The sequence below is a fragment of the Myodes glareolus genome, chromosome 3, assembly GCF_982192425.1.
Source record: "Myodes glareolus chromosome 3, mMyoGla1.1, whole genome shotgun sequence".
Lineage (NCBI taxonomy): Eukaryota > Metazoa > Chordata > Mammalia > Rodentia > Cricetidae > Myodes > Myodes glareolus.
In genome coordinates this window covers 102,555,369-102,626,937 of record NC_142028.1, presented here as the reverse complement: position 1 = coordinate 102,626,937, position 71,569 = coordinate 102,555,369, and the positions used below count along the sequence as shown (strand labels likewise).

Below are 71,569 nucleotides of genomic sequence, written 5' to 3'. Positions count from 1 at the left end.
TTCCCGCTGTCCTCAACTCCTCTGGTTCCCAAAATTTCTCTTCCCCCTCTTAATTTATTCTTAACATAATAATAATAATGCTGTTTTAAAAATGATAATAGAAAAAATATATTTCGTATTCATTGTGAGTCATCGCTGGTCTCAAATCCTTGAAAAGGCTAAGACAATATTCTCAACAACACTATTGTGGATGACACTCATTTTGCAACTTTTTGGGAAAAATACAAATATATCTGTAATCAATATCTTAGGGAGAACTGAGATAAAGCTTTTCTGGAAGGACCTATCAGACGATATAGAAAATAGAAATGGTTATGAAATACATGAGCCAAAGAAGCCGCAACAAGGAGTCAGAGCAGAGAAGGAGGGCTTCAATAGCAAACGACCCCAACCCAACTTCACTGCTGTTTATTGTTTGTTTAGATTCAGGATTGTGGTAGAAGTGAACGGAACTGCCTGTGTGCTAAGGAAAAATATACTATCTATTTACAAGTACGATATTCTCTATTCTTTGAGAATTCCATTCATGCACATAATGTATTTTTTTTTAGCATATTCGTCTCCTACTTCTCCCCTTCAAATCCTCCCGGCTCCTCCCCTCCATGTACCCCTCACAACTTTCTATCTTCTGTTGATTTGGTAACCCACTGCTGCCCATATATGCATGGGCATGGGGCCACACACACAGAAGGGACCACACATCTAAAGAAAGCTGACCTTTATCTAGAAGACATCCATTGTAAACAGCTCTTTAGCTAACCCTGGAGTATATGTGCCACTCACCCAGCCACACTGTTTTGTTTGATCTTGTGTAGCCTCTGTGCAGACGTCCCAGCTGCCGTGAGTTCATGAATTCACCCCTTCTGATATATCCAGAAAACATTATTCTGTCATGAGTTTATGAAGTCAACTTTTCTGCCACAACCAGAAAATATTGTTCTGCCTCAGTCCTCTGAATTCTGGCTCTTACACTCTCTCTGCCCCCTCTTCAGAGATGTTCCCTGAGACTTTCCAGGAAGGTGTGATATGCAGATATCCGGTCAATGGCTGAGCAGCCTACAGGACATTTATTCTCTGTACTTTGCCCATTTGTGAGCTTATGTGTTAACTGCCATCCACCACACAAAGATGCTTCTATGATTGATATGGGAGGTGCTGTATGCTGTGAATATATTTTATTGTCATTGCTTAATAAAGAAGCTGCTTTCAGCCAATGGCTTAACAAAGTAAAGCCAGGCTGGAAAAGATATTTAGAGAGAGTAGGCAGAGTCAGAGAGAAGCCATGAGCTGCCTGCAGGAGACAGACACACTGAAACCTTGCCAGTAAGCCACAGCCTCGTGGCGATACACAGAATAATAAAAATGGGTTAATTTAAGATATAAGAGTTAGCTAGAAATATGCTTAATCTATTGGCCTAACGGTATTGCAATTAATACCGATTACAGTGTAATTATTTTGGGAATCTGGGCGGCTAGGAAATGAATAAGCAGACTTTCCCATTGTATAATGAAAACTGAGCCTGCACTAACCTATTGGTAGAAATACAAATTCAGAAATGCCTTAGTTACTTTTATATTGTTGTGATAGAAGACCAGAACCAAAGGCAACTTAAAGGGAGAAGACTTTATTTTGGCTATGTTTCCCAAGTGATGGGAATCTATCATGATGGAATGCTGACAGGAACAGGAAGCTGAGAGTTTACACAGTTTACCTTATTGTGAAGCAGAGAAAGCAAACTGAAAGTGACCAACAACTTAAGAGGAGGTCTCCAATACCAGACACTGGACTTTTTTTTTTTTTTAAAAAAAAAACAAACCCAGACTCAGCTTACCCTGCCACCACGGTCGCCATTTTGTCTCCTGTGTCCTTGGAATACCAACTATCCCTGTTTCAGTGCTGAAGAGTTCTATCCAGAGAGGTGAGTGTGTGCTATCTGGGGCGAACTGTCCCGGAAGAGAGCACAGCCCCACCCTCAGCTTCTGCAGCAGGGTCTTCAGTGTTCCCCTGGACTCTACCCTGCTCCCACTGTCACCCTTTTGTCTCCTGTGTCCTTGAATTACCAACTGTCCCTATTTCAGTCCTGAGGAGTTCCAACCAGAGGGCTGAGTCTGGGCTATCCTGGGTGGACTGTCCCGGAAGAGAGCACAGCCCCCCCCAGCTTATACTGCAGGGTCTTCTGTGTTCCACTTGACCCTAACCTGCCACCAAGATCGCCCTTCTGTCTCCTCTGTCCTTGGATTACCAACTATCCCTACTTCAGTGCTGAGGAGTTCCATCCAGAGAGGAAGAGATGGGCAGGCGCCAATGCAAGAATTCCTCCAACAACCTGAAAGGCAACATGACATCAACAGAATCCAGGGATCACGAAACGAGAAGAATTGAACACCCTACTCCAGAAGAAATAGAAGAAATCAACTCTAAGCGGAACTATATGAAAATAATAGAGGAACTTAAACAGGAGGTGAAAATCTGCCGTAAAGAAATGGAAGAAAAGTATAACAAAAAGATTGAAGAAATGAGTAAATCCGTAAATGAAACCCTGGGAAACCAAGAAAAAAAACAATCAAACAGGTAATGGAAACAGTTCAAGAATTGAAAACTGAAATGGAGGCAATGAAGAAAACACAAACCAAGGGCCGGCTGGCTATGGAAAATCTAGGTAAACGAACAGAGACTTCAGAAACAAGCATAAACAATAGAATACAAGAGATAGAAGAATGAATCTCAGACTCTAAAGACACCATAGAGAAAATAAATGCTCTGACCAAAGAAAACAGCAAATCCAACAAATTCTCATCACAAAACATTCAGGAAATGTGGAACACAATAAAAAAACCAAATCTAAGAATAATAGGGGTAGAAGAAGGAGAAGAATTGCAGATCAAAAGCCCAGAAAATATATTCAACAAAATTATAGAAGAAAACTTTCCCAACCTAAAGAACGATATCCTTATGAAGGTTCAAGAAGCATACAGAACACCAAATAGACCAGATCAAAAAAAAATCCCCTCATCATATAATAATCAAAACAGAAAACATTCAGATTAAAGAAAGAATATTAAGAATTGCAAAGAAAAAAGGTCAAGTAACTTATAAAGGTAAACCTATGAGACTTACACCGGACTTCTCTATGGAAACCATGAAAACCAGAAGGTTCTGGATAGAGGTACTGCAGAAACTAAGGGACCATGGATGCAAGCCCAGACTACTATACCCAGCCAAGCTATCGTTCACTATCAATTGAGAAAACAAAATATTTCAGGGTAAAGACAAATTTAAACAATACTTAGCCACAAATCCAGCCTTACAGAAAGTATTAGAAGGAAAATCACAACCCAAGGAATCCAACATTGCCAATACTGTCTACAATAACTCAGACATCTAGCAACCCTTCACAACCACAACTCAAAGAAGGGAAACACACACTCAACTACCCCCCCCCCCGCAAAAAAGGAAAATATCCGGAGTCAACAACCACTGGTCATTAGTATCACTTAATATCAATGGACTCAATTCACCTATAAAAAGGCACAGACTTAGAGATTGGATACAAAAACAGGATCCAACATTCTGCTGTTTACAAGGAACACACCTCAACCACAAAGACAGACACCTACTCAGAGTAAAGGGTTGGGAAAAGGTTTTCCAAGCAAATGGACCTAAGAAACAAACGGGTGTGGCCATTCTAATATCTAACAAAATTGACTTCAAACTAAAATCAATCAGAAGAGATGGAGATGGACCTTACATACTCATAACAGGAACAATTCATCAGGAGGAAGTCTCAATCCTGAATATCTATGCCCCTAATGTAAAGGCACCCACTTATGTAAAAGAAACACTTCTAGAACTCAAGGCAGTCATCAAACCACACACAATAATAGTAGGAGACTTCAACACACCTCTCTCACCAATGGACAGGTCAATCAGACAGAAACCTAACAGAGAAATAAGAGAATTATTGGAGGTATTGAATCAAATGGACTTAACAGACATCTATAGAACATTCCACCCAAATAGGAAAGAATATACTTTCTTCTCTGCAGCTCATGGAACCTTCTCGAAAATTGACCACATACTCGGTAACAAAGCAAACTTCCACAGATACAAAAAAATATTAGTAACCACCTGTGTCTTGTCAGATCACCATGGATTAAAGTTAGGATTCAACAACAATGCTACTCCCAGGAAGCCAACAAACTCATGGAAGCTGAACAGTCAACTACTGAATCACCCCTGGGTCAAGGAAGAAATAAAGAAAGAAATTAAAGTCTTCCTTGAAGTTAATGAAAATAAAGACACAACATACTCAAACCTATGGGACACTATGAAAGCAGTGCTAAGAGGAAAGTTCACAGCACTAAGTGCCCAATTAAAGAAAACGGAGAAAGCACACATTGGAGACTTAACAGCACACCTGAAAGCTCTAGAAAAAAAGAAGCAGATTCACCCAGGAGGAGTAGAAGACTGGAAATAATCAGACTGAGGGCTGAAATCAACAAAATAGAAACACAGAAAACAATCCAAAGAATCAATGAAACAAAAAGCTGGTTCTTGGAGAAAATCAACAAGATCGACAAACCCCTATCCAAACTAATCAAACAGCAGAGAGAGAACATTCAAATTAATAAGATCAGAAATGAAAATAGAGACATAACCACAGACACAGAGGAAATTCAGAGAATCATTAGATCTTACTACAAAAGCCCGTATGCCACAAAATTGGAAAATGTAAAAGAAATGGACATTTTTTTTAGATAAGTACCATATACCAAAGTTGAACCAAGAATAGGTGAAAAATCTAAATAGACCTGTTAGTCGCAAAGAATTAGAAGCTGTTATCAAAAATCTCCCTACCAAAAAAAGCCCAGGACCAGATGGTTTCAATGCAGAATTCTACCAGAACTTCCAGGAAGAGCTAATACCTATATTCCTTAATCTATTTCACAATATAGAAACAGAAGAGTCATTGCCATCTCTTTTTATGATGCTACAGTTACTCTGATGCCAAAACCACACAAAGACACAACCAAGAAAGAGAATTACAGGCCAATCTCACTCATTAACATCGACGCGAAAATTCTCAATAAAATACTGGCAAACCGAATCCAAGAACACATTAGAAAAATTATCCATTATGATCAAGTAGGCTTCATTTCAGAGATGCAGGGCTGGTTCAACATATGCAAATATATCAATGTAATCCATCATATAAATAAACTGAAAGAAAAAAACCGTATGAGAATTTCATTGGATGCTGAAAAAGCATTTGACAAAATTCAACACCCCTTTATGATAAAGGTGTTGGAGCAACTGGGGATACAAGGATCATACCAAAATATAATAAAAGCTATTTACAGCAAGCCGTCAGCTAACATCAAATTGAATGGAGAGAGACTCAAAGCCATTCCACTAAAATCAGGAACACAACAAGGCTGTCCACTTTCTTCATACCTCTTCAATATAGTGCTTGAAGTTCTAGCAATAGCAATAAGACAACATAAGGGGATCAAGGGGACTCGAATTGGAAAGGATGAAGTTAAACTTTCATTATTTGCAGATGATATGATAGTGTAAATAAGGGACTCCAAAAACTCTACCAAAGACCTCCTACAGCTGATAAACACCTTTAGTAATGTAGCAGGATACAAGATCAACTCCAAAAAATCAGTTACCCTCCTATACACAAAGGATAAAGAAGCAGAGAGGGAAATCAGAGAAACATCACCTTTCATGATAGCCACAAATAGCATAAAATATATTGGCATAACTCTAACCAAGGAAGTGAAAGACCTATTTGACAAGAATTTTATGTCTTTGAAGAAAGAAACTGAGGAGGATACCAGAAAATGGAAAGATCTCCCTTGCTCTTGGATTGGGAGGATCAACATAGTAAAAATGGCAATTCTACCAAAAGCAGTCTATAGATTCAATGTAATCCCCATCAAAATCACATCAAAATTCTTCACAGACCTTGAGAGAATAATAATCAACTTTATATGGAAAAACAAAAAACCCAGGATAGCCAAAACAATTTTATACAATAAAGGAACTTCTGGAGGCATTACCATCCCTGACTTCAAACTCTATTACAGAGCTACAGTATTGAAAACAGCTTGGTATTGACATAAGAATAGAGAAGTCGACCTATGGAATCAAATAGAAGACCCGGATATTAACCCACAAACCTATGAACACCTGATTTTTGACAAGGGAGCTAAAGGTATACAATGGAAGAAGGAAAGCATCTTTAACAAATGGTGCTGGCATAACTGGATGTCAACCTGTAGAAGAATGAAAGTAGATCCATATCTATCACCATGCAGAAAACTCAAGTTCAAATGGATTAAAGACATCAACATTAATCTGACCACTTTGAACCTTACAGAAGAGAAAGTGGGAAGTAGTCTACAAGACATAGGCACAGGAGACCACTTCCTAAGTAGAACCTCAGTAGCACAGACAATAAGAGAATCAATGAATAAATGGGACCTCCTAAAACTGAGAAGCTTCTGTAAAGCAAAGGACACTGTCAGTAAGACAAAAAGGCTACCTTCGGACTGGGAGAAGATCTTCACCAACCCCTCATCAGACAAAGGTCTGATCTCCAAAATATACAAAGAACTCAAGAAACTAGACACAAAAACTCTAATTAACCCAATTAAAAAATGGGGTACTGAACTGAACAGAGAATTCACAACAGAAGAACTTCGAATGGCCAAAAGACACTTAAGGTCATGCTCAACCTCCTTAGGGATCAGGGAAATGCAAATCAAAACAACTTTGAGATACCATCTTACACCTGTCAGAATAGCAAAACTCAAAATACCAATGATAGCCTATGCTGGAGAGGATGTGGAGTGAGGGGAACACTCATCCATTGTTGGTGGGAATGCAAACTTGTGCAGCCACAGTGGAAATCAGTGTGGCGGTTTCTCAGGAAACTGGGAATCAACCTCCCTCACGACCCAGCAATTCCACTCTTGGGAATATACCCAAGAGATGCCCTATCATACTACAAAAGAATTTGTTCAACTATGTTCATAGCTGCACTATTTGTAATAGCCAGAACCTGGAAACAACCTAGGTGCCCCTCAATAGAAGAATGGTTAAAGAAGGTGTGGAACATATACACATTAGAGTTTTACTCAGAGGTAAAAAACAATGACATCTTGAATTTTGCATGCAAATGGTTGGAAATAGAAAACTCTTTACTGAGTGAGGTAACCCAGACCCAAAAAGAGGAATATGGTATGTACTCACTCATAAGTGGATTCTAGCCATAATTAAAGGTCTTTGAGCCTATAATTTGTGATCCTAGAGAAGCTAAATAAGAAGGTGAACCTGAAGAAAATCATATAGTTATCCTCCTGGATATTGGCAATCTGGATACAAGATTGCCAGGCAAACGGGTGCACGGGGGTTGGGGGAGGGTTTGAAGGAAGGGGAGATGGTTAGAGGGAAGGGAGAAGGGGAGGACTGGGGATAGCTTGGGGGAATGGGATGGGGGTGGGAGGAAGGATGGATATGGGAGCAGGGAAGTATATATCTCAACTAATGAGCCATTTTAAGGTTTGCAAGAGACTTGATTCTAAAGGGGTTCCCAGGTCCAAGGAGAGGTCCCCAGATTGTTCCCTGGGCAGCAGAGGAGAGGGTGCCTGAACTGGCCTTGGCCCATATTCATACTGATGAATATTTTGCATATCACCATAGAACCTTCATCTGGCGATGGATGGAGATAGAGACAGAGACACACATTGGAACACTGGACCTAACTCCCTAGCTCCAAATGAGAAGCAGAAGGAGGGAGAACGTGAGCAAGGAAGGCGGGATCAGAGGGAACCTTCATCCGAAGATTGATGGAGATAGAGACAGAGACCCACATTGGAGCACTGGACTGAGCCCCCAAGGTCCAATTGAGGAGCAGAAGGAGGGAGAACATGAACAAGGAAGGCAGGACCGTGAGGAGTGTGTTCACCCACTGATACAAGGTGACTGATCTAGTGAGAGCTCACCAAGGCCAGCTGGACTGGGACTGAACGAGCATGTGATCAAACCAGATTCTCTGAATGTGGCTGACATGGGGGCTGACTGAGAAGCCATTGACAATGGCACTGGGACTTGTTTCATCTGCATATACTGGCTTTTTGGGATCCTAGTCTGTTTGGATGCTCACCTTCCTAGACCTGGAGGGAGGGGGGAGGAACTTGAACTTCCCACAGGGCAGGAAACCCTGACTGCTCTTAGGACTGGAGAGGGAGGAGGACAGGGAGTGAGGGGAGTGGGAGGGTATTGGGAGGAAGGAAGAAAGTGGAAATTTTTATAAATAAATAAATAAGTAAATTAAAAAAAACAAAAACCCAAAGTCTTGATATGTAGCCATGACTGACCTGGAACTCACTATATATAGAAGTTTGTGCTTAAACCTACAGAGATCTGCCTGCCGCTGATAGGAATTAAGGGCAAGTACTATGCTCATAGCTGCATTATTTGTAATAGCCAGAACATGGAAATAATCTAGATACCCCTCAACTGAAGAATGGATAAAGAAAAAGTGGTACATTTGCACAATAGAGTACTACACAGCAGTAAAAATTATTGCATCTTGAAATTTGCAAACAAATGGACGGAACTAGAATAAAACATATTGAGTGAGGTAACTCAGACTGAGAAAGATAAATATAATATGTATTCATTCATAAGTGGCATTTAAACACTAAGCAAAGAAAAACCAGCCTACAATTCACAATCCCAGAGAACCTAGACAAGAAAGAGAACCCTAAGAGAGACATACATGGATCTACGTAGGAAGGGAAAAAGACAAGATATCCTGAGTAAATTGGGAGCATTGGAGTCATGGGAGAGGGTAGAAGGGGAGTGGGAAGGAAGGGATGTGAGAGGAGAAATGTATAGCTCAATAAAAACAATAAAAAAGGAGTTGATGAACCTGTAGGATTTCCTTGGCAGCTGCCTTTCTCCCTCCATGTATTATATCAGAGTATTTATCAAGCCCATTGTTGCTGGTCTCAGTAGGCAGAGCAGCAGGTGGAGAACAGAGCAGCTTTTCTGCAGGTTCAGAAACCATGCTACAGAATTCCTAGCTGGGGTCATGGTTTGCTCAGTTTCACGGTGCATCCCAAATGCTTTACCCACTGCTCAAAACGATGTGAGATCAGACACTGAGCTGGGTTGTAGATAACTTCTAGGGGGAATGCACATGGACCCCTCCTTTTCTAGAGAGCTTCCTCTACAGAAGGCTAGAGGGAAAAATTCTTAGTAACTGTTTGGGCACATTGATCTGTCCATTGTCCAGAAGACATGACATGTATGGACCAGGGAAGATGCTCCCTCTCTCTTATGAGAAGTGAATGAAATCGAGTCTTTCAAACTGAAGTTAGTTCTTCTGTGGAAAAGCCTGTTTTAACGGTGGAGAAAAATGTGCCAGGAAACAGAATTCTGCAGAAAGCAGACCAATCATACTCTGATTTTTCCTTACAGGTCATAGGAAACAGTTGGCTCCCTTCCTCTCTAAAGTTTGCCAGCTATGCAGATTCTATTTCTTCCCTCCCTCCCTCCCTCCCTCCCTCCCTCCCTCCCTCCCTCCCTCCCTCCCTCCCTCTCTCCCTCCCTCCCTCTCTCTTTCCCTTTCTCCCTTTCCTCTTCTTTGCCAAAGCCAGCATTAGGTCATTAGAAGAACTTTCTCTCAGTTCCAAATTCTCTTACATGAGAGCTTTTTACAAACTTTGAAAAGTCTCAATTTTTTTGTTTTCAACTGGTGGTTATGCATTTCCAGAAAATTAATAGCCAGAATTAGAGGCATAATAGAGAACAGTTGTGCAGTGAGCAGAGCTGGTTAATGAGGAGAAAATGAGGAGCACACACTGGAGCTTTCCACATCAGGAAGGAGGAAAACAGGGCTATGAGGCTGAAAAATTGGGTCTGAAAAGCAGGGTGTGCATCAGAAAGAAAGCCGTGTGCACACGTATGTGCAATATTATATATAGTATGTGCTGTTACTATATATGCTATATACAACATATGTTAACATATATAACTATATATGTTATACATATAACATATATGTTAACATATATAACTATATATGTTATATATGTTATGCACTGTTAAACAGTGCATAGTGTATAATACATGTGCTTATATATACGGCCACTTTCAGTGTTGGTCTAGGACACTGGCCCCTATCTAATGTATTCCTTATTGAGTATTGATTTCAGTGATTAATCTTCAGTTCCAATGTGTCTCTTTATAGAGATGTTCAGAAGATTGCGACAGACAGTAAAGACTTTCAGTGCTTCAACTGTCTATACTTTTCTATAGCTCTTTCTATTTAGCTCTTTCTATCTCTCCTTGAGGTGTTGGTTGGATGGTAGAAGTGTCCACATATGCTTTCTTTTCTCTTTTCCACTCTCGTAGAAAGAAAACCCTAATGCTGGTTTGTGGCGATGAACCAAAAAATATGATTTCACTGGAAATGAAATCTAAAAAAAAAAAAAGAAACTGGCATGCGATCCAAATGAGCAGAGAAAATATTAGCTATTAAGACTCAGTGGAAAAGACCTATGTTGATTAAATAAAATAATGATATGAAAGTGACTATATTGTCAAGGGATCTGCAGGCTCAATGGAATCCAAACCAAAATTTAAATTATGTTTCTCCCAGAAGTTTCACTTTTAAAACACATGGAACCACGAAGATGTCAGAGAATAAAGGCAGTGCTGTATTGGTAGTGTCACCATACCTGATTTCAGATTACAGCTACATGTCTAAGAGAGTGTTACTGTGGGATTACCACCCCTTACCACAGGCGCCTCCTACAGCAGATGGCAGTGAACACAGAGACCCACAAGTGGTCACGGGGCAGGAAATCAGGGGCTGACTTCCTGGCCCCGAGCATCATTGCAGAAGAGGGAGCAGAAGGATTGCAGGATCCAGAGGCCGTGCATGACTACAGCAAAGCAGTGTTCTTGGACCAGCACGGTAGCTGCACAGAATGAACAAGACCAAGCCAGACAACATCCCAGCTTGGGAAACACAGGGAATTCCACTTCTAGTTGAGGAACTATGGCAACTGGTGGCTGCCGAGAGAGAGAGAGATTTAGTTGTCCTCAGGGTTGGGGCACCAGAGAGAGGCTACAAACCAAGCTCCAGGAGATGGTCCTGTGTGCATGCACAGCTAGAAGGACTAAGAAGGAGAATTAGGAAAAGGGAGAGGAAGAGGAGAAGGTAGACTAGGAGACAAACTCATGAAATTGAGAGAGGATATTGGTATTTTAAGATATAATTTTTGTGATGAAGAATATAAAATTAAAAACATTGAAGTTACAAAAAAGAGAATGAACAATCTAAAGTGTTTTATACAGCAAATTCAAATTGAATACAGAGCAATTTAATTGCATATGATGATTCCCTACAGTAAAGACAATATGAACCTGACAGATTTAGCTTAAATAACTAATATTGTGTGAGTAGCAAAATAAATAAAAACCTCTATATGTAGACATGCCCAAATTGATGAAGAAATAAATGCCTTTACATACAGTCATTAAAACTTTTTGAAAACATGTAAAGAATAAAAAAGGGAAAGCAGATTCATTTCACAATAATTTGTAGAACAAAGAAAATAAGGTGCTTACTAAAGTATTGGCTAACTAAAAAAAACTGTATGAAATTATAATAGTAAGTTAAATCAAATAAATAAATAAATAGATAGATAGATAGATAAATGAATGAATGAATGAATGAATAAATAAATAAATAAATAAATAAATAAATAAATAAATAAATAAATTTGAATGGACGAGAAACAAATGTCTTAGAACTAGGCACACTTAGAACCTACTCATTACTGCAGAAGCACCTAGGCAGGTGGAGTGAGTTCCTGCCAAAATGTCTGAGATTTTTTGAGATGGCAGAATCTGCCCAGTGAGGTTCAGGTTCCTAGTCCAGGAGAGACTTCTTCACTTTGACTCAGGACTTTCTTGCCAGCAACTTGGCTGAGGAAGACAGGGCTCTCCAGACTTCCGCTCTCACCACCTCCCAGACACAGGGGCTGTGTTTCTTCTCTCTCAGGTAGACAGTGATCCTGTGGAAGTATTTCCTCACAGCCACCAGGGAGACTTCCTGGGTGAGGGGAGGTTCCTGCACCCCCACCTACTGCATCAGACAGGCCTGCAGGTCACTGAGCTGCTGGTGGAGGCCAGTGCAGAATGTGTCTAGGAGGGTTGTCTCCCAAGCAGCAGATGAGTCCTTTGAGCTGAAGAGGATGAGGACCTGCTGGGTCAGCTCCTGCAGGACAGGGGTGGCTTGAGTCTTCTGGATCTGCTGGGCATCCACCTTCTCCAGAGGGAATGCAGTCCTTTCTGTCCTTCAGGCAGGAGAGAGGGGAGAGTCTCCTCATTTGTGCCAGGAGTGTCAAGGCTCCCTTGTTCCTGAGGTTATGAGTCTGAGGCAGATCATATCCCAGAGAGCAGATTGACCATCAGCTCATCAGCACCAGGGCCATCAGAAAAGCACAGGTTCTGGCCATTGTGGATGCTGCAGGTGCGGTTCTCTGAGGATCATCCTTTGTGCATCTGTCTTAAGCAGGACAAACAATAGTTTTCACTTTCTGAATGCCCTCCCCTTCTCCACAATTCTCTTTTCACTTTTCTTCATTCATTCTCAGCTGTATCTGGGCATTTTTCTCAACCATTTTTATTTTCATTACTGTTTCCTGTTTCATTGCTCTCCTAAACAAATCTGTATCAGAGGTTTTCTTGCCCTGAGTAAAATTGTCATTAACTGTTAACCACACATATGCATTCAACTTTTGATATTTACACACATAATTCAATGATAAATTTCTTCTAAAACTTGTAATAAAAAGATATTGAAATTCAGTTTGTAATTAAATTTTCTGTTGTTATTTATATCAAATACATACTTTAAAATTATAATTTAAGATATGATGCAAATTTGCTGTTTCTAAATTTAGCATATTAATTTAATGGAACACTAAGTTTTTCCAATGTTTAAAAGGAAAAAAAATACTTTTTCAAGTTGCCCTTATTAACTTTAATACTGATTTATATGTATGTTTGATTTAATAATCACTGTATATTGGCTACTTATTCAGTGATTGCAATGCCATCATGAGGTTTCAATATGTGAAGGCTTTCTGTCCAAGTTTGATGAACTGAGTTTGATTCCTGGAACCCATGGTTGAAGCAGAGATCTGAGTCCTGTAGTTTGTCCTCTGACCACCACATTCATGGTGCCGCAATCTTGAGGCTGCTCACACACACACTCACACACACTCAAACACACACATACATACACACAAACATGCACACTCCACACCTAACACACACACACACACACACACTCCAGCATATCTTCATATAGACACACACTGCATCACACACAAAAATGCACATTCACATTCACATAAGCACACAGACATACATGCACACACTCCCCCCACATAAGTATACACCCCCCCACAAAAATGCACTCACATGCACATTTACACATTCTCACATGTACATGTTCCCCACACTCAAACACACATACATTTCCACACATATGCACACACATGTGCACACACTCACACGCTGGTGAACAAACATCTACACTTACGTACATGCTCTCTCTCTCTCTCTCTCTCTCTCTCTCTCTCTCTCTCTCACATACACACACACACACACACACACACACACACACACAGTCATACACAAGAGTAATAAGAAGTAAACTCCTCAAAACGAAGAATCCTGTAAGGAATTTTTCTTGAGTCGAAGTGGGAAGTGCCACTTCTAAGCAAGATTTTGGAAGGGAAGGCACACCTTTTATCTGGATCTTTGAGGTGGGACCACTCACCTTTAACCCAGATCCTTTGAGATAGGAAGACCCACCTCTATGCTGAGGCACACCTTCTGCTGGAATCCCATAGAGGACGTGAACAAAGAAAGCTTTTGAACTTTGCTGGCTTGCTCTCATCTCGATTGCAAGCCCATTCCTTCCCTGGCATTAGAGTCCACTTCTTCTGGACCCCGGAATGTTAGGAAGACCACGTAAGAGGTCCAGCCTCATGGGGTGAATAAATCCGTAAAGGTAAGGATCTGAAGTGTGACAAATGAAAGTTTTTGTTTTGAGATGTTATTACTCTTAATAACTCCTCTGTTATTATCGGGTATGTGTGTGTGAATAGATGTGTGTGTATGTGTGTGACAGAGAGCATGTCTGTGAGTGTGCTCACAGGAGTGTGTGCACCACTGTGTGAGTGTGTGTGTGGGGGGGGTGAATTTATGTTTGTGTTTGAGTGTGTGGTTTTGTGTTTACATGTGTGAAGTTGTAAATGTGTAGGTGAGTGCATTTGTGTGGAGGTACATGTGTGCTTATGTGAGTGTGTTTTATGTAATGGTGTGAGGGTTTTGTGTGTGTGCATGCATTGTGTGTGTGTGTGTGTGTGTGTGTGTGTGTGTAGACACAAGCTCTTACCATGTGTGAATGTGCTCATTGGAGTCTGACTTTTGAGAGTTTGTTTCTCTGTTTCAACCCTGGACTCAGCGCATCAAGCTTGAACAGTAAGCCTTTGCACCTGGATACCTCATGATGGCATGGCAATCATTGGAAGAACAGAGAAGATATACTAATGACACAATGAGCATCTTATGTAAATCAATATTAGAGTTAATGAAGGCAATTTGAAGGGTACCATTACATTGATACTTTTCATTTAGAAGTAATTTGCATCACACCTTACATATGATTTAAGTATTTATTTAATTAATATAAATAAAACACAATGTAAAATCAATTTAAATAACTTTTAAATAAAATTTTAGGAGAAACTTTATCTTTAAAATAGATAAAATAGTGTAAGTTTCAAACAAGGAATGATCATCTGTGGGGTAACGGTTAATGACAATGCCATTGAGAAACAGAAAAGTGCTGAAAACAACAGCTTTCAGAGGGCAGCGGTGAAAGAGGAAACAAAGATGAAAACCAAAATGGTTTAGAAAAAAAAATGTCTAGACACAAGCAGAGGATGAGATCAAGAAAGTGAAGAGACAATTGGGAAGTAAGGGGCTGGCATTCAGAAAATGAAAACTAATTTTACCCTATTTAAGGCAGATGCAGGGATGATGGTCTTCAGAGAACCTAGAGGGGAAGGTTCAGGACCAACAGCCCACAGGACCAGCAGCATCTGCAACATCCACAATGGCCAGACCCTGTGACTTCCTGATGATCCTGGTGCTGATGAGCTACTGGTCAACCTGCTCTCTGGGCTGTGTCCTGAATACGACTGACGAGACTCTCTTCAAACTCCTGGTACCAAAGAAGCAATCCTCGCCTCGTTTCTATTTGGAGGATAGAGATGACTTCCTATGTCCCCTGCAGGAGATGGATGCCCAGCAGATCCAGAAGCCTCAAGTGATCCAGGTACTGCAGGAGCTGACCGAGCAGAGCCTGCTGCTCTTCACCTCAGATGAGTCATATGCTGCGTGGGAGATAACCCTCCTAGAAAAGTTCTGTGAAGCCCTTGACAAGCAGCTCGAGAAACTGCAGACTTGTCCAGTGCAGCAGGTGGGGGTGCAGGAACATCCCCAGAGCCAGCAACACCCTGTGAAGAAATATTTCATGAGGATCACTGAGTACCTGAGAGAGAAGAAACACAGCCCCAGTGCCTGGGAGGTGGTCAAAGTAGAAATCATGAGAGCCTGGTCTTTCTCAGACAACTGGATAAAAGAATTGAGCAAGAAGGAGGAGTAAGTCCTGAGGAGTCTACAGGGGTTGGACTCTGTACCTCACTGTTTAAGTTGTCCACCAAAACCTCTTGTTCATTTTGGCATGAATTCAATCAACCTGCCTAGATGTTTCAGCAGAACAGAGACAATTTGGGTCTACATATGAAAGCATTTGTTCCTTCATCCTCTTTGGTGTATCTGTGTATGTCTGTATTTACTCATTTTACTATTTATATCATTTAAGTTATTTAAATTCAATCTTAAAGTTTTATATTTTCTTTAATGTAGCAAACCATCCTGTGCAATTAAATTATTTTGCTTTCTATTAAATTTTGCTGTATAGAACATTTTTAATTTGTTAATTCTGTAATTTTCCCATTTTCCCAGTACTTTTAAGTTGATACTCTACACCATACAAATTATACAAACGAACACAATGTCAAAAAATTGAGCAGAATACATGTGTGCACCGCATAGTGTTTAGACAAACCTTACATCTGTCCCTCTAATTCTCTCCCGGATGTAGTATTCTCTGTGTGTACAGTCAGCATGCTGTCCAGAATCTTGTTTCTGTCACATTGTGACTTGGTCCTCTTTGACCTAATATTCACTAGAGTAATCCTCCCTCTGACCTCCCTGACCTCTAGTACCTTTTATCTGCTCTCAACTTCTGTGAGGGTGACAGTTTTGGGTTCTAAATATGAGTGAGATCATGTACAGTGATATAAAATAGATCACAGAAAAATGATCAGTCTGTCTGAATACCATAGCAAATATACCAGTAAGGAATCAGGAAATCAACCCTATTCATAATGGTCTCAAAAATATACCTGCAATACATCCCACCACGGAAGTGAAATGCCTCTGAAATTAGTCCTCCCACTCCATTTCGTGGGTTTTTCTCCTCTTTCTTCTCCTCCTCCTTTCCATCCTTCTTCTCTGTCATAGTGCTTCTAGTTGTGCACAGGGGCATCTCCTGGAACCTTAGATAACCTCTCTTAGGGGCCCCACTCCTGAGAACAACTGATTCTCTCTCTCGGCAACCACCGGTTGCCATAGTTCCTCAGCTAGAAGTGAAGTTTCCTGTGTTTTCCAAGCTGGGACGTTGTCTGGCTTGGTCTTGTTCATTCAGTCACAGTCACTCTCAGTTCATCTGTGCAGCTACTGCGCTGGTCCAAGAACACTGCTTTGCTGTAGTCATGCATGGCTGCTGGATCTTGCAGTCCTTCTGCTCCCTCTTCTGCAATGATCCTCGGGGCCAGGAAGTCAGTCCTTTATTTTCTGCTCCATGACCACTTGTGGTTCTCTGTGTTCAATGCCATCTGCTGTAGGAGGCGCCTGTGGTAAGGGGTAGTAATCCCGCAGTAACACTCTCTTAGACATGTAGCTGTAATCTGAAATCAGGTGTGGTGACACTACCAATACAGCGCTGCCTTTATTCTTTGGTATCTTCATGGGAGAAATAAAATTTGGTATCTTCATGGGAGAAATAAAATTTGGTAACTTCTGGGAGAAATAAAATTTCTATTTTTATTTGGATTGTGTGGTGGTTTAGATAAGAATGGCCCCATAGACTCATGTGTTTGAATGAGGAGTGGCCGTATTAGGAGGTGCAGCCTTGCTGGAGTAGGTGTAGCCTTCTTGTTGGAAGTGTGTCACTGTGGGTTGGGCTTTGAGGTCTTATATGCTAAGGCTAGGTCTAGTGTGGTAGACTCCTTCTGCTGCCTCTGGAACAATGTGTAGAACTCTTGCTCATTCCCTAGTAGCGTGTCTGCCTGCATGCTGCCATGTTTCCCACCAGGAGGATAATGGACTACACCTCTGAAACGTTAAGCCACCCCCAATTAAATGTTTTCCTTTATAAGAGTTGGTGTGGTCATGCTGTCTCTTCACAGCAATAGAAACCCCAACTAAGACAGACTGCATTGAATATGAAGATCCCTTGGACATACAGAAACTTTCATAACAACATTACTGTATTTAATCAACATAGATCTGTCCCACTGAAATTAGTAGCTAATGTTGTTGCTACTGCTGCCACACTTGGATGATTCACCAGTTCTGTCCTTCAGCTTTCATTTCCAAAGACATCATATCTTTTGGTTCATTGCCACAGAACAACATCAGCATTTTCCTTCTAGGAGAGTAGAAAAGGGAAAGAAAGCAGATCCAGAGACTTCCACCATCAAATGAACATCTTAAAGACAGAAGAGTTAATGGAAAAGTACAGACAGTTGAAGCACTGAAAGCCTCTGCTGTCTCTTAAAATAGTCTAAGCATCTCTGTAATGAGACACATTGAAACTGAAGATCAATCACGAAAATCAATACTCAATAAGGAATTGATGGCTTACAATTACTTTATATAGGGATCAGTGTCCTAGACCAACACTGAAAGTGGCCGTATATATAAACATACGCATTACACATGATGCACTGTTTAACAGCAACACATACTATATATAATATTACACATACGTGTGCACACAGCTTTCTTTCTGATACACTCCCAGTACCTCCCTGTTTTCCAGACCCCATTATTCAGCCTCATAGCCCTGGTTTCCTCCTCCCTGATGTGGAAAGCCCCAGAGTGTGCTCCTCATTCTCTCCTCATTAACTAACCCTGTTCGGTGTATAACTTATATCTATTACGTCTGGATTTCCGGTGATTATTTTTTTCCTGAAAATGCATAACCACAAGTGAAACCAAAAACGAAACAACTCGAGGTTTGTAAAAAGTTCTCTTGTGAGAGAATTTTCTCACATTTTTGGAACTGAGGGTGTTCTTCTAATGACCTAATGATGTCTATGGCTAAATGAGAGAGGGGGGAGGAAGAAATGGGGAAAGGAAACTGAGCAATGCTGGCATACAGAGATAACAATCGCCCACTTTTGGCAATTGCCATCAAAGAACTAACAGCTTCACTCTGGCATGTTTTCCGCAGATTTCTGCTTCCTAGTAGAGCTTTCTCCTCAGATCAAATGGGCTTTTCCTCAGAAGAACAGACATCTGTTTAGAAGATTCGATTCCCTCTACTTCTTATCTGAGGGAGGGAGCATGCTCCCAGGTTCACACTGGTCATGTCTTCTGGACAAAGCACAGCTCAACATGCACAAATAGTTGCTTAGAGATTTTTTTCCCTCTAACCTACTGTAAAGGCAGTTCTCTGGAGGAAGAAGTTCTCCGGAGAAGTAGCTCCACGTCTGACCTCACATTGCTTTGAGCAATAAGTAAAGCATTTGGAATGAGGTTGAGCAAACCATGCTCCAGCCAGGAAGGCTGCAGCATAGTGTCAACCCATAGAAGAGCTCCTTCACCTGCTCTTCTGCCTACTGAGACGGGCAACAATGGGCTTGGTAAATGCACTGACCTATGACTGTCTTGACACGTGACTTCAAAAGTTCAGGTTGCCTCTTCCACAATAGAACACACCAATTGGGGAAACACGAATCCGTGTTCTACGCCATGGTCACTCACAATTAAGAGTTTAATTGGGGTGGAATAAACTAATTCTTATTCCTCCTGGAACAAGATCTGTGTTTTTCAGGGGCACAGCTCAACAGCCCAGAGCATCTTGACCCAGCAGTCCCTTTGCAGGACACATGGAGGGAGAAAGACAATTCCCATCTGAAGGTACAGTTGCCAAGGAAATCTTGTAGGGTCATCAATTCCTTCTTAAGAGTAACTTGTCAGTTGAAAATTCCTCCCTGCTGACGGGTCCTCCTCTTGACGCCATGGCCAGGAGGAAGTTGTCACCTTCACTTTGGATGAGGCACATGCTCAAATGAGTACTGTCCTGCTGGAGTCCTCAGAGGGAGCACAGGAATAGCCAAGGGACTTTTTGACATTAAAGGGACAGGCAGGGTGGAATGTGTATTGGGGATAATTGAGCGACACCAAGGCGAGCTGCAGAGTTTGAAATTAGAGAAGACTCTGGCAGGGAGTATGGTTATTGGAAGAACTGGGCTGTGTGATTGTGCCTCATCTCTTAGAAACAACTCTCTATCTCCATTCCTTGGTGCTTCTTTTAAGGTCATTTAAAGTAATTTTCATCATCTTTATGCTTATGTAATGGAATAAAATGTTAGTAAGCAGCCCCATTCTATAACCTTGCCATGAACATATGTATAGCTCTTTAGTTTTTCACATCTTAGATAGCTTTTTTTTTTTTATTAACAGAATTGGGGAACCTAGAGGCAGGGCGGAAGGACTGAGACGGGACATGTTGTGAGCTACGAGACTGCTAAGCTATCTCTCCAGCATACCTATCTGGACTCTATTCAACCTTCTCTGAGTCTGTGTAGCATATGAGAGTGGCCCTGGGAGGCAGGGAACATCACACTGTCCCCCATGAAGAGACAGCCCGGGATGGCAATACCATGCAAACTGGAGACAGCCAAGTCTGTCAGGCTTCCGGAGTGAGAGTGTGAACTCTATGGCAGTCCTCCGGGTCTGCTGATTCCCCAGTTGCAGGGACCAGCACCCAGTGATGTAGAGCAAGACATGGAAACACAGTAACAAAGGGAGATAGATGGTTTGCTCCAGCGATCTGGCCAGTAGCCTTGCCAAATCAGTGAGTGTGGAGGTAGAAAAATGCAGGCCCATTTCCACCTTGTGTGCTGGTCAGAGAGTTTGGAGACTGACAGGCATAATTGCACCTCCTAACTCAGGAGGTGGTTGCCTGGCTCTTTTGAAATTAAGATAGTTCAGTGCCATCCTGATGGGTGGTCAGGATAGGCAAATGAACTTCTACTCCATCTATTGTAACTATGAGGTCACTTACAGAAGGGTGGTCTTCATCATAAGTGACTTAGAGCACCTTAGCTACCTAGATAGCTGAATGCTAAGGATTTGAGTCTCAGAGTAATAAGGTCATTGATTGTGTGAGTTATCCTTTGTATCATGTTAATAAAATTTTTTGTTAGCTTCTCCCCCAGTTTAACGTGGATATAAAAGCTGTGGAAAAATAAACACATGTGATTTTAGGGTTTCATAATCCCTGGAATATCTTCCCAGTACTGTCTTATGGTTTCTGTCTTGTTATTCTATGCATCTTCATATTCAATATCCCAGTCATGGTACCTGCTTAGTGCCATATTCCCTAAGCAATAAGTCTTTGACACACATAGGAGGTGAGCACACAGTGTAGGACCAAATGACTCTGTTTATGTGTGTGGATGCAGATGGACAAGCTCTCATCTTATCAATGGCCATGTGTTAATTTCAGATCACTGTGTTGTAGAAACCAAAATTGCGCCAGGTGATGGTGGTGCACACCTTTAATCCCAGCACGTGGGAGGCAGATGCAGGCAGATCTCCGTGAGTCTGAGGCCGACCTGGTTTACAGAGTGAGTTTCAGGACAAGTACCAAAGCTGCAGAGAAATTCTGTCTCAAAAAAAAACCCCAAAATAAATAAATAAAAAAATTAAAATGGCACCCTTTGTCACACAGAATCCTTTCAGCTTCATGAGGCCTCATTTAGTAACTGTTGGTCTCCGTACTTCTGTTTTCAGTGTCCTGTGTAGAAAGTCCTTTCATGTGCCTATGAGTTCCAGTTTATCTCCCGTCATCTCCTTTATCACTTTCTGTGTACCCAGTCATATACTGAGGCCTTTGATCCTACGGAGCTGAGTTTACAGGATGATGAATATGGATCTATTTTCATTCTTCTCCATGTAACTATCCAGCTGGATTACCATCATTTGTGAAAGATGATTTCTTATTTCCAGTGTGTATTTTTGTATTCTTCATAAAAACCCAGTTCCCAGAGCTGTATGACCTTCTGTCTGGATCTTCAATTCTATTCCATTGATCAAACAGTCTGCTCTTATTCCAGTCTGGAGAGGTTGCTATTGCTGTAGTTCTGTAACAATCTGTGAGGTTGAGGGTGGTGAGGCTTCCACCAGTTCTTTCAGTATTGGCTTAGTCATTGTGCTCATTTTGTGAATAATAAATAAATTTATTTTAAATTGACTGTGACATACTTGTGATATTGTTTTCGATTATATAAGCCCTACGGCATTCAAATGTTTGTGTATTTGTATCTTGTATGTACAGACAGTGGAGCCAAATGTCAACAAATGTCCAGTTTTTACCTTCGTCTCTCTCCACCTCATTTTCCGTGACAGGTTCTCTCACTTAAGTTAGGGTTCACCATTGTAGTTAGATTGGCTGTCCTTGGAATTTGTGACGGCTGTTCTTGATTGTCAACTTGACTACACCTGGAATTAACTGACCCCACCCAATAAAACCCTGAAAGCACAGGTATAGGAGCATACTTGTGATGGATTTTTGCTTAATTTGGAGTGTGAATATCCACTTATAATCAGGATCTTTAAGATGAATAAAGTGGGAAGATGCATCTTTAATTGAGATCTTTTGAGATGTGAAGACACAGCTATAATCTGGACCATGCTTTCTGTTGGAAGCCTATGTAAGGACATGAGAGAAGGAAACTGCTGCTTCTGTCTGCATTCTCTCATCTTATAGCAAGTGCACTCCTTCACTGGCTTTAGAGCCTACTTCTTTAGATTACTGCATATACTGAAGACAACTTAGGATATCCAGCATGTGGGGTGAGAAACCACTCAATTCTTGGACCTCCTATACATTTGTAACTGTTTTTGGATTAGCTGGACCACAATCTGTAAGTTGCTCTGACACTGCATGCGTACACACACACACACACACACACACACACACACACACACACACAGAGAGAGAGAGAGAGAGAGAGAGAGAGAGAGAGAGATTCTTTCTATAAATTCTGTTACTCTAGATAACCCTAAGTATTACAGAGCTCCAAGGACATGTCCTTGTCTCCTCCCTAAGTACAAATGCTTGAAAAAAATTTGAAAGAAATAGAGACAGAGGTAGCTACAAGATTATGCACAAATATCATAAAGAAAATGAGAAAATAGCCCATGCCATGAAAGAAGAACTTAGTGAAGAGATGCTATAAAGATAGAATAGAAATCTTAAAATTGATGAATTTTTACTGTGTAAGGAGAGAGCTTCAAAGCACACATGAGGTGTCTTCATCACAAATGATACTTTTAAATGAAGAAATATTGGAATTATTATATTATTATCATTTGAGAAAATGAAGATAAACATCATGAAGTACGTGTTAAATGAAATGAATGTTAAAATTCCTCTCATCTTAAGAATATTAGCATTCACATTCAGAGTATACAAAAGATACAGAAAAGGGTAACATCTCCTCCCATGTTACAGGTGAGCTACCTGAAGCTCAGGACAAAAATCTTGTTAAACAGTTGAGAGAAGCACAACCCTGACATGGGTGATCCTACAAGCTCAACTCTAAGTGACTACAAGGTTACTACAAGGTTACTCAGGATGAGTGTTCCAGGCCATCTGGGAAGAGGAGGACATAGAAAGTTCTGAGCAGAGAACATTGAGATCCACCACGATTTCAATCTACAAAGCGGTGTTCTGGTAACGGAGGAGAAATGAACTTTCAGACAGAGACACAAATGAAGGCTCCACTGTCACTAGACCAGCCCTGCGATAAATGCTTAGCAGATCCACACATTTCTTTCACCTTCCTAATATTTGAAATTCTAACTTCAGTCAAGTCACCTACATGGATTTAAACAAATACAGACACACAGACTTCTTGGATAAGGATTCCAAGACAGAGGCATCAGAAGACCATGGATACTGAGGGGATAAGCAGGCACTAAAGGTCTACACAGCTAAGAAAACAATCACCAGGGTTGTTAGACATAGAGAGATGAGAGAACTTGTTGCCAAAGTATCTGATAACAGTGTACCCTAAAAGTAGAAGAAACTAATATTATCAACAGCAGAAAAGCAAATACTCCATTAGATACAGTTTGGAGGTGAGAAAATAGTGACTCTAATGTTTGCTTACACAGAAGATCTTTAATATAATCTAAACAATATAACAATTATCTGCTGCATTTAATTAGACTAAACTTATACACCACTTACAAAATAAGGACTAAGTATCGGCGAATCAATCCCACACCAGTTATGTTTTAAGGGGTTATTTATTTTGGGGGGTAAAACTTACATACACCATAAACCGTCAGGAAGGGAGCCTAGTCGCTGGAGCAGGAGCCGGGAGCAGGAGCCTGGAGCAGGAGCCGGGAGCAAGCACCGGAACCAAGAGCCAGAACCAAGAGAGCCTGATCCGGATCTGTTTCTCTTTTTAAAAGAGAAATATACCACGCCCCAGTGGGCTGGTATTTTAGCAGCTATTGGCTGACGAAGCGGAAGTCGCTCCCCGCTGCACTGTGGACTCGTATTTTAGTGACTATTGGTTGAGGCAGCGGAAGTTACTCCCACAACAACTAAGTCTTTGAAGTTTGCAACCACACCCAGTAGGAGATGTTGAGATGCTAGAACTGCCTCTATCTGATTTGATACAAACATTGTTTGTAGGTACCAAACCATATTACAATGTCCTGTGCATAAGGATAAACATTAAATGCTGATAAAAATGATTTTAAAAATTGGTATAATTTTAATAGTACTCATGGCATAGCATTTGAGATCCTAAGCATTTGGAATACAAAGTTTAGATTTTACCTGTGTAATGTGCTTTGGATATAAGATGTTACTTGAGGTTTTCTGTGCTGGGGGTTGATAGTCATGGGAGCAGTGTTCACAGAGAACGTGAACCTTCATTACATCCTCAAAGAACAAACTGTATCAATGAAAATTTATTGATTATTTCACTGAATGGAATATTAGTGTGGCTACACACACACACACACACACACGCACACACTCACACACACATGCACAGGCATGCACACATATACACACACACTAACAAACACACACTACCAGCACCACCAGCAACAGGGAATTAGCAATCATTGGTATCTCTCAAAATCAATGGACTCAATTCTCCCAATTAAAGAAACACAGACAAAAGAATAGTTGGGAAAAGAGGATCCGTCCTTCTGGTGTATACAAGAAACACACCTCAATATCAAAGATAGATATTACCGCAGAGTAAAGGGTTGAGAAAAGATTTTCCAAACAAATGGATGTAAGAAGCAAGCTGGTGTATTCTTTTTTCTTTTTAATTCTTTTACAACTGAGATTTTATTGGTTGAGGAGCAAAGTATACAGACGTTTCAATTCTCAAATCATGAGTCCAAACTCCGAAGAGTTATACATTGTGTTCACATACCCAAGAGCCATGTGTTGCTTCTCTTTGAACTTATTGCAGTGATGTTTAATTCATAAACTTGGCAAGTTTTTCCTACACCCTCACATAATAATAAAATGCTCACAATCTTCAATTACACTGAATCACAATATTATGCCACATACAGTACATAATCAAAATAAGATTAGTATAATAAAAATTCAAAAAAACACAGAAAAATAATTTTTAAAAATATACTGAAAATCTTTTGCTCTATTAAAGAATATGTTCAATTTTCATATGTATTAAAATTTAACTTTCACAGCTAAATAAATAAATAAATATTTATACACATAAATACAAATAACTGGACGAATCTAGAAGCTAATGAATGTCTCTACGATATACACAGTCTTGCTCATAACTGATGAAACATCCAGGAGGCTGACTGAAAGATGTCATAATGAGTGATATCACTGAGAGCAGGTTTGGTGAGGTGAGGTGCAGGGTCCTAGTCCAGGAGAGTCCTCTCCACTTGGCTCAGGACTTACTCCTTCTCCTCACTCAATCTTGACAGCAACTTGGCTGAGGAAGACAGGGCTCTCCAGACTTCTGCTCTCACCACCTCCCAGGCACAGGGACTGTGTTTCTTCTCTCTCAGGTAGACAGTGATCCTGTGGAAGTATTTCCACACAGCCATCAGGGAGACTTCCTGGGTGAGGGGAGGTTCCTGCACCCCCACCTGCTGCATCAGACAGGTCTGCAGGTCCTTGAGCTGCTGGTGGAGGCCAGTGCAGAATGTGTCTAGGAGGGTTGTCTCCCAAGCAGCAGATGAGTCCTTTGAGCTGAAGAGGATGAGGACCTGCTGGGTCAGCTCCTGCAGGACAGGGATGACTTGAGTCTTCTGGATCTGCTGGGCATCCACCTTCTCCAGAGGGAATGCAAAGTCCTTTCCGTCCTTCAGGCAGGAGAGAGGGGAGAGTCTCCTCATTTGTGCCAGGAGGGTCAAGGCTCCCTTGTTCCTGAGGTTATGAGTCTGAGGCAGGTCACATCCCAGAGAGCAGGTTGACCAGTAGCTCATCAGCAACCGGGCCATCAGGAAAGCACAGGGTCTGGCCATTGTGGATGCTGCAGATGCTGCTGGTCCTCTGGTCTGTTGGTCCTGAACCTTCCCCTCTAGGTTCTCTGAGGACGCTGCTGTGTGCATGTGTCTTAAATAAGAGAAAACACTAGTTTCCATTTTCTGAATGCCCTCTTCTTTCTTCCCAATTCTCTTTTCACTTCTTACATTCATTTTGTGATCAAGTCTGGGCATTTTCTCCAACATGTTGGTTTTCATTATTGCTTTTACTTTCACTGATCAACTTAACAAAGTTAATTAACAAGTTTCTACTAAATGTAGACATCAACTTTACAGTTTAGATATCCACATATAAATGAAATTTAATTATATAATATAAAGGATGAAAAGAATTCCATTCATAATTGTACTTAAAATCTACTGATTGCTCTGTTTCAACGTTTCTTCAGCACATGCTTGAGTACCTCACTGGTTTCTCAGCACCCATGTGAAATCCAGGCACAGAAGCACAGAACTGTAATCCCAAACCATGTGAGAAGAAGCAGACTGGACTCTAGTGCTTCAGCCAATATAACTACAGCTTAAATGAGAGAACCCGTCAGAGAATGAAAGCAGGGCACAACTGAGGTAGGAACTGGCCATTGACTTCAGGCTTAACATACATGAACACACACATCAAATGCAAACAGACAAAAACAACAATGCAAACAAAAATAATGGAGAAAAAAAAGTGCCCAGACAGGAGAAAAGAATGAACGTAAGAAAGACAAGAGAATTGGGAAGCATGTTATTGGCATTAAAAATGGAAACTAGTGTTTCTCCTTTTAAGACACAACCACACAGGATGGCCATGACAGAACTGAGAAGGGATAATTCAGAACCAACAGCTCAGAGGACCAGCAGCATCTACAACATCCACAATGGCCAGGCCCTGTGGTTTCCTGATGGCCCTGGTGCTGATGAGCTACTGGTCAACCTGCTCTCTGGGATGTGACCTGCCTCAGACTCATAACCTCAGGAACAAGGGAGCCTTGACACTCCTGGCACAAATGAGGAGACTCTCTCTTCCTTGAAGGACAGAAAGAACTTTGCATTCCCTCTGGAGAAGGTGAATGCCCAGCAAATCCAGGAGACTCAAGTCATCTCTGTCCTGCAGGAGCTGACCCAGCAGGTCCTGGTCCTCTTCAGCTCAAAGGACTCATCTGTTGCGTGGGAGACAACCCTCCTAGACACATTTCTGTGATGACCTTCACCAGCAGCTCAAGGACCTGCAAGCCTGATGTGGCAGGTGATGGTACAGGAACCTCCCTGAATGTAAGATATTTATATTTTTTATTCATATCAGAAGCAAAATTACAGTTATGAAGCAGCAAAAAAAATTATGGTTGAGGTTTACCACAAGTTAAGGAACTGTGTTAAAGTATCGTAACATAAGGAAGCTTGGAAACCACCGCAGTACATAGTGTGGTCCAGGACATCCAGTGCTGTATAGATTGTCTTAGCTTCAAAAATTAAAAAAATAGAACTAAATTAATTTGAGACTTTAAAGATTGATCCATTTATTGAAGTGTAAATATAAATGCATTTTATCCTAGTATTTAAATCTCTCAGATGAGGCACACTAAAAATTAATGGAAATATATAAACAAAGTGTAAGTTCTGTGCTCTATGATAGACTGCCGCACCTTTTAACATGCACACACATGCGAATTAAATTATGTGCTCTATCTTTAAAAAATGTGGCTAAAGTGTGATCTGGAATCTTTTTAATTTGGCTAAAGAATCATAGAAACATTATACTTCTTTCCTAAATTAATTTTCAGCACCTTTTTTGAAACATTGTACTTTAATAGTGCTGAATTTAATTTTAGGATTAACTTTTCAGGTGATATTTATTTTCTTTATATTATTAAATAAATTGCAAGGTAATAAAGTTCAAAATTCATTTTTAGCTATAATTAAAAGTACCAAGGAATCCCACAGAGGAAGGGAAAGGAGGATTGTAGGAGCCATAGAGGACAAAATACCAGGAGAACACAGCACTCGGAATCTATTAAGCAGGTCTCATAGGGACTCACAGAGACTGAAGTGGCAGTTACGGAGTCTGCATGGGTCTGGACTAAGTCTTCTGAAAATATGTTATTCTTGTTAGGTTGATGTTTTTGTGGGACTCCTAACAGTGGGATTGGGGTGTCTCTGACTCCTTTGTCTGCTCTTGGGACCCTTTTCATCCTACTTGGTTGCTTCACTCAGGCCTGATATGAGGGTTTGTACCTAGTCTTATTGTATCTTGTTATGCCCTGTCCTGGTTGATATCCCTGGGAGGCCTGCCTTTATGAAGGGGAGTGGCTGAGAGTTGGTTGAAGGGAGAGTTAGAGTGGGGAATGGGTAACGGGAGGAGTGTAGACTTGAGAAACTGCACCCAACAATACTGAGTGAGAGAAGAATGAAGGAAGAACACTGATGAAAGGGTATGTCTTTAAACTTTTCAAGCATTTAAAAATTAAAAATTATTTTCTTCAAATTGTCTTTATTTGGTTAATATTGCATTTTGTGCGAATAATTCATGCAAAGATTTTCATGTTGTCATTCTCTAATGGTTTTGTGGGGAAAAGATCTCGCTGTTGAAGCCGATGGATTGATTTTAGTCCCTGGAACCAAGAAGGAAAGAGAAAATTGTCATCTGACTTCCTCGTGTGCTTAGTGGAGAACTTGAAGCTCTACACACACACACACACACACACACACACACACACACACACACACACACGTATTTCATTTAAAACAAGTTAGTATTTATATTTGGTGGACAAGATTTAGACCTTTGCTTTCTTGTTTACTTTAAGTGAAAAGTGATGCTCCAGGTCTCTTGGGCTTCCATAACTGGGCAGGGATTGGGCAGAGCCTTCATAGCACAATCTCTTCAGAATGGAGAACAAGATGGTGCTTTTCCTCTTTCTTCCCATAGGTGACTCATGAAGGCAAAAGGGTTCTCTGTCATTTCTCTCTCTCAGGAATGAATTCCTGCAGGGCTTGTGACTGTGCTTTCCAGGTAAGTAAAAACACCCCCTCCTTTGTGCCCACCACTTATGTAGTGAGTTTTACAGTGTCATTCAACCAATGACAATCACCCAGACCATCAGTGCTGGTTCCTCCTTGGTGTGTATGTGTGTGCACAGTCTGATCCCAGGATGGTGTTGCTTCTCCAGTACCATGAGACTGAGTTAGCAGCTCTCAGATTCATTAGCCCTCTCTGCTAGCCCTCCCTCTTGTATCTTACTGCAGGAGAGAGGGCTCACTAGATGACTTCAGAACTCATACTGGATGTCATGTACTCTGGGTTTAAGTTTCGTAAATCCTGGAAGATTACTGGTCCTGTATCTAGTTGTCGATGTGATGGGACTGTGTTTTCAGATGTGATCCCCATGGTCAGGTCAGAGTGTCAAGAAATCCCAGATGTTAATAACAAAATACTGGGTTGCCTCTATCAATGGGGAAATTTTGTAGTTTGTGTTAATATCAATTTAATCAATAAGTATTTGTTCTTTAATCAAATACTATTTTGTGATCAACATTTAATCAATGAGTGGTGGCTATGCCTGGATTATTAGGTGAACACACAGCACACAGTGGTGTATACTCTGGCTTGGTTATCAGTTTTCTGGTATAATTGACTGATTGATGCTATTTTAGTATTAGAATCTCCCCTATGAGCCACACATTGAGCTGTACTATTAAATCTGAGGATAAATACAACTGAATGAGGATGCTCACTTTCTCAATTTCATGACAGACATCTTGTAAATGTTAATCTTGAGCCTCTGCTGCTGGGTGTTTCTCACTGTTTCTAGGACAACCTGTGAGATTAACTGAAGCATGCTTTCAATCTTAGCCTCAACATAAAATATCCAAGTCTAAAACTTAAGGCAGACACCAAAGTTGTTGTGAAAGCATTCTGCTAAATGGAGACCTTTAAATTAAGCAGAAAAGTAGATCATTTTCCTTACACTCCTGTAACCTTACAGTGAAAACACATACTTGTAGTCTACAAACTCACTAAGATAAAAGAGTTGATGAGAGATGATGGTGAGTATGTGGACGATTGAATCAAACCACGTATACAAGTCAGGACTGAAAGAATGTTCAGGAGTGGAGAAGTCAATCCCCTCCTTGCATCTTTTAGTTCATTTGTGAACGATTTTAAAATGGGTGGCACAGTACAAAAATGTGCTGTGCATTCAGCAACCACAAAAATAAGCTTTACGAAGAATATAACACAGGAAACTGTGAGGCAATCATGGGGTTCTGAAGGATTTGTTTTATGCATATTTCAAATCACAGGCTAGACTGGTTCCAAGGGATTTTTCAGCAGCTATCATGAATGGATTGACTGCCAGACTTCCTCTGTGGGAGGTTGTCAGTGGTATACAGGGTGGATATTTATTACTGTGTGCTCTCCTTTTATGATGTGGTACATGACTTCACTAATATTAGCTTCCCTAAATGTTTAAATTCCTTGAAGTTGAGAGTGGAATACTAGATCTACTCTGATACAGAGTCAGGGTGGTCAGAGCTGGTAAAGTCAGGGGTGTAACTGATTAAAGGGGTCACAATCTGACAGGAGCAAGACCTTCTGACTTACTGCTGCAGTGTGTGATGACTGTCCATACAGAAGCATGAGATTAGTAGGAGAAATGCAAAGATGGGATTTTACAAGCAATGATTGAGAAGTATTCGACGGGTTTATATATTTGTCTGAAGAACATGCGTCACTCCATGCACCCACAGTGGTGTGTATCCTGATCATGCATGTAATATTTACACCAGAATATCAGCTTAAATATTAAAAAATTTAAAAGAGGTAAAGAATGAACAGACAAAATCAGATCAAATTAGAAATAATTTATAGAAAATGCAAATACATACCAAAATATAACACAAAACACGCTACATTACACAAATAGTTAATGAATAAATGAATGAATAGAAAATTAAACAAATAGATAAATAAATACATAAATAGATCTGGGTGGATGAAGAACAAGTGTCTTTAAAGAGAGATATAAGTATTGCTCATTGCTGATGGGACATGTAGACATGTTGATTGAGTTCATGATAAAATGAGTGAGGTTTTTGTGACTGCAGATTCTGAGCAGAGAGGTGCAGGGTCCTAGAACAGGAGAGTTTCTTCCGCCTTGGCTCAGGACTTACTCCTTCTCCTCACTCAATCTTGACAGCAACTTGGCTGAGGAAGACAGGGCTCTCCAGACTTCTGCTCTCACCACCTCCCAGGCACAGGGGCTGTGTTTCTTTTCTATCAGGTAGACAGAGATCTTGTGGAAGTATTTCCTCACAGCATCCAGGGAGTCTTCCTGGGTGAGGGGAGGTTCTTGCACCGCCACCTGCTGCATCAGACAGGCCTGCAGGTCCTTGAGCTGCTGGTGGAGGCCAGTGCAGAATGTGTCTAGGAGGGTTGTCTCCCACGCAGCAGATGAGTCCTTTGAGCTGAAGAGGATGAGGACCTGCTGGGTCAGCTCCTGCAGGACAGGGATGGCTTGAGCCTCCTGGATCTGCTGGGCATCCACCTTCTCCAGAGGGAATGCAAAGTCCTTTCTGTCCTTCAGGCAGGAGAGAGGGGAGAGTCTCCTCATTTGTGCCAGGAGTGTCAAGGCTCCCTTGTTCCTGAGGTTATGAGTCTGAGGCAGGTCACACCCCAGAGAGCAGGTTGACCAGTAGCTCATCAGCACCAGGGCCATCAGGAAAGCACAGGGTCTGGCCATTGTGGATGTTGCAGATGCTGCTGGTCCTCTGGTCTGTTGGTCCTGAACCTTCCCCTCTAGGTTCTCTGAAGTCCCTGCTGTGTGCTTGTCTTAAATAAGAGAAAGCAGTACTTTCCATTTTATGAATGCCGTCCCTTTATCTTCCCACATCCTTTTCACTTTCTTTAAGTCATCCTCTGCTTGTGCCTGTCCTCCTTTTAGACATTTTTGTTTCCCCTCTGTTTCCATTTTCACTTATCCCCCCCAACGTAGTTTCTTTAGAGTTTATTCCTGAAATTGTCCTGGACAATTTATAGCACAGTTATTTCTTACACAGATATTTTTTGAGGTATGAAATTACTGACATGTAATACAATTAAAACTTTCATCTAATAATTGTATTGAAAAGTTATTGAATTTAAAACTGCAAATGAATTTTGTGAGTCATGTTTACTTCTTAATATAGCTACTTAGATTGTCATATAAATTTTACTGCAAATTATTTTTTTCAGTGTACATTAATATTTTAATTTTTTTCAAATATTTGATGCATGGTCCATTACTGTTAACATCTATATATGTTAATTAAGTGCTAAGAAATTGAGTCATATGCCGTGTTTTCATATATCCATCGGAGGCCTGTCCGTTTCTGAGTGGAAAGGTAGGAGGAGAGGATATCGGGTGGGTTTGAAGGGCACTGGCAACGAGAAACTGAGAGGAGAGGAGTGAGGGGCAACTGCAGTCTGGTGGGACAATAAATAAATAACTTGAAAAGTGGGGTCATTTTCATTCTAGCTTTCTTAATTTAGTTTGATATTAATTTGTATGAATGACTAAATGTGGTTTCTATTGTATATTAGGTATCTATATTAATGATTATCCATGGGTTCTTATGGCACAGTCAGTAAAGAGCTTCCAGATGAAGGCTGGCAAATTGGTGTTGATCCCTTGAGCCAGTGGTGGGCGTGGAAAACTGATTCCTGGAAGTTGTCCTGTCACTCCACCTGCTCACTGCTGCAAGGAATACCTGGATCACACTCACACTCACACATACATGCACTCTCTCTGTGTGTGTCTCTGTCTCTCTATCACACACACACACAAAAGACACATCGGTATGTATAGACTAAGCATCATAATGTATATCATGTACATCTTTGTTCTAAAAGTTTCAGCCTTATTCTCTGCACTGTTGCATCTCTGCCCTTAGGATTTACAGGATGCTGTCTCAGCCTGTGGGTTCTTTAGCTGGTACTGCTCCAGAAGAGCTGTCATCAGAACGAAGAACAGGTGGGCATATCTGTGCTGCTGCCATCATGACTTATACAGTGAACAGAGCTTCTCTGATATTTCACTCCCTCTCCATCCCGCTTATGAAGCAGGTTTTGAGGTCAGGGGGTTGTGCTTCGCAGTTCCTTCAAAGTCAGGATCAGTGCAGACATCTCCCACTGTCCATCCTTAGTGCACTGAGTGTTCTTCGACCAATAACAGTTACACTTATATTGAGTGCAGTTTTTTTCTGGTGTGTATGACTTTTAGAGACTCTGACGCCAGCTGTTGGTATTTCCCCAGGTGCCTGGTGACTTATCCAGTGGTGTTCGAGTCTACCCATGCTCCCTGCTGCACAGTTTCACAGTGTCCTCAGTCCTCCTCCTGTACCCCACTCCCTGAGGGTGCTCACCATATCTTGATGACTTCAGTGCTCACACACAATGTGGTGTTTGCTTGGTTTTCAGCATCATAAATCCTAGAAGGTCGCTGCTCTGATTTTCGTGGATTCTCTAGCAAGGCTTTGTTTACAGCATTGACCACATTGCCATGGGTGAGAGTAATTTTGAAAGTGACCTAGATAGTCAATGCATTCCCAGTCTAAACTTCAATAATTTTCTTCTCGACAACATCAGTCTTAACACACCTATGGAAACAGGAAGCTGCTAGGTAGCAGGACTGTAGAGGAGAAGAGCAATGGCCATGGTGTCTCCGTGCCTGGTTTCTTACATCACTCTACTCCTCACAGAGGACAAGCTCATCTCTAAGTCCTCCAGAGAACCTTCCTCTTGCAATAGATGGCTACGCACAGACATGTACAAGTCGTCAATGGACGGAGAATAGGTGACTGAGAAATGGTCAGTCTCTATTTCCTGGATCCCGAGGGTCAGTGGTCATTACACAAGAGGTCAGAGGAAGATGGCAATACCCAGAGACAGTTCATGACTGCAGCAAAGCAGTGGTGTTGGCACAACGGAGCAGTTGCCCGTACCTGCTGATAGCAGCTGTGACTGCACACACAAAGTCTGAATATGATCAAGACAGACAAGATCCCAGTTTAAAGCAGGGACGATGTCAGGAAATCCCACCCCTGGATGAGGAACTATTTACTACAACTAATGGCTGATGGGGGAGGGAGATTTAATTATCCCCAGTAATGGGAGCCCTAAGAGGTTGCCCATCGTCCACTAGATGGCAGTGTACCCATGCACATTTGGCAGTAATAAGTGACCTCAAGGCCAAAAGCAAATTAAGGAATAAAATTGAGAGCGACTAGCATAGTAACTTGATAGCAATTTCACTTCCCTTGTTAGATTTGCTCCATGGGGTGTTTTTTGAGGCTGTTATGAGTGGAGTTTTTCCTGGAAAAGTTCATGTCATCTTGACGCCAGCTAGGGTCATGTGGGAAGAAGGAATCTTATTAGAAAAGATATTCCTATAGAATCACCTTGCAGATGAATCTCTAAGTCATTTCATTAACTGTTTACTGCTCTAGAACCATCCAGTCCACTGTAGGTGATCTCAGCCCTGGACACGTGATTCTGTATGCATTGAAAGCAGGTTGAGCAGCTTATGGCCTAATGCATATGAACACTCACATGAAATGCAAACATCAAGGCAGTAGGCAGTGCTCCTCTGTGATTCTACACCAGTCCCTGCCTTCAACTTCCTGCCCTGTTCTCAGTAGTCGAATATGCTGTGGATTTTAAATGAAAATAGACCCTTTCCATGCTTTAGGTCATGATACTTTATCACAGCAGCAGAAGCCTGCTCCAAGACAGGGCTGCTGCCCAATATTTCAGGGTTTCTCAGTGGTTATAGGAAGGGTCCTCATTAGTTGTGGGCTATATTTTATTTTGACTTTATGATCTCACTCATATTTGGATCGAAATGTGTTTATCCGGTAAAAGTTGAGAGTCAAATGTTAGTTATCAGAGGACAGAGGAATCAGAAGGAGGTGCAGTCTAGGAAGAGTTGGTCAAGAGGACAAAGGCGCAGCATGACACAGGCAAGGTGGTCTGACATCCTTCTGCAATGCTGCTGGCTACACATACCGAGCAGTGCTCTGTAATAGAGAGAAGTAAGGTTTTCCCATTGGTAAACCAGAACTTTATACATCTGTACAATGCACATTGCTTTCAGTATTATTTCCTACTGAGTCCAGACAGGTAATATTTATGGTGACACAATGAGTTTAAAACCGCCAAAACCTTTTTCAAAGATCTAATGGCTGAAAAATATGATCAGAGATGTATAGTAAAAAATTTATTGACTAGAGGAAATAATTTAACAATATTGGCTTGATACATTAAAGAAAATATAAAATTGATAGTATTGTAAGGTAATTAAAATTATGTAAATAGTAAAACAGGCAAAAAACAATATAAATAAATAAATAAATAAATAAAACATTTGAATGAATAAACAAATGACCTTACAAAAAATATAATAGAACCTAACATTGTGGAAAATATTCAGGCAAACATAATCATTGATGTCAAAGTAAAAGAGATCGTGGGGAAGGCAAAATCTGTCCAGTGAGGTACAGGGTCCTAGTCCAGGAGCGTCCCCTCCACTCTGGTTCAGGACTTACTCCTTCTCCTCACTCAATCTTGACAGCAACTTGGCTGAGGAAGACAGGACTCTCCAGACTTCTGCTCTCACCACCTCCCAGGCACAGGGGCTGTGTTTCTTCTCTCTCAGGTAGACAGTGATCCTGTGGAAGTATTTCCTCACAGGCACCAGAAGGTCTTCCTGGGTGAGGGGAGGTTCCTGCACTCCCACCTGCCGCATCAGACAGACCTGCAGGTCCTTGAGCTGCTGGTGGAGGCCAGTGCAGAATGTGTCTAGGAGGGTTGTCTCCCAAGCAGCAGATGAGTCCTTTGAGCTGAAGAGGATGAGGACCTGCTGGGTCAGCTCCTGCAGGACAGAGAGGACTTGAGCCCTCTGGATCTGCTGGGCATCCACCTTCTCCAGAGGGAAAGCAAAGTCCTTTCTGTCCTTCAGGCAGGAGAGAGGGGAGAGTCTCCTCATTTGTGCCAGGAGTGTCAAGGCTCCCTTGTTCCTGAGGTTATGAGTCTGAGGCAGGTCACATCCCAGAGAGCAGGTTGACCAGTAGCTCATCAGCACCAGGGCCATCAGGAAAGCACAGGGCCTAGGCATTGTGGATGCTGCAGATAGATACTGCTGGTCCTCTGGTCTGTTGGTCCTGAACCTTCCCCTCTAGGTTCTCTGAAGACTCTGCTGTGTGCATGTGTCTTAAATAAGAGAAAGCACTAGTTTCCATTTTCTGAATGGCCTTGCCTTGCTTCCCAATTCTCTTTTCCCTTCTTGCATTCATTCTGTGACTATTTCTGGGCATTTTCTCCAACATTTTGGTTTTCATTGTTGCTTTCACTTTCAGTGCTCATCTTAACAAAGCCATTTAACAAGTTTCTACTAAATGAAGACATTAACTTTACAGTATAGATATCTATATGTAAATATATGAAATTTACTAATCTAATATAAAACATGAAAATAATTTCATCCATAATTTTACTTAAAACCTATTGAATGCTTCTGTTTCTGCATTTCACAGCACATGCTTGTTGTGTTCTTGTTTGGCTTCTCAGCACCCATATGAGGGCCAGGAATAGAAGCGTATACCTGCAATTCTGAAACTTTGGAGGAGACACAGAGAGGACTCCAGAGCTTTAGCCCAGCAATCTAACTGCATTGAAGAAGCCCAGCTTGAATGAGAGGACCTGTCACAAAAGGAAAGCAGGGCTTTACTGAGGTAGTAACTGATCATTGACTATGGCCTAACACACATGACCAGTCACATGAAATGCAAATGTACGAAAGCAATAAAGAAATAAAAAAATGATCGAGAAAGAAGTGCCCAGACAGGAGCAAAGAATGAATGCAAGAAAGACAAGAGTATTGGGAAGCACGTTGTTGGCATTAAAAGATGGAAATTAAGGTTTTCCCATGGGAGACACATCCACGCAGTATGGTTTTGACAGAGCCGAGAAGGGACAATTCAGGACCAAAATACTTAGAGGACCAGCAGATCCACAATAGCCAGGCCCTGTGCTTTCATGACATTCCTGGTGCTGAGGAGCTACTACTTGTCAACCTGTCCTCTAGGGTGTGAACTGCCACAGACTTATAACCTTAGAAGCAAGAGAACCCTGACACTCTTTACACAAATGAGGAGACTCTCCCTTCTTTCCTATCTGAAGAACAGAAAGAAATTTGCATTTCCTCTGGAGAAGGTGGATGCCCAGCAGTTCCAGAAGGCTCCAGTCATCCCTGCTCCATGTCCTGCAGGAGCTGACCCAGCGGTTCCTGATCCTTTTCATCTGTTCCTTGGGAGACAACCCTCCTAGACACATTCTTCACTGGCCTCCACCAGAGGCTCAATGACCTGCAATCCTGTCCGATAGAGCAGGCAGAGTGCTGGAAATACCTCTGTATATCAGATACTTATATTTTTATTTATATCAGTAGCTAACAAAATTGCAGTTAAAGTATCAGTAAAATTGTTTTTATGATCGAGGGTCACCACAATGTAAGGAACTTTATTAAGGTGTTACAGCATTAGCAAACCTGAAAAGCAGTATGTAGTGGGGTTCAGTACAGCCAGTTCTACATAGAGAGTCTTTGTTTCAAACATTAAAACAAAAAAAAAAACTAAAGGAATTTGGGACTTTATAGACTGATACATTTATCTAATTATAAATATAAATACTTTATATCTTACTGTTTAAATCTCTCAGATGAGACACACTAAAAGGTAAAGGAAATATACAATATAGCTTAAGCTCTGTAGTCTCTGTTAGACTGTTGCTCCCTTATATCAATAGTTTTAATTTGCATAAACGTAATATGGTTAAAGTATGTGCTGTACAGTCTAAAAATGTGGCTTAAGTATATTTCATAATCTCTGTAATTTGATTGCAGAATCATGGAAGCATTTGAATTCCTTCCTAAATTAATTTTCAGCACTTTTTTCAAAATATTGTACTTAAAAGTTACTGAATTAAATTTTAGGATTAAATCTCACAGGTGATATTTATTTCAATTATGTTATTAACTGAGCTACAAGGTGAATCTCATTTAAAATTTATTTTTAATAAAAGTTAAAAACACTAGGGAACCTCAGAGAAGAGGGGAAGAAGAATTGTAGGAGCCAGAGCGGTCAGTAATTCCAGGACAACACAGTATGCAGAATCTATTAAGCAAATCTCATAGGAGCTCACAGAGGCTGAAGAGTCATGGAGCCTGCATGGGTCTGTGCAAATCTGTTATTCTTGATTGCTTGGTGTTTCTTGTGGTACTTCTAATAGTGGGAGTGGAAGTATCTCTGACTCCTTTGCCTGCTCCTAGGACCCTTTTCCTACAACTGAGTTGCTTTACCCAGCCCTGATATGAGGGCTTGTGCCTAGTCTTATTGTAGTTCCTTATGGCCTGTTCTGGTTGATATCACTGGGAAGCCTGCCTTTCCGAGGGGAACTGGAGGAGAGCTGATCTGAGTGAGAGGTCCAGTGGGGGGATGGGGGATGGGAGGAGTGTAGACTTGAGAAACTGCAGGAGGGATGTGCTGTGTGTGGGAAGAATACAGAAAGAACCCTGATGCAAGGGTACTTTTGAAAATCTTTTAAGTGTTTAAAAATTAAAAAATAATTTTCTTTAAATTGGCTTTATTTAGTTTAATAACACATCTGCATTTTGTTAGAGCTATTAATGCAGAGATTTTCAGGCTGTCATGCCACAGTGGTTTTGTGGGTAGAAGATCTCGCAGATGAAGCCTGATGGATTGGTTCCTGGACCAAACTTGGAAATAGAATTCTGATGCATGAAAGTTGTCACCTGACCTCTCCATGTACTTTGTGGCAAGCTTGTAGCTGCACACACAGACACAGAAACACAGACCCACAGACACACACACACAGAGTGTTATTTCATTCAAAGTATATTAGTATTTATATTCATGGGCAAGATTTAGGCCTCTGCTTCTTGCTTACTTTAGGTGGAAAGTGATGTTCCAGGTCCCTTCATAGAGCAGAGACTTCATAGCACAGGTTTCTTCAGAATGAAGAACCAGATGGTGCGTTTCCTCTTCCTTCCCACAGGGGACTCATGCAGGCAAAGGGGTTCTCTGACATTTCTCCCTCTCAGGAGTGAATTCCTGCAGACCTCATGGCTGTGCTTCCCTGGTCCCTTAAAGTTAAGATCAGGCATAGACACCCCTCTTTTCTGCACCAAGGGCTACTACTGTGTTCTTTCAGCCTGTGACAATTATCCAGACCCTCGGTGCTGGTTCCTCCTCGGTGTGCATGTGTGCAGAGTCTGATCCCAGGATGGTGCTGCGTCTCCAGTACCATGGGACTGACTCAGTAGCTCTCAGATTCACTAGCACTGTCTGCTGCACAGTGACACCGCATCCCCAGCCCTCCCTCTTGTACCTTACTTCACGAGAGATAGCTTGCAAGGATGACTTCAGAACACATACTGGAGGTCATGTCCTTTGGTTTTAAGTATCATATTTCATAGAAGGTTACAGCTCCTGTCTCGAGTTGTTGAGGTGACAGGTTTGTGTTTTCAAATGTGATTCACATGGTCAGTAATCAGAGTGTCAAGAATCTCTGTTGTTAATAGCAAAACACTGTGTTGTCTATTTTGATGGGGAAATTTATTTAGTTTGTTTTAGTATCAGTTTAGTCGATAAGTTCTTGTTCCTTAATTGAATACTATTTTGTGATCAACATTTAATGAATGAGTGGTGACTATGCATGAATTATTAGCCAAACATACAGACACACTGATGTGTATCCTTGTGTGGCTATCAGTTGTCTGGAAAGCTTTGCAGACACAGGTCTAGACACTTGTGTCTTAGTAATGCTTTCCATGACTTCTTCCTTCCTCCAAATGAAAACTGAGTGGTAGACATGTTCAGGCTATTCTGTCAGAAAGAGAACCTTCCATTCTTCAATCGTGTATAATTTCCCATTCAACTTTACTATTCAGGATGTAGGTTAAGTTGGATGTCTGCTCACTGATCCTTTCACCCTATCTACTTCACGGTGAAGCAAGAGAGAGGGCGGGAAACCAACAAACTCAAGAAGATAATGCCATTCCCATGTAACTGTTCTTTTCTTTCAAAATTTTATCTCTTTTCCACTTTTCTAGAGTGCGATTCCTAATGTTCGTGTGTGGCAGTGAGCCAAAAGATATAACTTCACTTGAAATTAAATCAAAGAAAATGACATATCCTTCAAATGGGGAAAAAATTAGCAACACTGAAAACAATGCTGGATTTTGAAGCTCAACAAGTCTTAGAAAAATAATTAGTATGATATGAAACTGATTAAGCTTTTATTGTTTCTGATTTTTATAAATTCATTTAAAATTTACTTTTCATTTTATATACCATCCTCAGTTCCTTCTCACTCTCCTTTCATGCTCCCCTACCGCCTCCACCTTCCCATCCTCCATCCAGTCCTCAGAGGGGATAAGGCCTTCTATGGGGAGTCAACACTGCTGGTCATACCAACTTGAGACAGGACTAAGCCCCCCTAACCCCTGTATCAAGACTGAACAAGACATTCCACCATAGGAAAAGAACCCCAAAAAGCCAGTTTGTGCACCTGGGAGAGGTCTTGGTGCCACTGCCAGGACCCCCCAACAGATCAAGCCACATAACAGTCACCCCCATTCAGAGCGTCTACTTAGGTTCCATGCAGGTTCCCCAGCTGTAGGTCCATAGCCCATGAGCTCCCACTAGCTCAGGTCAACTGTCTCTGTGTTTTACCCCATAATACTTTTGTCCCCCCCCCTTCGTATGATCCCTCTTCCCTCTCTTCAGCTGAACTCCAGAAGCTCATCCCAGTGCTTGACTGTTCGTCACTACATGTGCTTCCATCAGTTACTATATGTGGAATCTATGATGACAATTTGGGTAGTCAGTAATTTGACTAAAGGGGAAGGCCCTTTCTGAAACCCTCTTCACTATTGCTAAGAATCTTAGCTGAGGTCATCCTTGAGGATTCCTGAGAATTTCTCTAACACCAGTTTTCCCCTAACCCCATAATGACTCCCTCTAATGAGATATCTCTTTCACTGTTCCACCATTCCATCCCTTCCCTAACTGGGTCTTTTTTATCCCTCATGTTCCCATCTTCCATCCCCTCCCTTTTACAATCCTCCCAGTTTACCCCGGGATTTTAACTATTATCCTTCCTGTGGCCCTCTATGTGTGTCCCTCTTAGAGTTCACATTCTAACTTAGCTTCTCTGGGATTGTGGATTGTAGCTTGGTTATCCTTTACATCTAATATCCACTTATGAGTGAGCATATACCATGTTTGTCTTTCTGGGTCTGGGTTACCTCAGTCAGAATGTTGCTTTTTTTTTTAGTTGCATCCATTGGCATGCAAGTTTCAAGATGTCATTTTTTTTTTTTTACCACTGACTATTACTCCATTGTGGTGTAGATGTACCGCGTTTTCTTTATCTATTCTTCAGTTGATGGACATATGGGTTGTTTCCAGACTCTAGTTATTGTAAATAAGGCTGCTATGAACATAGGTGAGGAAATTTCCTTTTAGTATGATTGTGCATCCCTTGGGTATATGACCAAGAGTGGTATTGCTGGATCTTGAGGTATATTGAGTCCCAATCTGAGAAACTGCCATACTGATTTTCAAAGTGTCTGTACAAGTTTGTACTCTGACCAACAATGGAGGAGTGTTCCCCTTACTCTACATCCTCTCCCATATAAGCTATCAGCAATGTTTTTGATCTTGGCCATTCTGGCATCTCAGAGTCATTTTGATTTGCATTTCAAAGACAGCTAAGGATGCTGAGCAAGTCTTTACATGTCCTTCAGCCATTTGAGTTTCTTCTGTTGAGAATTCTCTGTTTAGATATATGCCCCATTTTTATTGGATTATTTGATATTTTGATGTCTAGTTTTTAGAGTTCTTTATATATCATGGAGATCAGCTTACTGTCAGATGTAGCTTGATGTTTTGTTTTATTGACCATATCATTTGCTTTACAGAAGCTTCTCAGTTTCAAGAGGTCCCATTTATTGATTGTTGCTCTCAGAGTCTGTGGCTACTGGTGTTATATTTAGGACGTGGTGTCCTGTGCCAATGCATTCAAGGCTATTTACCACTTTCTCTTCTATCATGTTCAGTGTATATAGGCTTATGTTGAGGTCTTTGATCCACTTGGACTTGAGTTTTGTACATGGGAATAGATGTGGATCTATTTCAATTCTTCTATATCTAAACATCCAGTTACATCAGTATCAATTGTTGAGGATGTTTTCTTTTTTTCATTGAACAATTTTGACTTCTCTGTCAAAAATCAGGTGTTCATGGGTCTGTGGATTAGTATCAGTGTCTTCAGTTTGATTCCATTGATCCATGTGTCTTTTTTTATGCCAATACCAAACTGGTTTTATTACTATAGCTCTATAGTAGAGCTTGAAGTCAGGTGTAACACACATAATAAAAATCCAAAGATAGACATTGGGGTTGAAGCTGAAGATCAGAAAAGCAAAACAACCAACCACTAGAGAGACCTTTTACCTCTACCACATCTTCAGGCTGAAAGGGTAAGATCCTGTCTCCATGAATCCTCAGACTCCATACTCTACCGAGATCTTATCTCTTCTCTTTTATATTCCTCTTTGCACCCAGCCTTACTTCTCCTGTCTCCACCTCCCTAATCCTGGGATTAAAAGTATGTGATTTCCAGACATTGGTATTAAAGGTATGAGCCACCACCACCTAGATCTATTTATGGATTTATCTTGTGTAGTCTTGAACTCATAGAAATCCATATGTCTATGCCTCCCAAATGCTGGGATTTAAGATGTGCCACCACTCCCCAGCCTCTAGTGTCTTAGCTTTGCATTCTAATCTTAGAAAAGCTTTATTTAATAAAATACAGATAAAATATCACTGCAGTTAGGAATGATGATGCCCCTGAAAGTTTATTTATTGTACAGGATTGTTTTGACTATAACCTAACCCTAACCCTAACCCTAACCCTGTTGCCTGTGTTGTTATGGGTACAGCTAACTTCCTTGGGTTTCACTTTTCCTTCTAGCACTTTCAGTAGGGCTGCATTTGTGAATAGGCATTGTCCAAATCTGCTTTTGTCACAGAATATCTTGTTTTCTCCATCTATGGTGATTGAGTGCTTTCCTGGGAAGAGTAGTCTGGGCTGGCATCTGTGGTTTCTTAGTGTCTGCAGAAAGTCTGTTCAGAACCTTCTGGCTTTTAGATTTTCCATTGAGAAGTCAGGTGTAACCTAATGGGTCTGCCTTTATATGTTACTTGGCCTTTTACCTTTGCAGCTCTTAGTATTCTTTCTTTATTCTGTATGTTTAGTGTTTTGATTATTGTATGGAAAGGGAACTTTTTTTTGGTTAAGTATATTTGGTGTTCTGTAAGCTTCTTGTACTTTCATAGGCATATTTTTCTTAAGGTTGGGAAAGTTTTCTTTTATTCTTTTATTGAATATATTTTCTGTGCCTTTGAGCTGGAATTCTCCTTCTATTTCTATTATTCTTAGGTTTGGTCTTTTCATGGTGTCTGAGGTTTCCTGGATGTTTATTATTAGGAATTTGTTGACTTTAATGTTTTCTTTGACTGGTGACTCTGTTTCTTCTACTGCACCTTTGATGCTGGAGATCCTCTCTTTCAGCTTTTGCATTCTGTTGCAAGATGCTATGCTTGCATCTGCAGTACCTGGTCATTTATCCAGGTTTTCCATTTCCCAAATTCCCATAGTTTGTATATTCTTTATTGTCACTATTTGAATTTTTAAGTCTTGGATACCTTCCTTTGGATACTTGTTTGCTTGGTTTTCCTTAGTTTTCTTGTCTTTCTTTAATGAAGTTATTGATTTTTTTCCATTCTGTCTTTTCCTCCATTTCTCTATGGGAATTTTTTTATTTTCCCTTTAAGGTCCTCTATTATCTTCATAAAGTGATTTTTTAAGTTCAGTTTTTTCTGGTTAATCTACATTGGAATGTTTAGGTTTTGCTGTTGTAGAACCCTACTTTCTTGTGCTGCCATGTTGTTCTTTATGTTGTTGAATGTTGTCTCCCCATCTCATCCTCTGGTCGGTACACGTGGGGTCTGTAGTTCCAGTGGTCACTCTTCCTCTAGGTGCAGTTGGGGTCTTTGGTTCTGCTGGTCACTGTCCCTCCAGATGCAGGTGGGACTGGCGGGTCCAGGTGTCACTGGTGCAGTGAGAGATGGTGGGAGACAGAGGGTCCTGCTGTTTGGTTGCTGGGGGTGCTGTAGATGGGGGAGGGGCTGAGGCTAGGGCCTAGAGAACAGAACTCTCCAGACAAGATACCAGACACTTATCTCTCCCTCTAGGTGCAGGTGGGCCCAGTGGGTTTGGTGGTTCCTGGTGAAGTGGGGGATAGATGGAGGGAGAGGGTGTTGCTGTGTGGTCTCTGTTGGTGCTGTATATGGATGAGGATCAGGGGCTAGGATCTAGAGAACAGGGCTCTCCAGGTGGTATAGCAGCCACTCACCTGTCCCTCCAGGTGCAGAAGGGCGGGTGGTTCAATTGTCACTGGTGCAGCGGAGGATGACTCCTGATTAAGGTTTTGAAGGCCATTTACAGTGTGAAGGTGATCACAATCAAAATTTCAGTTATGTTACTCCAACAATGCCAATATTAAAACAATTGTGGAACAGGAAGATGTGAATAGCAGAAGCACCATGGAAGGAAAGGAACCACAGTGCAGGAGTCTATGACCCGGCTTCAGATCACAGGGGTACTTCTGATGGGTTATTTCATCTCTCAATCTCATGAGAGCATATTCTTATTACATTAGCTGAATATAAATTAAGAGACACCAACTGTTCGCCATGCATAGAATAAACTTTGGAGGAGTTCACAAATTCTATCATATTCTCCCCTCCAAAAACTCAGGAATCAGAAGATGCAGTGGAAAGAGTGTAAGATCTAGAGGCAGGGGAGGACTCAGCAAGAGCATTTTCAGGATACAACAGGACACTTGCACATATGAAATGACCATGGCTGTGACTGCTGACCACAAGGCCTGAACACATCAAGACAGAGAGAAAAATCTCTACACAGAGCTGAGAGGAAGTCAGGAAGTTCCAACCCAAAATGAGTACATATTGGCAATTTATGTCTTTTGTCAGGGTGAGTGATTCAACCTCAGACATCAGGTTCTTGAGAGGCTATCCATGTACCAGTAAATGGCCCTGTACGCACGTACATACATACATACGTAAGTGGACACTGTGCACGCTCATGGTAATCTAGTACTCATTTGATTTCTTTGTCTTTAAGTCTTTATTTCATGCATTTTATGGACTTAATGGTATCTCCTGTTGGTGAAAAGCAGTATGAGGGCCAATTTTTGCAGGAAACTGTATGCACATATACATATTATTTTCATTGCTTTATTTGACTTGTGGGTTAATATAGTCACATTGAGTGCTTATAAGTGTGTGCAAATTCATTTTCTGGACCAGACACAATGTGCATTCTGTAGGTCAAGGGAGAAGGAGTCTCTGACTGCTGTTTTAGTATCAGAATATTCCCTATGAAGCACGCATTGAACTGTACTTCTAAAGCTGATAATGAATACAACTAAATGAGGATGCTCACTTCCTCAATTTCGTGAGGGACATCTTTGAGTCTCTGCTGCTGGGTATTTCTCACTATTTCTAGCACAACCTGTGACACTAAGTGTAGGATGCTCCCTATCATAGTCTCAGCATAAAATGTTCAAGTCTAAAACTTCAGGCAGATTTTTTGTGGTTCATCCTGAGGTTAACAGGATGATGTCTGTCTCATTGAAATAGAGGGTGTTAGGGTATTAAATTCAGTGCTACTCACTCACCCGAGTCTGAGTCTGAAGAGTGATGAGTTCACCTTAATTCCACACACCAGGTTTGTTGTACTATATGGAGACCTTTAAACTAAGCAGAAAAGCAGATAGTTTTCTTTCCACCCCTGTAACCTTGCAGTAGAAACTCACACTTGCAGCCTACTTTCACCAACCTCTCTTTTAAGGTAAAACTGTTGGTGAGGGAAGATGTAGGGATATGTGTATGACAAAATCAATTCATGTAGGATTCTATACCCAGCTATACAACTGATGAGTGAAAGAATGTTCAGAGGCAGAGAACTCAATAACTTCCTTGAATTTTTAAATTCATTAGTGAATGAATTTTAACTGTGCTTCAGAGTACAAATATTGTGCATTCAACAACTACAAAAAATAAATTTTACAAAGAAGATAACACATGAAATTGGGAGACAATAGTGGAGGGCTAAAGGATTCATTTTATACATATTCCAAATCCCTGACTAGATTGGTTCCAAGGGATGTTTTTTGAGGCTATTATGAGGGGATTGATTGCCAAGTGTCTTTTTAGGTCGTTTGTCAGTGGTTTACAGGGTGGATATTTATTACTGTGTGCTCTATTTTCATGCTGTGGTACATGCCTTCACTAATATTAGTTTTCCTAAACGTTTAAGTTCCTAGATGTCGAAAGTAGAATACTAGGTCCCAGAGTCAGGAAGTTCAGAGGCTGGTAATGTCAGGGGAATAGTTGATTAAAGGGGAGTAGGTAAAAATTTGACAGAAGCAACATATTCTGGGCTACTGCTGCACAGTGCAATGACAGCCCATACAGAATTATGAGAAAAGCAGGAGAAATGGAAAGACAGTATTTTATCATCAATGAACAAGAAATGTGAGATGGGCTTATACGCTTCTCTGAAGACTATGCACTGTCACATACACCCACAATACTTTGATCATATATGTAACATTTGCTACAGAATACCAGTTTAGACCTTAAGAATTTTGAAAGGAGGTAAAGAATGAAAATATATGCAAATTTGTACAACCACTTTGGAAATCAGTATGGCATTTTCTCAGAAAATTGGGAATCGACCTATCTCAGGATCCAGCAAAACCACTCTTGGGCATATACCCAAAATACGCTCAATCATACTACAAAGACATTTTTTTCAACTATGTTCATAGTAGCTGTTATTCTTTTGCGATGCCTTTAAGAACTAACCACGTCCACTTCCAGCCACTTCTGACCTCGTCGCCATCTTGGCTTTCCCCTTTTCTGTCCGTCTCTTGCCGTGTGCACATGTGTTTTCTCTCTCTATGTTTGTCTATGTCTCCCTTTTTTAAAGTAATAAATGTTTAGCTTTATGTATAATCTTATGTCTATTTACTCTGCCGTCCACCGCATCCAACCCCCTGACTCTGCTGCTCGCCCGGGGACCCTGCACTGCTCTGGCAGCAGCCTCTACCTGGCTTGCAGGCTGCCTGGGGAATCCCACCATCATATTTTTTAAAAAGAACAATAGTAGCATTATTTGTAATAGACAGAACCTGGAAACAAATTAGATGCTCTTCAACCAAAGTATGAATAAAGAAAATATGGCACGATTACACAATAGAGTACTTCTCAGCGGTAAAAAACCATGACATCTTGAATTTTGCATGCACATGAATGGAACTAGAAAACACTATTCTGAGTGAGGTAACCCAGACCCAAAAAGATGAATATTGTATGTACTAACTCATAAATGGATACTAGCTATAAACAAAGGATACTGAGCCTATCGTTCATGATCCTAGAGAAGCTAGTAGTAAGAGAACCCTAAGAAAAACATATATAGATCCAACTGGAAAGTTGAAATAGACAAGATCACCTGACAAAATTGGGAGCATGGGAGTGGGGGGAACAGGATGGAAGGGAAAGAGGCGGGGAGAATGGGAGGGTCAAGGAGAACTTGAGTGAATGGGATAGTCGAGATGGAGGAAGGACAGAGATGAGAGCAAGGAAAGAGATATCTTGATTGAGGGGGCCATTATGGGATTAGCAAGAAACTTGGCTCTAGAGAAACTCCCAGGAATCCACAAAGATGACCCCAGCTAAGACCCTAAGCAACAGAAGGGAGGGGGCCTGAACTGGTCTTGCCCAGTAGTCAGACTGATGAGTATCTTAAATGTGACCATAGAACCTTCATCAAGCAACTGATGGAAACAGAGGCAGAGTCCTGCCTTGGAGCACTGGACTGAGCTCACAAAGTCCAGTTGAAGAGTGGGAAGAATGAGAAAATGAGCAAAGAGGTCAAGACCATGGTGAGTACACCCACTGAAACAGTCTATCTGAGCTAATGGAAACTCACCAACACCAGCTGGACTGGGAAGGAACAAGCATAGGAGCAAACTAGTCCCTCTGATTATGATTGACAGTTGCATAGCTGGGGCAGACTGAGGGGCCACAGGCAGTGGCACCAGGATTTATCCCTACTGCTTGCACTGGCTTTTTGAGAACCTATTCTCTTTGGATGAATACCCTGCTCAGCCTAGATATGGTAGGTAGGGCCTTGGGCCTTCCCCAAAGCAATGTGCCTTACACTCTATGAGGAGACGATGGGGGTGGGGTTGGGGGTATGTGGAGGGAATGGGAGGAGGGGAGGGAAAGGGAACTTGGATTGGTATGTATAATGAAAAAGATAGTTTATTTTCTTTTTTAAAAAAGATGAACAGATAAACTCAGATTAAGTTATAATTTATAGAAAATAAAAATATATACTAAACTATATCACAAAATATGCTTCATTACATAAATAGTACATAAATATATAAACAAATAAATGAATGAATAGATCAGAATGCGTGGAGAACAAGTGCCTTTCCAGATAGACAGGATGATTGCTCATTTTTCCTAAAATATCAGGTTGACTGAGTTCATGAATGAGAGTTATGAGACTGCAGATTTTGAGCAGTGAGGTATACTGTCCTAGTCCAAGAAAGTCCCCTCCACTTTGGCTCAGGACTTACTCCTTCTCCTCACTCAATCTTGCCAGCAACTTGGCTGAGGAAGACAGGGCTCTCCAGACTTCTGCTCTCACCACCTCCCAGGCACAGGGGCTGTGTTTCTTCTCTCTCAGGTAGACAGTGATCCTGTGGAAGTATTTCCTCACAGCCACCAGGGAGTCTTCCTGGCTCAGGGGGGGTTCCTGCACCCCCACCTGCTGCATCAGACAGGCCTGCAGGTCCTTGAGCTGCTGGTGGAGGCCAGTGCAGAATGTGTCTAGGAGGGTTGTCTCCCACGCAGCAGATGAGTCCTTTGAGCTGAAGAGGATGAGGACCTGCTGGGTCAGCTCCTGCAGGACAGGGATGGCTTGAGCCTTCTGGATCTGCTGGGCATCCACCTTCTCCAGAGGGAAAGCAAAGTCCTTTCTGTCCTTCAGGCAGGAGAGAGGGGAGAGTCTCCTCATTTGTGCCAGGAGTGTCAAGGCTTCCTTGTTCCTGAGGTTATGAGTCTGAGGCAGGTCACATCCCAGAGAGCAGGTTGACCAGTAGCTCATCAGCACCAGGGCCATCAGGAAACCACAGGGTCTGGCCATTGTGGATGCTGCAGATGCTGCTGGTCCTCTGGGCTATTAGTCCTGAACCTTCCCCTCTAGGATTTCTGAAGACCCTGCTGTGTGCATGTGTCTTAAATAAGAGAAAGCACTAGTTTCCATTTTCTGAATGCTCTCCTCTTGCTTCCCAATTCTCTTTTCACTTTTTACATTCAATCTATGATCAAGTCTGGGCATTTTGTCTCCAACAGTTTGGTTTTCTTTATTGCTTTCACTTTCACTGCTCATCTTAACAAAGTTATTTAACATGTTTCTACTAAATGAAGACATTAACTTTTACAGTATATATAGATGAAATTTACTCATCTAATATAAATAGTGTAAAAAATTTCATCCACAATTTTACTTAGAATTTATTAAATGCTCTGTTTCAACGTTCCTTCAGCGCATGCTTGAGTACCTGATTGACTTCTCAGCACCCATGTGAAAGTCAGGCCCAGAAGCACAGAACTGTAATCCTGAAACTTGGGAAGAGACACAGATTAGACTCCAGAGCTTCAGTCCAACTAATCTAACTGCACTGATGAATACCCCTTAAATGAGAGAACTTGTGATAGAAGGAATACAGGACTTTACTGAGGTAGCAACTGACCCTTGACTTCCTGCCTAACACACATGAACACTCACATCAAATGCAAACAGACAAAAGCAATGAGGAAATCAAAAACGACTGAGAAATAAGAGCCCAGACACAAAGAGTGAATTCAAGAAAAACAAAAGAATTGGGAACCAAGTTATAGGCATTAAAAGATGGAAATCTAGGTTTTCCCATTTAAGATACATCCACACAAGATGCTTTTGACAGAGATGAGAAGGGACAATTCAGGACCAAAATACTCAGAGGAACAGCAGCATCTGCAACATCCGCAATGGTCAGACCCTGTGCTTTCCTGACATTCCAGGTGCTGATGAGCTACTGGTCAGCCTGCTCTTTGGGATGTGACCTGCCTCAGACTCTTAACTTCAGGAACAAGAGAACCTTCAGACTCCTGGTATATAGGAGGAGACTCTCCCCTCTCTCCTGTCTGAAGGACAGAAAGGACTTTGCATTCCCTCTGGAGAAGGTGGATGCCCAGCTGACCCAGAAGGCTCAAGTCGCCAGGTGGTTGAGCAAGTCTTTAATCACCCTTTCTCGAAAAAAAAAAAAGAAAGAAAGAAGGAGAGAAAAGAATAAGAAAACAAAAAGAAAGGGGGAAAAAGAAGGCTGAAACTCTCACTGCCCTGCTCTAGGAGCTGAGCCAGCAGGTCCTGATCCTCTTCATCATCAGCTCAGTGACTTGCAAGCCTATCTGATACAGCAGGTGAGGGTATAGGAACCTCCTTGAACATCATATATTTATATTTTGATTCAAATCAGTAGTAAAATTACAGTTCTGAAGTAGCAAAAATAATTTATGATTGAGGGTTACCACATGTTACAAAATTTAAGAAACTTTTGGTTAAGAATCTCAAAAAGATGAATATGGTATATACTCACACTTAAGTGGATCCTACCCATAACAAAGGATATTGAGCCTGTAGTTCATGATCCTAGAGAAGCTAAGTAGCAAGGTGGACCTTAACAAAAACATAAATAGATCTAACTGGAAAGTCGAAATAGATAAGATCACCTGACAAAATTGGGAATATAGGAGTAGGGGGAGAAGGAGGGTGGAAGGGGAAGAGGAGGAGAGAAGGGGAAGGGCAAGGAGAACTTGAGGGAATGAGATAGTCGAGATGGAGAAAAGAAAGAGATGAGAGCAAGGAAAGAGATATCTTGATTGAGGGAGCCATTATGGGGTTAGCAAGAAACCTGGCACTAGAGAAATTCCCAGGAATCCAGAAGGATGACCCTAAGCAATAGAGGAGAGGGTGCTTGAACTGGCCTTGGAGTCAGACTGATGAATATCTTAAATATCACCATAGACACTTCATCCACCAACAGATGGAAACAGAGGCAGAGACCTGACGCAGAGCACTGGACTGAGCTCCCAGAGTCCAGTTAAAGAGTGGGAGGAACGAAAATATGAGCAAAGAGGTCAAGACCATGATGGGGACACCCACTGAAACAGTCTGTCTCAGCTAATGGGAGCTCACCAACATCAGCTGAACTGGGAAGCATAGGACCAAATTAGTCCCTCTGAATGTGGATGACGGTTGCATGGCTGGGGCAGACTGTGGGGCCACTGACAGTGTCGCTAGGGTTTATCCCTACTGCTAGCACTGTATTTTTTGAGAACCTATTTTCTTTGGATGTATACCCTGCTCAGCCTAGATATAGTAGGTAGGGCCTTGGACCTTCCCCAAAGCAATGTACCTTTCTCTCTGAGGAGTGGATAGGGAGTGGTGGGGTGGAGGTATTTGGAGGGAATGGGAGGAAAGTAGAGAGCGGGAACTTTAATTGGTAATGAATAATAAAAAAAGATAGTTTGCTTTCTTCTTAAATAAGTAAATAAATTAATTAAAAATTATTGTTGAGAGTTACCACATGTTAAGAAACTTTATTAAAGTAGTGTAACATCTGGAATCTTGAATACCCTTTTCCTCCTACTTGGGTGCCTCACCCAGCCATGATATGAATGTTTGTGTAGTCTTATTGTAGCTTGTTATCTGTTCTGGTGATATCCCTGGGAGTCCTACCATTTTCTGACGTGAAATGGAGGAGAGTTGGTCTGAGGAGGAGGTACAGCAGGGGAATGGGGAATGGAGGAGTGTGGAGTGGAAAACCTGCAGTAGGGAGGTACTGAGTGAGAGAAGAATGAAGGAAGAACACTGATGAACTTCTCAAGTATTTAAAAATTGTTTTCTTCAAATTGTCTTTATTTTGTTAATACTGCATTTTGTGTGAACAATTCATGCAAAGCTTTTCATGTTGTCATTCTCTAATGGTTTTGTGGGGAAAAGATCTCGCTGTTGAAACCGATGGATTGATTTTAGTCCCGGGAAACAAGAAGGAAAGAGAAAATTGTCATCTGACCTCCTCGTGTGCTTAGTGGAGAACTTGGAGCTCTACACACACAATCACACACACACACACCAACACACATATACACACACTAACACACACATGCACACACAGACACACACACATGCACACACACAGACAAAGACATGCACACACTGACACACAGTTGTTTTATTCATTTAATGTATTTATTATTTATCATCAATGAATAAGATTTAGTCCTCTGCTTCCTTGTTTACTTTAAGTGGAAAGTGATGCTCCAGGTCCCTTGGGCTTCCATAACTGGGCAGGGATTGGGCAGAGCCTTCATAGCACAATCTCTTCAGAATGGAGAACCAGATGATATTTTTTCCTCTTTCTTCCCACAGCTGACTCATACAGGCAAAGGGGTTCTCTGTTATTTCTCCCTCTCAGAAATGAATGCCTGCAGGGCTTGTGGCTGTTCTTTTTAGATAAGTACAAACACCCCCTCCTTTGTGCCCACCACTTATGTAGTGAGTTTTACAGTGTCATTCAACCTGTGACAATCACCCAGACCATCAGTGTTGCTTCCTCCTTGTTGTGTATGTGTGCAGAGTCTGATCCCAGGATGGTGATGCTTCTCCAATAACATGGGACTTACTCAGTCATTCTCAGATTCATTAGCCCTCTCTGCTGCACAGTGACACTGCACCTCCAGCCCTCCCTCTTGTATCTTACTCCATGAGAGATGACTTGAAATGATGACTCAGAACTCATACTGAATGTCATGTCCTCTGGGTTTAAGTTTCATAAATCCTAGAAGGTCACTGCCCCTGTCTCTAGTTATCAGTGTGACAGGACTTTGTTTTCAGATGTGATCCACATGGTCAGGTATCATAGTGACAAGAAATCCCAGAAGTTAATGGCAAAACACTGGGTTTTCTACATTGATGGGGAAATTTTCTAGTTTGTGTTAATATCAGTTTAGTCAATAAGTATTTGTTTTTAATCAAATACTATTTTGTGATCAACATTTAATCAATGAGTGGTGGCTATTCATGAATTGTTAGGTGAACATACAGCACACAGTGGTGTGTACCCTTGCTTGGTTATCAGACATCTGGTGCAGTTGACTGACTGATGTCTATTCACTTACATCTTAGTAATGTTAGCCATGACTTCTTATTCCCAACAAATGAAAAATGAGTGGTAGACATGTTCAGGCTATTCTGTCAGAAAGAAGAGCTCGCTATTCTTCAACTGTGTATAATTTTTCCTCTAACTTTACTATTCGGGCGATAGGTTAATGGTGGATGCCAGCCCACTCATCCTTTCACCTTCTCTTCTTCACGACGAAGACAGAGGGCGTGAAACAAACACAGGAAGACAAGGACATTCTGACTGATTTTTCTTTTAAACTTCCCTGGGAAGCAATTCCTAATGTGGTTTTTGTGGTAGAGAACCAAAAAATCTTACTCCACTTGAAATGAAACCAAAGAAAGTGATGTATCATTCAAATGGGGAAACAATAGCAACACTGAAAGCAGTGCTTGAATCTAAAGTCATAAAACCCCTAGAAAAATAATTAATATGATATGAAACTGATTTTTTGTTCCTTTTTCATGTATTTTATTATATGTTCCCTCTCCCTCCACTTCTCATGCTCTCCCACCTCCTTCCTTTCCATCCCACATCCACTCCTCGGAGGGGGTTATGTCTTACTTGGGGAGTCAACAAGGTCTGTATACCATCTTGAGACAGGACTAAGACCGCCCACCTCTCTGTATCAGGACTGAGCAAGGTATTCCACCATAGGAAATGGGCTCCAAAAAGCTAGTTCTCCCTCTGCACCTTGGAAAAGTCCTTGTGCCCTTCTACTGCCAGCCCCCCCCCCCACATCAAGCAATATAACTGTCACCCACATTAGGAGGGTCTAGTTAGGACACATGCAGGCTCCCTAACCGTAAGTCCATAGTCTGTGAGCTCCCACCAGCTCAGGTCAGCTGTCTCTGTGATTTTCCCCATAGTGTTTTTGACATCCCGTCTTCATATGATCCCTCCTCCCTCTTTTCAACTGAACTCCAGGAGCTCAGCCCAGTGCTTGTCTGTGGGTTACTGCAACTGCTTCCATCAGTTACTGGATGGGGGATCTATAATGACATTTAGGATAGTCACTAAAGGGGAAGGACTTTTCTGACACCCTTTTCACTACTGCTAGGAGTCTTGGCTGGGGTCATCCTTGTGGATTCCTGAGAATTTCTGTAACACTAGGCTTTTCCCTAGCCCCATAATGACTCCCTCTAATGAGGTATCTCTTTCATTGCTCTTCCTGATCCCATCCCTCCTCCAGCTGGGTCTTCTTGATCCCTCGTGTTCCCATCCTCCATCCCATTCCTTTTGCTCCCTCCTAGTTTACCCAGGAGATCTTAACTATGTTCCTTCCTGGGGCCCTCCATGTGTGTCCCTCTTAGGGTTTCCGTTTTACATAGCTCTCTGAAATTGTGGATTGTAGCTTGGTTATTCTTTGCTTTATATCTAATATCCACTTATGAGTGAGCACTAACTGTGTTTGTATTTCTGCATCTTGGTTGCCTCACTCAGAATGTTTTTTCTAGTTCCATCCATTTGCCTGCAAATTTCAAAATGTCATTGATTTTTACAGATGAGTAATACTGCATTGTGTAAATGTACCACATTTTCTTTATCCATTCTTCAGTTGAGGGGTATGTAGGTTTTTTCCAGAATCTGGATATTACAAATAAATTTGCTAGGAACATAGTCAAACTCATGTCTTTGTATGGCTGTGCAACTTTTGAGTTCATGTCCAAGAGTGGTATTGCTGGATCTTGAGGTAGGTTGATTCCCAATTTTCTAAGAAAGTGTTGTTTTGATTTTCAGCTGTTGTACAAGTTTGCGTTCCCAGCAGCAATGCAGGAGTGTTTCCCTTATTTTCCATCTTCTCCAGTATAAGCAGTCATCAGTGATTTTGACTGCAGCCATTCTAATATGTGTAAAATGGTATCTCAGAGTTGTTTTGATTTGCATTTCCACGATGGCATAAGATGTTGTGCAATCCCTTAAATGTCTTTCAGCCATTGTGTTTATTCTGTTGAGTTTTATCTCTGTAAACCTGCTCCCAAATTTTAATAATATTCTTTGGTATTTTGATTTGTAGTTTCTGCAATTCTTATATATTTTGGAGATAAGGCCTCTGTCAGATGCATGGTTGGAGATGTTTTTTTCCCATTCTATAGGATGCCATTTTGTCTTATTGACCAAATTCTTTGCCTTACAGAAGCTTCTCAATTTCAGTAGGTCCCATTGATTAATTATTGCTCTCAGAGTCTCAGCTATTGATGTTATATTTAGGAAGTAATCTCTTGTGTCAATGCATTCAAGAATACTTCTCACTTTCTCTTCTGTTAGGTTCAGTGTAACTAGATTTATGTTGAGATCTTCAATCCAACTGGACTTGAGCTTTGTGCATCGGGATAGGTATGAATCTTTTTGTATTGTTCTACATGTTGATATCCAGTTATGCCAGAAACATTTGCTCAAGATGCTTTCTTTTCATTATACAGTTTTGGGTTCTTTGTCAAAAATCAGATGTTCAAAGGTCTCTGGGTTTGTACCAGGGTCTTCAGTTCGATTCCATTGATCCACATATCTGTTTTTATTCCAGTGCCAAGCTGTTTTTATTACTGTAGCTTTAGAGTAGAGCTTGAAGTCAGGTGTAGCATAAATAATAAAAACCCAGAGAGTGATATTGGGGTCCATGCTGAAGAACAGAAAAGCAAAACAGCCAATGACTAGAGGAACCTTTTACCTCTGCCAAATCTTCACACCAGAAGAGTTGGTTGCTGTCTCCTGGAATCCTCAGACTCTGCATGCCAGTGAGTTCCTATCTCTTCCCCTTTATTTTCCTCTCTCCTCCCAGTCATATTGTTTCTATCTCCACCTCCCTATTACTGGGATTAAAAGTGTGTGTGACTCCCAAACATTGTGATTTAATGTGTGAGCCACCACCACCTCGATCTGTTTCTGGGTTTATCTTGTATAGCCCAGGGTAGCCTTGAACTCACAGAGATCTGTCTACCTCTGCCTCCCAAATGCTGGGCTGGGATTAAAAGCATGCCAACACTCCCTAGCCTCTAGTAGCTTAGCTTTGCATTCTGGTCTTCAGGCAAGCTTTGTTTAATAAAATACAAATAAAATATCACTACAGTTTGGTATGGTGATGCCTTCAGAAGTTCCTTTATTGTACAGGATTGTTTTGGCTATCCTGGGTTTTTGTGTTTCCATATGAAGTTGAGTATTGTTCTTCTGTGATCTGTGAAGAATGGTGTTGGAATTTTGATAAGGATTGCATTGAATCTTTAGATTGCTTTTGGTAAGATTGCCATATTTACTCTAATAGTTTTACCTATCCAAGAGTATTGGAAGATTTTTTTCCTTTTTCTGATATCTTCTTCAATTTCTATCTTCAAAACTTAAAGTTCTTATCATATAGGTCTTTCACTTGTTTGGTTGGAGTTACGCCAAGATGCTTTGTATTATTTGTGGTTATTGTAAAGAATGTTTCTCTGATATCTTCCTCAGCCCATTTATCATTTGTATAAAAGGGATACTAATTTTTTAAGCTAATTTTATATCCTACTACATACTAAAGGTGTTTTTGAGTAGTAGGAGTTCCCTGGTAGAATTTTTTGGGGTCACATATGTATACTATCATTTAATCTGAAATAGTGAAAGTTTGACTTCTTTTTCCCAATTTATATCCCCTTGATCTTCTTTTGTTGTCTTAGTTCTAGTTAGAACTTAGAGTACCATATTGAATAGATATGGAGAGAGTGGACAGCCTAGTCTTGTTTCTGATTTTAGTGGGATCGCTTTGAGTTTTTCTCCAATTAGTTTGATGTTGGCTGTTAGCTTACAGTATATTACCTTTATCATGGCTTGATACATTCTTTATATCCCTCATCTCTCCAAGACTTTTTATCATGAAGGGGTATTAGATTTTGTCCAAGGCATTTTCAGCATCTAATGAGATGATCATGTGCTTTTTTCTTTCAGTATAATTATATGGTGAATTAAATTGGCAGCTCTTCATACGTTGATCCATTCCCACATCTCTGAGACAAAGCCTACTTGATCAGGGTGGATGATTTTTTTTGATGTTCCTTGGATTCAGTTTGCCAGTATTTTACTGAGTATTTTTGCATCAATGTCCATGAGGGAGTTGTTCTGTATTTCTTTCTTAGTTGGGTACTTGTGTGATTTGGGTATCAGGGTAACTGTAGACTCATAATACAAGTTTGGCAATGTTCCTTCTGTTTCTATCATATGGGACAACTTGAGAAATATTTGTATTAGCTCTTTTTTGAAATTCTGGTAGAATTCTGCACTGAAACTATCTGTCCCTGGGCTATTTTGGTTGGGAGACTTTTAATGACGGCTTCTATTTCCTTGGAGGATATAGATCTATTTAAATTGTTTGTCTAATCTTGTTTCAACATTGTATGTGGTACCTATTTAGAAAATTATCCATTACTGTAAATCTTCCAATTTAGTGTAGTACAATTTTTTTTTGAAGTATGACATAATGATTCTCTGGATTTCCTCTGTGTTTGTTGTTTTGTCCCCCCTTTAATTTCTGATTTTGTTAATGTGGATATCCTCTCTATGTCTTTTGGGCCTAGGGTCTAGAGAGTCAGGCTCTTTAGCCAGGGAAACAGACACTTACCTGCCCGCCCCCCCAGCTGCAGGTAAGGCCAATAGGTCCAGGAGTCACTGGTGCAGTGGGAGATGGTTGGAGGAAAAGGGTCCTGCAACTTGGTCACTGAAGTGCTGTAGATTCCTGAGGGGTGGGAGCTAGGACCATGAGAACAGGGATCTCCATACACGATGTCAGACATTCCTCAGGTGGTATTGGTGGGTCCTGTGGTCTTTGGTGCAGCAAGGAATGGTTCCTGATTAAGTTTTGAAAGTCATCTACGGAGTCAATGTGATCACAATCAATATTTCAATAATGCTCTTCCAACAATGCCAATATTAAAACAGTTATGGAACAGGAAGAACTAAATAGCAGAAACACGATGGAAGAAAAAGAGCCACAGTGGAGGCGTCTAACACCTGGCTTCAGATCACAGGGGTACTTCTGATGGATTACTGCATCCCTCAACCTCATCAGAGAATATTCTTTTTGCATTTATTGGCAGATTGTAAACTAAGAGATACCAAACTGACTACCAAGCAGAGAATAAACATTGGAAGAGTTCTCAATCCTAAATATGATATTTCTATCCCATTCTCCCCTCCCAAACTCAAGAACCAGAAGATGCAGTGGAAAGAGTGTAAGATCTAGAGGCAGGGGAGGACTCAGCAAGAGCATTTTCAGGATACAACAGGACACTTGCACATATGAAATGACCATGGCTGTGACTGCTGACCACAAGGCCTGAACACATCAACCCAGACAAAAATCCCTACTTGGAACTGACAGGAAGTCAGGAGTTTCCACCCTAAGATGAGTATCTATTGGTAAATTATGTATATTTTATTTATTTTTATTGAGCTCTATATTTTTCTCTGCTCCCCTCCCTGCCTCTTCCCTCCCCGCTTCAACCCTCCCCCAAGGTCCCCATGCTTCCAATTTTTTCAGGAGATCTTGTCTTTTTATACTTTCTACTTCCCATGTAGATTAAGTAAGTCTGTGTAAGTCTCTCTTAGTGTTCTCATTGTTGTCTAAATTCTCTGGGATTGTGGGTTGTAGGCTGGTTTTCTTTTGCTTTATGTTTAAAAACCACCTATGAGTGAGTACATGTAATATAATTGACATTCTGTGTCTGGGTTACATCACTCAAAATAATGTTTTCTAACTCCATCTGTTTGCCTGAAAAATTCAAGATGTTGTTATTTGTTTCTGCTGTGTAGTGCTCTATTGTGTGAATGTACCACTTTTTCCTTATCCATTCTTCAGTCGAGGGGCATTTAGGTTGTTTCCAGGTTCTGGCTATGACAAACAAAGCTGCTATCTATGTTCAATTTATGTATTTTGTCAGAGGGAGTGATTCAACCTCAGACATTGGGTCATTGAGAGGCTATCGATGCACCAGTAAATAACCCTGTATCCACGTACATACGTGCATATGGTTGTACGTGGGCACTCAGCACACTCAGGGTTATCTAGCGCTCATTTGCTTTCTCTGTCTCTTTATTCCATGCAATTTTTATGGATGTAATGGTGCCTCTGGTTGGTGAAAATTAGTGTGTGGGCCGATCTTTATATGAAACACTATGTACATATAAATAGTATTTTCATAGCCATATTTGAATTGTGGGTTTATATATTCACATATCATTCATTGTAAGTATGTGCAACTTAATTTTCTGGACCAGACACAATGTGTGTTCTGTAGGTAAAGGGGGCAGGAGCCTCTCACTGCTATTTCAGTATCAGAGTCTTCCCTACAAAGCATACACTGAGCTGCACTACTACAGCTGAGGATGAATACAGCTGAATGAGGATTTTTAGCATCAATTTCATCTTTGAGATGTTAATCTTGAGCCTCTGCTTCTGGGTGTTTCTCACTATTTCTAGTACAAGTTGTGATACTAAGTAAAGGATGCTCACAAACATAGTCTCAGCATAAAATATTTAAGTCTAAAACTTAAGGTAGGTTTATATGGGGCATCCTGAGGTTAACATGATGATATCTGTTTCATTAAAATAGAGGGTATCTGGGTGTTTAACTCAGTGTTACTCACAAGCCTGAGTCTGAAAACATCCAGTCTGACAATTTTATCTTAATTCCACCATCAGATTTGTTGTATTATATGGAGAACCTTAAACTAAGCAGAAAAGTGCACAGCTTTCTTTATACCACTGTAGTCTTACAATGGAAACTCACAGTTATAGTATACTTACTCACTTAAGGTGAAAATGTTGATGAGGGGTAATGGATGAGTATGTGTATGAAAAAAAAAATCAATCCATGTAGGATTCTCTTCCCAGTTATACAACTGAAGCCTGAAAGAAAATTCAGAGGTGGAGAACTCAGCTGCCTCCTTGAATTTTTGAGTTCATTTGTGAAAGAATTTTTGCTGTGTTTTAGAATATAAAATTGTGCATTCAACAATCACAAAAATAGACATTACAAAGAAGATAACACATGAAATTGAAAGGCAATAGTCGGGTTCTAAAGGATTTTTTATACATATATCAAATCCCTGGCTATATTGTTTCCAAAGGATTTTTCCTGAGGCTATTATGAATGGGGTGATTGACAGATTTTTTTTCTCAGTTCATTTGTCAGTGGTTTACAGGGTGGCTATTCACTACCGTGTGCTTTATTTTCATGCTGTGGTACATGCCTCACTAATGGTAGTCTCCCTTAATGTTTAAATCCTAGATGTTGAAAGTAGAATACTAGGTCCCAGAGTCATGCGGTTCAGAGGCTGCTAATGTCAGGGGAATAGTTGATTAAAGGGGAATAGGTAAAAATTTGACAGAAGCAAGATTTTCTGACCTATTTCTTCACAGTGTGATGACAGTCCATACAGAATTATGAGAAAAGCAGGAGAAATGGAAAAACAGGATTTTACCAGCAATGAGTGAGAAGCGCGGGAAGGGTCTATACACTTGTCTGAAGACTGTGTACCATCACATGCACCCACAATACTTTGTACCCTAAACATGTATGCAATATTTACTGCAGAATACCAATTTGAACTTTAAAAATTTTGAAGGGAGGTAAAGAATGAACAGATAAAATCAAATTGATTAAGTAATAATTTATAGAAAATTCAAATATATAAAAATTTAATGACAAAATGTGACATTACATAAATATTTGATAAATAAATAGGTATATAGATAGGCAGACAGACAAACAATCAAATGAATGGATCAGAGGTTGTGGGGAATAGTCCCTTTACAGATAGAAAGGGGGATTGTTCATCACTGCTGAAACATGTAGGCAGGATGACTGAGTTCATGATAAAATGAGTGAGATTTTTGTGACTGCAGATTCTGAGCAGAGAGGTTCAGGGTCCTAGTCCAGGAGAGTTTCTTCCGCCTTGGTTCAGGACTTACTCCTTCTCCTCACTCAGTCTTGCCAGCAACTTGGCTGAGGAAGACAGGGCTCTCCAGACTTCTGCTCTCACCACCTCCCAGGCACAGGGGCTGTGTTTCTTCTCTCTCAGGTAGGCAGTGATCCTGTGGAAGTATTTCCTCACAGCATCCAGGGAGTCTTCCTGGCTCAGGGGAGGTTCCTGCACCCCCACCTGCTGCATCAGACAGGCCTGCAGGTCACTGAGCTGCTGGTGGAGGCCAGTGCAGAATGTGTCTAGGAGGGTTGTCTCCCAAGCAGCAGATGAGTCCTTTGAGCTGAAGAGGATGAGGACCTGCTGGGTCAGCTCCTGCAGGACAGGGATGGCTTGAGCCTTCTGGATCTGCTGGGCATCCACCTTCTCCAGAGGGAAAGCAAAGTCCTTTCTGTCCTTCAGGCAGGAGAGAGGGGAGAGTCTCCTCATTTGTGCCAGGAGGGTCAAGGCTCCCTTGTTCCTGAGGTTATGAGTCTGAGGCAGGTCACATCCCAGAGAGCAGGTTGACCAGTAGCTCATCAGCACCAGGGCCAGCAGGGAAACACAGGGCCTGGCCATTGTGGATGTTGCAGATGCTGTTGGTCCTCTGGTCTGTTGGTCCTGAACCTTCCTCCCAAGTTCTCTGAAGAACCTGCCTTATTCATGCGTCTTAAATAAGAGAGAACACTAGTTTCCATTTTCTGAATGCCCTTGCCTTGCTTCCCAATTCTCTTTTCACTTCTTACATTCAATCTATGATCATGTCTGGGCATTTTGTCTCCAACATTTTGGTTTTCATTATTGCTTTCACTTTCACTGCTGATCTTAACAAAGTTAACTAACAAGTTTCTACTAAATGAAGACTTTCACAGTATATATAGATGAAATTTACTCATCTAATAAAAGGAATGGAAAGAATTTCATCCACAATTTTACTTAGACTCTATTGAATGCTCTGTTTTAACGTACCTTCAGCGCACGCTTGAGTACCTGATTGACTTTTCAGCACCCATGTGAAAGTCAGGCACAGAAACACCTGACTGTAATCCTGATACTTGGGAGGAGACACAGATCAGACTCCAGAGCTTCAGTCCAGCTAATCTAACTATTTTGACGAATCCCAGCTTAAATGAGAGAACTTGTCACAAAAGGAAGACAGGGCTTTACTGAGGTAGCAACTGGCCATTGACTTCCTGCCTGGCACACATGGACACTCACATCAAAAGCCAACAAACAAAAGCAATAAAAAAAACTATAGAGAAATAAGTGCCCAGACACAAGCAAAGAATGAATTAAAGGATGACAAAAAAATGGGAAACAAGTTATTGTCGTTAAAGGATGAAAATTAGGGTTTCCTCATTTAAAACACATTAATACAGGATGGTTTTGACAGAGTTGAGAAGGGATAATTCAGGTCCAAAATACTCAAAGGACCAGCAGCATCTGCAACATCCACATTGGCCAGACCCTGCGCTTTCCTGATGGCCCTGGTGCTGATGAGCTACTGGTCAACCTGCTCTCTGGGATGTGACCTGCCTCAGACTCATAACCTCAGGAACAAGGGAGCCTTGACACTCCTGGCACAAATGAGGAGACTCTCCCCTCTCTCCTGCCTGAAGGACAGAGAGGACTTTGCATTCCCTCTGGAGAAGGTGGATGCCCAGCAGATCCAGAAGACTCAAGCCATCTCTGTCCTGCAGGAGCTGACCCAGCAGGTCCTCATCCTCTTCAGCTCAAAGGACTCATCTGCTGCTTGGGAGACAACCCTCCTAGACACATTCTGCACTGGCCTCCACCAGCAGCTCAATGACCTGCAGGCCTGTCTGATGCAGCAGGTGGGGGTGCAGGAACCTCCCCTGAGCCAGGAAGACTCCCTGGTGACTGTGAGGAAATACTTCCACAGGATCACTGTCTACCTGAGAGAGAAGAAACACAGCCCCTGTGCCTGGGAGGTGGTGAGAGCAGAAGTCTGGAGAGCCCTGTCTTCCTCAGCCAAGTTGCTGTCAAGATTGAGTGAGAAGGAGTAAGTCCTGAGCCAAAGTGGAGCGGACTTTCCTGGACTAGGACACTGAACCTCCCTGGGGAGATTTTGCCTTCCCCAAGAGCTCGTGTATTTTGACATCATTGTTTCCATTTACCTGAATATTTGGCATAATATCGAGTTATATAGTGTTGATCTGTAAGGGTTTTTGTTTATTTATTCAGACATTTATTTATTTATGTATTTTTCTGCTTGTTTTACTATTCACAAGATTTTAATTATTTTATAATACCATGGAATTTTATATATTCTTTTATGTATCAAACCAATATCGTTAACTCATTTCCTCGCCAATAAATTTTTTTTACTATACATGTTTGATCTTACTGTCAACCATTAGATCTTTGAAAAAGTTTTTGATGTTTTTCAACTCTGTCATCATAAATATTATATATCTGGACTCAGTAGGAAAGTAATGTGCTCTGAACAGACCTAACAGGTGAGTTGGTAGACCCACCTCACAGTTCTTATTTATTGATGGTGAAATCTTACTCCTCTCCATTATATAGTAACTTCTGTATGTATAGCCAGCATGCTGTGCCGAAGGAATCCCAGCATCTTGTTTGTGTCATACTGCGCCTTAGTCTCTTTGCAACTATTGCTAGACTGTACCTCCCTCTGACTTCTCAGGCTTCTGATCACTGATATTTGACTCTCACCTTCTAGCAGATTAACTCATTTGGATTCCAAAGATGAGTGAGATCATAAAGCCCAAATGAAAAACAGCACACAACAAAAGAGAACTTTGCTACAGAGTTGTGTGAAACATTGACAAATTGGGGGATCAGTCCTTTCTTGGTGATAGTCTATGTTGATGTGTTAAAAAACCCCTAGAAGTAGAAAGGATTTATTTTAGTTTAAAATTCATAACATATTCCACTAGTGAGAGATGATAGGGCAGGATCCTGAACAGGGCACAAACCTGAAGGCAGGGGCTGGTGTAGAGGTCATGGAAGAGCACTACCTATTGCCTTGATGGCTCATGGTCCTGCTCAGCCTGCTTTTTATGCTGTCAAGGACCACCTGCCTAGTGCCACAGTGACCTGGGCACTTCTACAGCAGACATCAGTTATTAAGTGCTTTAGGGACTTCTCTACATGGTGATTCTATACAGAAACCTTCTCTAAGAAGATTCCTTCTTCCCACATGACCCTAGCTGGTATCAAATTGACATGAAAATTATCCAGGGAAACTTTTATCATAATAGCCTCAAAAAACACCTATTGGAATAAATGTAACAAGGTAAGTGAAATTTCTCTGAAAGTGATGCTGCTAATACCTCTCAATTTCATTTGTTATTATTATTTAAACAATGTTGCTTATTTTAAATACCAATACTAGTTTCTCCTTTCTCCTTTCTTCCTCCTCCCACTTCTCCCACCTTCTCCCCAACCACCACCCAGATCTCAGAGCGTGTAAGGCCTCCAGTGGGGTGTTAGCAATGCCTGTTCAGGAAATAATCAAATTGAGGGTGGAAATCAATGAAATAAAAACAAAGAAAATAATATAAAGAATCAATGAAACAAAGAGCTGGTTCTTTGAGAAAATCAACAATATACACAAACCCTTATCCAAACTAATCAAAAGACAGAGAGAGAACATCCAAAATAACAAAATCAGAAGTGAAATGGCATTGAGAAAATCCAGAAAATCACTAGGTCATACTATGAAAAAACTGTACCCCACAACAATGGAAAATGTAAAAGAAATGGACAATTTTCTGGATAAGTACCACATATTAAAATTAAAACAAGACTAAGTTAATAATTTAAATATACTTATAATCTTCAAAGAAATAGAAGCAGTCATCAAAAGCCTCCCAACCGGAAAAAGAATTTTACCAGAACTTCAAAGAAGAACAAATACCTATACTCCTCAAATTACTCCTCATAATAGAAACAAAAGGAACATTACCAAACTCTTTTTATGGGGCTACAGTTGCCCTGATACCAAAACCACGTATAGATTCAACCAAGAAAGAGAATTACAGACCAGACTCCCTCATGAACACTGTTGCAAAAATAATAAAATACTTGCAAAAAGACTCCAAGAGCACATCAAAAGTGTTCAACATCCTTAGCCATCAGGGAAATGCAAATCAAAATGACTCAGATATAATCTTATACCTGTCAGAATGGCTAAGATCAAAAACACCAATGATAGCTTATGCTGACATGGATGTGGAGTAAGGCGAATACTCCTCCATTGTTGGTAGGAATGCAAATTTATACAACCACTCTGGAAATCAGTATGTCAGTTTCTCAGAAAACTGAGAATCAACCTACTACAGGACCTAGCCATACCACTCTTGAGCATATACCCAAAGGATGCTCAATCATACTATAAAGACAGTTTTTCAATTAAGTTTAAAGCAGTATTATTTGTAATAGCCAGAACCTGGAAAAAACCTAGATGCCCTTCAACCAATGAATGCATAAAGAAAATGTAGCACGCTTACACAATGGAGCAATATTCTGTAGCAAAAAGCAATAACATCTTGAAATTTGAAATGGATGGAACTAGATGAAACCATCCTGAGTGAGTTTACCCAGACCCAGAAAGATGAACAATGGTATGTACTTATTTAATACTGGAAACTAGCTCTAAAGCAAAAGATAAAGAGCTGTAAAGCAAAGGATAAATAACCCTAGAGAAGCTAAGTAACAAGGAGAACCCTAACAAAAAGATATATAAATTCCCCTGGGAAGAAGAAATTGACAAGATCTCCTGAGAAAATTGGGAGCATTGGGGTGGGGTGGAGGCAAGGGAGTGCAGAAGCGGGGAGGAGTGAAGGAGAAGAGGGAGGAGAACTTGAGGGAATGGGATAGTCAAGATGGGGGAAGAACAGAGATGAGAACAAGGAAAGAGATATCTTAATTGAGGGAGCCATTATGGGACTAGTAAGAATCCTGACACTAGAAAAATTCCCAGGATTCTGCAAGGATGACCCCAGCTAAGAATCTAAGCAATAGAGGAGAGGGTGCCTGAAATGGCCTTGCCCTGTAGTCACACTGATGAATATCTTAAATATCATTCTAGAACCTTCATCCAGTAACTGGAAAACAAGACAGAGACCTGCATCGGAGCACTGGACTGAGCTCCCAAAGTCCATCTGAAGAGTGGGAGGAGTGAGAATATGAGCAAAAAGGTCAAGATCATGATGGGGACATTCACTGAAACAGCTGACCTGAGTTAATGGGAGTTCACCAACTCCAGCCAGTCAGGGAAGGAGCCATCATAGAACCAAACTAGGTCCTCAGAATGTGGGTGACAGTTGTATAGCTGGGGCAGACTGCAGGACCACTGGCAGTGGCACCAGGATTTATCCCTACTGTTTGCACTGGCTATTTGGAACCCATTCTTTTTAGAGGAATACCTTGCTCAGTCTAGATACAGTAGCGAGAGTCTTGGTCCTTCCTCAAAGAAATGTGCCTTGCCCTCTCTGAGGAGTAGATAGGGAGTGGAGTTGAGGGTAAAGTGAAGGGAACAGGAGGAGTAAAGGGATCTATGATTGACCATTTGTGTGTGTCTGTGTGCAGCCATCTATTGCAAGAGGAAGGTTCTCTCTATTGCAAGAGGAAAGTTCTCTGGAGGATGTAGAGATGTCCCTGTCCTCTGTGAGGAGGAGAGTGATGTAAGAAATCAGGCACGGAGACACCACAGCCATTGCTCTTCTCCTCTACAGTCCTGCTACCTAGCAGCTTCCTGCTTCCATAGTGTGTTAAGACTGATGTTGTCGAGAAGAAAATTATTGAAGTTTTGATTGGGGTTTACAGATCACTTTCAAACTGAACTAAGTTATATGTAAAATTATTTTATTTTATGGCCATTGAACATTCAATTTGAACATTGTTGTTATTGTTTCCCCATTGGGATGACATCACTTCCTTTCTTTTACTTTATTTCAAGTGATATCGCATTTTCAGTTCAATCCTACAAAGCAACGTCAGTATCTTCTCTCTAGGAAACTGAAAAAAAGAAATAAAACATTCAATTCCATGAAATTTCAAAAGAAATGACATCACCCATGAAGCCAGCATCACAATGGAAAAATTAATTGAGAAATTCTGCAAATTGGCAGTACTGAAGCTCTTCTGTCTGATAGAATACCTCAAAGCTCTCCACTGTTTATGTTTCATCTGGACAAAGACAGAGGTGGTATTTACTACTAAAGTCAACTGGGTGAATATCTGTGGTCAAAACTTCCAGATAGCTAACAGCCAATCAGAGGCATTGCTGTCGGTGTCCTCTGCTCTGTATTTCCACCGAATAACTTCAGGCACAGCAAGCACTCAGGGATTAAACATTGATCATAAAAAAGAATTTTTGGAAAAATAACAAATTTTGATCTATTAGAAATGTCTTCAGGACAAACTGGAATGTTTACACATCCCTACAGACCATGGAGTCTTCTGCTATTAACATCTGGGCATCTGACACTGACCCCTGGCAGTGAGGTCAGGGCTAAAGATAAAAGCTTTGCTAGCAAATCCACTAGAATCAGAGCAGTGATCCTCTAGGATTTATGATGTTGAAAACCAAGTAAACACCACATTGTGTGTGAGCACTGAAGTCATCAAGATATGGTGAGCACCCTCAGAGATTAGGGTACAAGAAGAGGGCTTAGAACACTGTGCCACTGTGCAACAGGAAGCGTGAGTAGACTCGAACAGCACTGAATAAGGCACCTGGGGAAATACCAGCAGCTGGCGTCAGAGTCTCTAAAGTCATACACACCAAAATAAAACTGCATTCAATATAGGTGTAACTTATTGGTTAAAGAACACTCAATGCACTAATGATGGACAGAAGAGAGATGTCTACACTGATCCTGACTGAAGGAACTGTGAAGCACAACCCCATGACCTAAAACACTGGTTCATAAGAGGGATGGAGAGGAAGAGAAATATCAGAGAAGCTCTGTTCACTATATAGGTCATGATGGCAGCAGCACAGATATGTTCTACCTGTTCTTCATTCTGATGAAAACTCTTCTGGAGCACTAACCAGCTAAAGAAACCAATGGGCCGAGACAGCATCCCTTAAATCACAAGGACAGAGATGCAACAGTGCAGAGAATAAGGCTGAAACTTTTAGAACAAAGCTGGATATGATAAGCTCCCTCCAAGCTCGCCCCTATATCCTCTCACCCTCTCGTTCTATTCAGAAATGGGCAGACAGTCCACAGATATAAGCAAAACATGGCATATAACTCATTTTTTAAATTCTTAGTAAACATATGTAAGATTTTATCAGTACCCTTGCATCAAACATCATTACTGTAAACTAAGAAAAAATAATTTGCAACAAAATTTACATTACAAATTAAATAAGTATGTTAAGAATAAAAATATCACAAAAACCTCAATTGCAGTATTGCATTGGATAACTTTTCAGTACAATTATTAAAAGAAAGTGTCATTCTTTACATGTGAGTAATTTCAAACAAATAAGGTATATCTGCACTATAAAATGTCACAACATTCTGTTTTAGGAATAAACTCTAAAGAAGTTTTGTTGGGGGGAACAGTGAAAAAGGAAACAAAATGGAAACAAAAAATGGCTAAAACTGGACAGACTCAAGCAGAGAATGATTTAAAGAAAGTGAAAAGGATGTGAGAAGATACTGGGAGAGCATTCAGAAAGTGGAAACTAGTGCTTTCTCTTATTTAAGACACATGCACACAAGATGATCTTGAGAGAACTTAGAGGGGAAGGTTCAGGACCAACAGACCAGAGAACCAGCAACATCAGCAACAACCAAAATGGTCAGACCCTGTGCTTTCCTGATGGCCCTGGTGCTGATGAGCTACTGGTCAACCTGCTCTCTGGGATGTGATCTGCCTCAGACTCATAACCTCAGGAACAAGGGAGCCTTGACACTCCTGGCACAAATGAGGAGACTCTCCCCTCTCTCCTGCCTGAAGGACAGAAAGGACTTTGTTTTCCCTCTTGACAAGGTGGATGTCCAGCAGATCCAGAGGGCTCAAGCCATCCCTGTCCTACAGGAGCTGACCCAGCAGGTCCTCATCCTCTTCAGCTCAAAGGACTCATCTGCTGCTTGGGAGACAACCCTCCTAGACACATTCAGCACTGGCCTCCACCAGCAGCTCAGTGACCTGCAGGCCTGTCTGATGCAGCAGGTGGGGGTGCAGGAACCTCCCCTGAGCCAGGAAGACTCCCTGGATGCTGTGAGGAAATACTTCCACAGGATCACTGCCTACCTGAGAGAGAAGAAACACAGCCCCTGTGCCTGGGAGGTGGTGAGAGCAGAAGTCTGGAGAGCCCTGTCTTCCTCAGCCAAGTTGCTGGCAAGACTGAGTGAGGAGAAGGAGTAAGTCCTGAACCAAGGCGGAAGAAACTCTCCTGGACTAGGACCCTGAACCTCTCTGCTCAGAATCTGCAGTCACAAAAACCTCACTCATTTGTCATGAACTCAGTCATCCTGCCTACATGTTTCAGCAGGGATGAACAATCCCCCTTTCTATCTGTAAAGGGACTATTCCCCACAACCTCTGATCCATTCATTTGATTGTTTGTCTGTCTGCCTATCTATATACCTATTTATTTATCAAGTATTTATGTAGTGTAACATTTTGTCATTAAATTTTTATATATTTGAATTCTCTATAAATTATTACTTAATCAATTTGATTTTATCTGTTCATTCTTTACCTCCCTTCAAAATTTTTAAAGTTCAAATTGGTATTCTGCAGTAAATATTGCATACATGTTTAGGGTACAAAGTATTGTGGGTGCATGTGATGGTACACAGTCTTCAGACAAGTGTATAGACCCTTCCCGCGCTTCTCACTCATTGCTGGTAAAATCCTGTCTTTCCATTTCTCCTGCTTTTCTCATAATTCTGTATGGACTGTCATCACACTGTGAAGAAATAGGTCAGAAAATCTTGCTTCTGTCAAATTTTTACCTATTCCCCTTTAATCAACTATTCCCCTGACATTAGCAGCCTCTGAACCGCATGACTCTGGGACCTAGTATTCTACTTTCAACATCTAGGATTTAAACATTAAGGGAGACTATCATTAGTGAGGCATGTACCACAGCATGAAAATAAAGCACACGGTAGTGAATAGCCACCCTGTAAACCACTAACAAATGACCTGAGAAAAAAAAATCTGTCAATCACCCCATTCATAATAGCCTTAGGAAAAATCCTTTGGAAACAATATAGCCAGGGATTTGATATATGTATAAAAAATCCTTTAGAACCCGACTATTGCCTTTCAATTACATGTGTTATCTTCTTTGTAAAGTTTATTTTTGTGATTGTTGAATGCACAATTTTATATTCTAAAACACAGCAAAAATTCTTTCACAAATGAACTCAAAAATTCAAGGAGGCAGCTGAGTTCTCCACCTCTGAATTTTCTTTCAGGCTTCAATTGTATAACTGGGAAGAGAATCCTACATGGATTGATTTTTTTCATACACATACTCATCCATCACCCCTCATCAACATTTTCACCTTAAGTGAGTAAGTATACTATAACTGTGAGTTTCCATTGTAAGACTACAGTGGTATAAAGAAAACTGTGCACTTTTCTGCTTAGTTTAAGGTTCTCCATATAGTACAACAAATCTGATGGTGGAATTAAGATAAAATTGTCAGACTGGATGTCTTCAGACTCAGGCTTGTGAGTAACACTGAGTTAAACACCCAGATACCCTCTATTTTAATGAAACAGATATCATCATGTTAACCTCAGGATGCCCCATATAAACCTACCTTAAGTTTTAGACTTAAATATTTTATGCTGAGACTATGTTTGTGAGCATCCTTTACTTAGTATCACAACTTGTACTAGAAATAGTGAGAAACACCCAGAAGCAGAGGCTCAAGATTAACATCTCAAAGATGAAATTGATGCTAAAAATCCTCATTCAGCTGTATTCATCCTCAGCTGTAGTAGTGCAGCTCAGTGTATGCTTTGTAGGGAAGATTCTGATACTGAAATAGCAGTGAGAGACTCCTTCATCCTTTATCTACAGAATGCACATTGTATCTGGTCCAGAAAATGAATTTGCACATACTTAAATGAATGA

General features: G+C 41.0%; 8 protein-coding genes and 2 pseudogenes across 8 annotated transcripts; 4 read left to right on the top strand and 6 right to left on the bottom strand.

Annotated features, from left to right (window-relative positions):
• Window positions 1–11,990: 11,990 nt before the first annotated feature.
• LOC125412578 (interferon alpha-12-like) lies at window positions 11,991–12,549 on the bottom strand (annotated as a pseudogene).
• A 2,675-nt stretch (window positions 12,550–15,224) lies between these two features.
• Window positions 15,225–15,776, top strand: LOC125412651 (interferon alpha-13-like). The gene has a single exon (XM_048453469.3). The coding sequence runs from the start codon at window positions 15,225–15,227 to the stop codon at window positions 15,774–15,776; it is 552 nt and encodes a 183-aa protein (XP_048309426.3).
• Window positions 15,777–25,447: 9,671 nt separating this feature from the next.
• Window positions 25,448–26,020, bottom strand: LOC146895078 (interferon alpha-12-like). Its single transcript, XM_085686241.2, has one exon. It carries the CDS (start codon window positions 26,018–26,020, stop codon window positions 25,448–25,450), a length of 573 nt encoding a protein of 190 aa, XP_085542367.2.
• Window positions 26,021–26,901: 881 nt separating this feature from the next.
• LOC148122771 (interferon alpha-12-like) lies at window positions 26,902–37,507 on the top strand (annotated as a pseudogene).
• On the bottom strand, window positions 31,189–31,761 carry LOC146895079 (interferon alpha-12-like). The gene has a single exon (XM_085685908.2). The coding sequence runs from the start codon at window positions 31,759–31,761 to the stop codon at window positions 31,189–31,191; it is 573 nt and encodes a 190-aa protein (XP_085542034.1).
• LOC146895080 (interferon alpha-12-like) lies at window positions 35,599–36,171 on the bottom strand. The gene has a single exon (XM_087904861.1). It carries the CDS (start codon window positions 36,169–36,171, stop codon window positions 35,599–35,601), a length of 573 nt encoding a protein of 190 aa, XP_087760987.1.
• An 11,374-nt stretch (window positions 37,508–48,881) lies between the features above and the next one.
• Window positions 48,882–49,454, bottom strand: LOC125412581 (interferon alpha-12). The gene has a single exon (XM_048453439.3). The coding sequence runs from the start codon at window positions 49,452–49,454 to the stop codon at window positions 48,882–48,884; it is 573 nt and encodes a 190-aa protein (XP_048309396.3).
• Window positions 49,455–61,467: 12,013 nt separating this feature from the next.
• LOC148122770 (interferon alpha-12-like) lies at window positions 61,468–62,040 on the bottom strand. Its single transcript, XM_087903888.1, has one exon. The coding sequence runs from the start codon at window positions 62,038–62,040 to the stop codon at window positions 61,468–61,470; it is 573 nt and encodes a 190-aa protein (XP_087760014.1).
• A 5-nt stretch (window positions 62,041–62,045) lies between these two features.
• LOC125412580 (interferon alpha-12) lies at window positions 62,046–63,488 on the top strand. Its single transcript, XM_087905012.1, has 2 exons — window positions 62,046–62,071; window positions 62,876–63,488. Exons 1-2 carry the CDS (start codon window positions 62,046–62,048, stop codon window positions 63,486–63,488), a joined length of 639 nt encoding a protein of 212 aa, XP_087761138.1.
• A 5,779-nt stretch (window positions 63,489–69,267) lies between these two features.
• Window positions 69,268–69,840, top strand: LOC148122769 (interferon alpha-12-like). Its single transcript, XM_087903887.1, has one exon. It carries the CDS (start codon window positions 69,268–69,270, stop codon window positions 69,838–69,840), a length of 573 nt encoding a protein of 190 aa, XP_087760013.1.
• Window positions 69,841–71,569: the final 1,729 nt, after the last annotated feature.

What these genes read in the sequence shown, in the direction of transcription:
- LOC125412651 (XM_048453469.3), top strand. Translation starts at nt 15,225, where the DNA reads ATGGCCAGACCCTGTGACTTCCTGATGATCCTGGTGCTGATGAGCTAC.
- LOC146895078 (XM_085686241.2), bottom strand. Translation starts at nt 26,020, where the DNA reads ATGGCCAGACCCTGTGCTTTCCTGATGGCCCGGTTGCTGATGAGCTAC.
- LOC146895079 (XM_085685908.2), bottom strand. Translation starts at nt 31,761, where the DNA reads ATGGCCAGACCCTGTGCTTTCCTGATGGCCCTGGTGCTGATGAGCTAC.
- LOC146895080 (XM_087904861.1), bottom strand. Translation starts at nt 36,171, where the DNA reads ATGCCTAGGCCCTGTGCTTTCCTGATGGCCCTGGTGCTGATGAGCTAC.
- LOC125412581 (XM_048453439.3), bottom strand. Translation starts at nt 49,454, where the DNA reads ATGGCCAGACCCTGTGGTTTCCTGATGGCCCTGGTGCTGATGAGCTAC.
- LOC148122770 (XM_087903888.1), bottom strand. Translation starts at nt 62,040, where the DNA reads ATGGCCAGGCCCTGTGTTTCCCTGCTGGCCCTGGTGCTGATGAGCTAC.
- LOC125412580 (XM_087905012.1), top strand. Translation starts at nt 62,046, where the DNA reads ATGTTGCAGATGCTGTTGGTCCTCTG. An exon ending in CAGATGCTGTTGGTCCTCTG is followed by an intron (nt 62,072 to 62,875) that starts GTCTGTTGGTCC and finishes GGGATAATTCAG; the next exon opens with GTCCAAAATACTCAAAGGAC.
- LOC148122769 (XM_087903887.1), top strand. Translation starts at nt 69,268, where the DNA reads ATGGTCAGACCCTGTGCTTTCCTGATGGCCCTGGTGCTGATGAGCTAC.